The following is a 72,089-nucleotide window of genomic DNA, read 5'->3' on the forward strand; positions in this document are numbered from 1 at the left end:
ATAATGAGAATGCCAGAAATCATGTAAGAGCGTCTAGTAGCATCGTCTCATGATTCCCTAGGTATCACTGATATTGTCTTCAAGAACCAGTCGGTTATGATTAACATAAAGTGTGGACCCTTCATCTCATATATCACGATCGGATATGCAACCATTGGTTCATCGAGGGTTGCATAAGAATTCGATAACTATGTGACACATATTTGAGAATAAATAGTGGCATCACATGTACAATTGGAGAACTCCTTCTCTAATCGTATATATCATACTCTGGCAAGAGATTTCATGCACTATTATTTTCATCTGATCACACTATCTACACCCGTAGGTGAGCGGTGAATTCTCGACTACAATACACTGGCTCCTACATGCAACACAACTGTACTCAATCTCGTCACCTGATGACCCTCCTTTAGTCGGTAAACGAGTCAAAGCACAACTCTAGGATATAGAGCCTCAGTGTTGTCTCGGGTCGTAAGGACTAATGGTGTACAATCATAACCACAGACTTATCCTCTCGATGAATGATAACCACTTGGAAAGTTCTAGGGAGAGCAGTTCGGTATAATTAGCATATGACTACCCATCTGCATATTTGGACATCTCTATGCCCTTACCAAGAAACGCGGTACACAACATCACAGATGATAGTCTCGAGCTCAAGCGACCTTTATCCATGTTTTAGATGGATGAATCGACTAGGAACGAATTTAGATTATACAGTGTTTACAAATGAATTTCAACAACGAATTATGATTCATTGTATTAAAGTATAATCAAGGTCTTTATCTATGTTGATCACATTAGTAAACAGATAAAGAAATAACAAACCATTAAATAATGAATTATATTAAAATAAATAGTGTTTATTACAATTGAGTCAATAAGTTCCATAGCCAACAGTTGACTTACATGGCATCTATTCTAAAAATTTCCCACTTGCTCTAGAGCCAACTGCCCATAAACTTTAATCATATTGCTTCGTGATACTTCTTAAACAATGGTCTTGGCAAGGGATTCTTAACAACTAGTAGACCATGTGCACGTTCCACGTTTCCATTAAAGGGAGCCTGGGTCATCTTTTCCTTTTAGACAGCACTCACAAGCAGGTAGAGAATTTATGTCCGACAAATCAAACATGCCTTCTCCCACTAGTTTGTGCATCATTCTTTGGGAAATGTGACCTAGTTTAGCATGTCATGTAAAGGCCCGTATTTCATATTCATAATTTTGCGGAATTATTAAAATTTTTCTAAATAAATGAATATCTTGCCCAATTTATAAAATAAACATGTAAATAACATAACCTTAAAATAACAGCGGAAGTCAACATAGTATTTCAACAGTAATTTAAAAAAATATCCAACATGTTAAAATAAAGTTTGAAAGTTAAAAGGTGCATAAATTAAATCAGGAGGTCCTCGGGTTTACTACTGCTGTCCCAAGATCTCTCACTGGTCTCCGCCCGCGGTCTCGACCTCATCAATACCTACAATAATCAAGTCTAGTGAGTCTAAAGACTCAACATGTATATATCGTGAATAACAAGTAAATATATCATAAAATCGCATGCAATGTAAAAGTAAAGTATCGTAAAACGTACGGTAAAAATCGTATCATGAATAATTATAACTACGTTCATATATGAAAAACATACGTAAAGCTTTGCTCAATCGAGCTCTGTCATAACATATCATAATTTTCTGGTAGAGATAATGTTTCTAAGCAAGTGGCCCATAACATAACATAAGCTCCTGATCATATTAAATCACAGTATACTGGGCGGTAGAGATCAATCACAGCCCTTGGAATGGATGTCCGTATCCATACATAATCATAAACCGGTCGTAAGTCACCGGGCGGAGAGGTCCTCGGTTTTGCCTACCGACTTCCAAACCCATAAACGTATGGTGGCCACAAGACATATAACATATATCTCCAAAATAAACATTTTATATTTTTATGCACGTAATATAATTATAACCTTATTTTACGAGATGAGTTGAATCGTTCCCAGGCTTGCTGCGACTTACTACTAATATATGACACATGCAATAAATCTTACTTGACAAAATTTTAACAATAGAACAAAAAACGAGACGATTCGGACCAACAACTTGATTTTTAATCATGGCTTCGTACCAACCCGAACCAACATTTAACCGACGTTTAACCATGAACAAAAATACTCCAAACATACTGAAAAATATGCATAATGACTGTAAAACACGAAAATGGGTGAAAGGAATCCAAAAACATAAAACGCTCTTTCGAGAGTCATTTTGGCACCTTTCACCGTAAATTCTCGTACGACCTCTAAACTCGACCAAATCAAGAACGGCCAAAAACATGACTTTCCTAACTCAATAAGGTACTGTCCAGTCCAAGGCCATGGGCTAAAAGCCAACCAAGAACTCAAAAAAAGCACTAAAACCTAAAAGCAAGTTGCTGTCAAATTACAGCAGTAGCAACTTGTGTGTTTGTGAGGTGAACTCTGAAATTTAATGACCAATGGCTTGAACCACCGCCCAAGGAATTGTTACCAACATCCTGAGTATGTCTGGGACCATGGCTAAGGGCTAAAAGCCAACCACAACGCAAGAAAATACCTAAGACACCAAAACATACCAACCGAGAACTCAATCCTGTTCAATGAGATGTATCGAATTGTTCTATTGTATTGTGTCGTTCCAGTGACCATTTGATTGACCATGGCTCAATCTAGAAATAATAGTGTGTTGTATGAACCATGGCTATGGGCTAAAAGCCAACCACAGCCCATCCCAACACCTCAAAACCGAAGTTAATCACACAAACCAGAAAAAGAAATTTTCGAGTGATGTTTGTGTTGCTGTTTTAAAATCTGATGGAACTATGAACTAAGCTTTGAAAGGACACTTTGGTCACGTCCTAGACATGATAAGGAAGGGTTCTAACCATGGCTAGAGTCCGTAGGACAGCCATGATTCGAACTCCCTCCTTAACCAACCAAGAGAGAAAAACGTGATTCAATTCTGCACTTATGAAGAACTTGTTGTCATTTCTTTGTTCTTGAGTGTATGGACCGAAACAATTGAACCAAAAGCACTATAACACATTCTAAATTATGCCTAGAAGCAGCCTTGGGTGTCTGGAAACAAAACGACTCCTGAAACCAATAAAAATACAGCAATCGTGAAGCACAATCAAAGGTCAAGGTGTTGTACAGTTTTTTCGAGAGTTATTTTGCTGTCAAAATGCGTTTGTCACTCGATTTATGATCATATATTGATTTAATATAACTAATATAACTTGATTACAGAGCAAAGGAATGATATATACATGCCTGGAATTTGTTTTGACACAAAACAAATCAATACGCGAAGACGAGCGGCGGAATCGGAGATGGATTTCCTTTCTTGTTCTTGTGCTATTCTTACACGATTATGGCAACTGGTTTCTCTTGATATTTTCGACAATATCGGTGCAGGATATGTAGGTGATGAAGATGAATGTTATAAGTGGTGTTAAATGGGTCATAACATACATTAAAATGGGAGTTACAAGTGAAGGAGGTGAATGGTTTTCGAATGTCTTCTCATTCCTTGTTGCCTCGGTTTCTTGTTTCTTATTCCTACTGAATGTGCTCGATACTTTGTTTAGTAATGGTTTGAGGAAAATGATGTGGGTTCTAGTATTTAATTTACTACTATTTAGTGGATTATAAAAATGGGAAAATGAATACACCAAGAAGTGCAATTAGAGATGGTTTGACTTGAGAGTTACCAACCTTTGAAATATTTTAAATGTTGGACCCAAAATTATTATTACTAATTTGCATGGTATTTTATTGTTTAAATCTTGTATTCTAAATGCTTGAGGTTTAATACATCTATTATATAATTTAGTGGATTTACACCTTAATTTAAAATGAACTCTTGTATAGCATTGCATGGTTAACAATTTAAGTATTTAAATGTTATATTTAATTTCTTGAATATTTTATACCTAGATTAATTCACCCACATATGTTTACATATTTTAATTTAAGCTTTAATTAAATATTAACCTAAAGAACTTTATTTAATAACTTAGCTCTAATTAATTTAAATGAATCCTAAAATATTCTATTTCTTTAAATTAAATTATTCTTTGACTAAAATTAAATTTAGGAATATTTTCTTATTATTAATCTTATCTCTAATCTCCAAACTCCGGTCTGACCTCGTGTATTTATCTTAAAAAGATAAAACTAAACATCTACTTTTAAAATAATTAAAACACTTCATATTTATATAAAATATTCATTTTTAATTTAAATAGTAGCAATTATGCATGGCTTATACGTAATCTGATTTTCGGGTTCTACAACTCTACCCCCTTAAAAGAAATTTCGTCCCCGAAATTAAAACTTACCGAATAACTCGGGATAACAACTCTTCATCTCTTGCTCAGACTCCCACGTAGCTTCCTCCTCCGAATGATTGAGCCACTTGACTTTCACTAGCTTGACCATTTTGTTCCGAAGCTTTTTCTCATGTCTGTCTAAAATTTGCACTGGTCTTTCCTCATAAGACAAGTTCGGAGTAAGCTGCCACTGTTCAAAGTTCAAGACATGCGATGGATTCGCCATATACTTTTCAACATGTAGACGTGAAACACGTTGTGTACTCCGGCCAAATTCGGCGAAAGAGCAACACGATAAGCTAACGTCCCAACTCTGTCGAGGATCTTAAATGATCCAATGAATCTCGGACTGAGCTTTCCTTTCTTCCCGAACTGCATGACACCTTTCATCGGTGCAATCTTCACTAAAACATGGTCACCAACCGCAAACTCTAAATATCTCCTCCTCTGATCCGCATAACTCTTCTGTTTACTCTGAGCAGTCCTCATCCTATCACGGATCTTGACCACTACGTCAGCAGCCTGCTGCACAATCTCCGGACCCAATTCTGCTCTCTCCCCTACTTCATCCCAATGAATAGACGATCTACACTTACGAACGTACAGTGCTTCATATGGAGCCATACCTATAGACGACTGAAAACTGTTGTTATATGTAAACTCCACCAATGGTAGATTTGATTCCCAACTCCCGGAGAAATCAAGAACACATGCACAGAGAAGATCCTCCAAAATCTGGATAACTCTCTCGGAATGACCATCTGTCTGTGGGTGGACAACAACTTCGTACCCATAGCTGAATGAAGACTCTTCCAAAACGATGAAATAAAACTAGGATCTCGGTCAGACACTATAGAAACAGGAATACCATGAAACCTGACGATCTCTCGGATATATAACTCTGCATACTGGATCAAGGAGAAAGTCGTCTTAATAGGCAAGAAATGAGCTGTTTTCGTAAGACGATCACAATCACCCATATAGCATTCGACCCTCTGCATGACTTCGGCGGGCCGACAACTGTTGCGACTTTGATTGTTGCATTCCCAAGAGCAGGTTGTCCACAAGTAGTATAATTCGGTGAGTTCGAATATCGTATCCACGAGGAAGCTAAGGTAATTACAAGTCCACTACAATGTCTTTTTATTTTTACTTTTTTTAGTTGTTTGAATCTTTAATTGTAATTTTTAATTGTTCAAATTTTAATTAAGTAGTTGAAATTAAAGGATCCACTCTTGGTATTTTAATAAAGTTAACATTAACGAACATTATTTAAATCCACTTAATAAATAGTTCCAATATATTAAATAATCATATTTATATTATGTTATATATTATTATCTTATAAGTATATAATATATACCAAAACTTATAAATGTTGTCAAGTATTTATTGTGCTATATATATATTTGTAAACACTAAATAAAGGTTCCCACTTTAAATGGTTGGTAAAACCAAACAAACATTTAAATGGTTCCAAGAATTTAATATTATAATATATTCATATATAATAAATCAAGGTATCCACTTTAAATGGTTGGTAATACCAAACTAACATTTAAATGGTTCCAATAATTTAGTGTAACATATAGCAACAATAAATCAAAAATCCCACTTATAAGTAGGGTATAAAAATGCTTAAAGAAATAAATATAACATAAACAATAAATAATGATTAAATAATATAAAACATAGATTCTTACCTTTTAGTAACTTTATTATCATGCCAAGAGTTTCACCTTTTCATCTCAACTTTAGGAAGTTAGCTATTCATTATTCAAAGTGTAAAACTTTGAATATGAAATTAACATGCTAATTATATTTAAATGAAGAAATAAAGGAAAAATATAGAGAGAAATATTATGAACTCAAAGGTTTATTCATAGAATGAGGGATATCTCAATACATTACAATTGCACCCCTATTTATTATAGCCAAATTTGGGGAGACAACCACAAATAAAATATTATTTTTTTACACATAAGTCTTCATTGGTGTTCCAAGATATTATATTATATTACACATCACTTTTGTAAATCTTCTTCTCCGAATTTGCTTCTTCACATAAAAAGAAACATGTGGATAATTGAGTTGTCTAGTTTTAGTATTTTTTTAAAACCATTTGACCAAGTAATTTGAGAGATATGGTCAATATACTAGAGCATGGTAAAACTGCCACTCCTTTGGTAACTTTATTTGTTGCTTAATTTGATCCCAATTGTGAGAGGATTTTTATCCATGCTTGCCACCAATATTGTAGATATTAACATCAACTTTCTACAGGTCCAAGAATCATCTTAATCTCATTTGCAACGCCAAGTTTGTTCTTGTTTTATCGAACCTGTAAAAAATAGTAAAAACATATAATTACACAACAACTTATATTTTATATAATGTATTATAAAACATATAATATTTAAACATTTAATAAAACAAAAACTATATATTTATATTATAAAACATTTAATTAATGTACAATTTTTATGTTTATCACACCTCCCAACCAGCTTATTGCTAGTCCCTTGCAATTTAAGCATTAATAGGAATACAAAACATATTGATTAATTTAAATAGAAATGTAATCAGAACAATCTAAGTGTTTAAATTAAATTTGAAAACTGTCAAAGTTATATCAAGATCATCCTAATTATAATTTATGAAATAATTTGAGATGATCAATTTAAAGCTTATTTCAGGTAGTTAAATCTACACGGCCTTCAGAAATTCCTAATAAGAGTCTCAACTCCATATCCTCACATGTTAATAAATGTTGCAATTTATGGCAACGATTTCTCTCATGGAGTTGGAATACAGATAAATGCTCAGAGAAATGGTTTACAGAATGCAGACAGACAAACGAGCCAAACTAATCAAAAGATAGAAAATCCATTGATTCAAAATCTAGTTGTTCTTATTATATATTTTTTCCTGATATTTTTTTTTCATAACATCATGGAATCGGACTAAGTTTATGCTTCTTGACCACATATTTATTTAATTTGTACAACAAATTTCTCTCTTTCTTTTCTTTTTTTTTTTATGAGAGATATATGGGTCGTAGCATATAACTTAAAAATTACATAGATCTTCAATATCTTTATTTTTGTATTTTTCTATTTTTTTTTATTTTTTTCAGGAAATATCATTTTTTTTTTCAAAATAAGAACTCAAGATCTAAACAATAGATAGTCTCTCTCATGATCAATAAAGGCTCGAAAGCTGTTTTCTCAGTCCTCTCCACTCACTCACAAAATATGTGTGAGTTTAAAATTTTAGGCACTCTTATATGGTATATCTTGAGCCATATATTTTAATATCTGATTTTGTCACAATGGTTAATTACTCAAAAAGATTTCATAAATCATATTTTTATATTGATCAGAATATTAAAATTGACATTTTATTCAAATAAAAATTTAAACATTCTTAAATAGATTAATGCATGTTCTAATTTAAATATTTCAAAATGTAATGTATGACATTTTTGCAAAAATTACTAAGATACTAACAATAAACATGATTTTATTTTGAAATAATATATATATATTTTTTATTTTTATAAATTTTTGTATATAAGTTTGTTCTCTCCCCAATCAGAATATGATATTGTCCCTAATGTCAAAATAACTATTAATAAAGAGTACATAATGAAAGAGATATCACCTGGAATTTTATTGAAGATAACAAACTGAAACAAACGCAAACCAATCCACGACTTTTGAATCAATGATCCAACTTCTTTTTCTTACTGCTTGATTGCGACCAATTGATCTTTGTTATCATCGGATCAGGCTTATGAACACAAGCTTCCAAATCATCAATTAATTGGTCGACAGTCGAAGCACAGATGAGCATCCGTCGTGAATTTTCTGAAATGAAATTCTGTTCCACAGCTTTATCAAGAAATTTCAACAAACTGTCATAATAATTATTGATATTCAACAAGCCCACAGGTTTATTATGGATATTAAGTTGTGCCCAAGAAACAGTGTGAAAAATTTCTTCTAATGTACCAAAACCACCTGGTAGTGCGATAAAAGCATCAGAATTTTCAATCATTTGAGTGATTCTTTCATACATAGAAAAAAACTTTTAATTCCTCCCCAATCGTAACACCTGTAATATTTCCTTCAGCTAAAGTTGTAGGAATAATACCCAAAACCTGACTACCTCCAAGATGAGCAGATGTTGAAACATATCCCATTAACCCAATATTACCTCCCCATATACCAAGTGAATTTTTCTCTCAGTCAATATCTTTCCAAGATTATTCACTGCTTCTACAAACAATTCAATTTTTCTAGGACTCGACCCACAAAATAAACAAATATTTTTCAATGTTTGTGCAGAGGATCCAGCCATGTTTTTACTTTCTTTTTTTGTCTGCGAAAATTGAGAGAAAGATGAGAGATTTTATAGGGGTAATATGTTATCTTGACAAAACTATGGGTCACAGCTGTAAACAGAATAAATAGTAAAAACAATAATGACACACATGCAAATAAACAGTAGTGTGATTGTGGCTTACAATTTTCCTCTGGTTTTACGTCTAGAAACGGCTTCAACGCCTTCTATGAGTCGAGGATATGCTTCCCATCCAATTTTCTTATAAATTGGCAAACATGGTCATTTTTTAGTCGGATTCCTAAGACTATGACGCTCATCTTGGAATTGTTTCCATAAACGGAGAAGTTCAATATGCACATGTCCACTAGAATGTGTCTCAAGAGTCAATAAGATGCTATCTAAAGACTCCTTACTCAGCACATTCTTAATGCAACCAATTTTATCTTCTATGTTATTGGAAACACATCCCAAAGATCTGCATCGTTTGTCACAAGTCCATCTTGCACACTTATGACAAATCCCTAAACTTTTGGCTCTTCGTTTTTCGCATAAGTGCTTTTTCCTAATCCAGGCAAATACCGAATGAGCAATGATTGTGGAACTTCTCCTCCTAATCGGACCTTAGCTTCTATTACAAGAAGAATATCTTCTGGTTCCTTTTTGCATTAACAATCTCAATCTTTCACACCTACCTGCATAAATTTTTCTTAGAACATTTTCAGAAACAGAAGCAAAATATTTACAAAATTTTGAGAGATTTTCATCCATTTTGAAAAGAAATGAAATGATTTTTTTTTATTTTTGTATCAGCAATTGTGGGAAACTAATTTAACCGACTAAGAGAGTAACGGAGTACCGTTATCCGCCATTTAACCGGGAAAATAAAAAGATTAAGGAAACCTGAAATAAAAACAAAAAAAATTAAATGCAACATAAAAATTTAAGGATCAGAAAGGGAAATAAACTCTTCTTGAAAGATTTCTGTAGCGCTCTTATCCGAGCCACTACTAAACAGACTAATAAACATGCAACATTAAACTTAATACTAACAGTTAAACAGCGGAAATCAAATACTTAATCATCTTACAACCCAAATGAAAACAAAACAATAACGGCAGTTTTAAACATTAATACAACCATAACAAAAACAAAACATAACCCTGAACGAGAAAACGATAAACCACAGAAAACCTCCACTGGATCACCACCGAAAACCCAACTGCTCTAGCCACTGCCCTGGTCGTCCGAACCGTCCAACCTAAGACCTACCCCGTGGAATGGGGTGCCCAAGATGAAAACAAGGACGTGAGCGAAAATCGCCCAATACGAGAATGTACGAGTATATAAACTAATATGATGCATGCGAAATGCAATATGCTCGGATATCAAGGATCAAGTCAAGAATCTCATGCTCAGTCTAGAGGCGCCTGAGTGTGTAGTCTCTGATATGCCCTTGGCATGTTTTGGCTCCCACACTCATCATCAAGACGTGGACCTGCAATGTCCAGGTCATCAGAGCCCGCGGGTCCCGTCGGACATTGTAGCTCTCGATGCCCCATCATCCACAATACAGAATAGGGCTGAGCGGCCCCGACAAATGAGGTATATCTCAAAAGATATCAGGATCAACATGATATGTCATGCATAATATGCCAAAGCAGTAAAACATGTATCATGAAACAGATAAATATTCAGCATATAAATGTGTATACTACGCTTGGATATCTCAATCAGTACATCACATACCTCACTAAAACAATCTGACAGAAAGCTCTGAACCTAGACAATACCAACATAAAGAAATCACTAACAAACCAGATCAAACATGCTACAAAGATCTCCCTAATGATCCTTAAATCACTATCTAAGGATTTAGGATTATACTTGCGTCCGTCGTTAGCCCGCTGATGATGTCTCGATCTCAGTTCACCGACCCCTTCTCGAGACGATACTAGCTCCGAAACTTCCCGACAACAAAGTGACCTAGAAACTGGCTAGAAAATCTAAGGTACAACTAGAACTCTAGCTGAAGAATGCGGTGAAGAAAACAAAAGAATCGGCTTCCATTTATAGGCTGCATCCGCACTATTCCAGAAAATCCGAACCAATCTTATCTACCACGTGTCAGAATCTCATTGGTCTAGTTGGATTTCTCGAGATAATGTAATCCGAAGTAGGTCGGGTTATCCATTTAAAATTCGGTGGATACCAATAGCCTAATCCCGAATTATCAATTCCTTAATAATACTTAATTAACAACTCATTAATTATGTCTTAATTAATACTTCATTCAAAATAAGAATTCAGGTCATTACAATTTCATTTTCCAAAAATGGTTTAAGCCTTTGTCCATTCACTTTAAAAACATCACCATTTTAGGATTTTCAATATCCACAGCTCCATAAGGATACACATGCTTTACAACATATGGTCCTGTCCATCTTGATCGTAATTTTCCTAGGAATATGTGAAGTCGAGAATTATGAAGCAAAACTTTTTTACCAATCTCAAAAGATTTTCTAAGAATTGTTTTATCATGAAAGGATTTGATTTTTGCTTTATAAATCGTTGAATTCTCATACGCATCATTTCTGAGTTCATCAAGTTCATTAAGTTGCAATTTACGCAATTTGTTGGCATCATCCATGCTTGAATTTAAAGTTTTGATCGCCCAATAAGCTTTATGTTCCAATTCTACATGCAAATGACAATGTTTTCCATAAACCAACCTATAGGGAGACATATTCAATGATGTTTTAAAAGCTGTTCGATATGCCCAAAGTGCATCATTAAGTCGCAGAGACTAATATTTTCTATTTGAGTTAATATTTTTTTCCTAAATTTGCTTTATCTCCCTATTAGCTAATTCAACTTGTCCATTTGTTTGAGATGATAAGGAGTAGTTACTTTATGAGTAATACCATATTTTTTCATTAATGAAGCAAATGGTTTATTAACAAAGTGAGTTCCCCCATCACTTATCATGGCTCGAAGAATTCCAAATCTACTAAAAATATTTTCTTTTAAAAATTTGATAACGATTTTATGATCATTTGTTAGACATGGAATTGCCTCTATCCATTTGGAAACATAATCAACTGCAACTAAAATATATAAGTATCCAAACGACGGTGGAAAAGGTCCCATAAAATCAATTCCCCAACAGTCAAAGATTTCAATTTCAATGATAGGATTCAAAGGCATCATGTTTTTTTTTGAAATCGCACCCAATTTTTGACAATTTTCACAGATCTTGCGGTTGGGCCAATAAAATCCACACTGCAAGATTTTTTCAGCCGTTTTCTTTGAAGAAAAATGTCCTCCGCATGCTTCTGAATGACAAAATTTAATGACACTAATTACCTCATTGTCGGGTATGCAACGTCGAAAAATTTGATCTGGACAATACTTGAACAGATACGGATCATCCCAATAAAAGTTTTTTACCTCATTCAAAAATTTTCTTTTATCTTGGGAACTCCATTGCGGTGACATTTTTCCTGTCACAAGAAAATTTACTATGTTAGCAAACCAATGTGTAGTAGTAACTGAAAATAAATGTTCATCAGGAAAATTATCGTTAATTGGTGTCATTTCACAAGATGATCCTGTTACTAGTCTCGATAAATGATCGGCTACGACATTATCGGTTCTTTTTTTTTTTTTTTTTTATCTTTGATCACAATGTTAAATTGTTGGAGCAACAAAATCCATCGTATCAGTCGTGGCTTTGCATCCTGTTTGGTCAACAAATATCTAATAGCAGAATGATCAGTAAACACAATAGTCGTTGATCCAATCAAATAAGAACGAAATTTATCTAATGCAAATATTACAGCAAGTAGTTCTTTTCAGTTGTAGAGTAAATCATTTGAGCATTGTTTAAATTTCTACTTCCATAATATATCACATAAGGCTTACCGTTTCTTCTTTGACCCAGTACTGCACCGACTGCATAATCACTCGCATCGCACATGATTTCAAATGGTAAAGACCAATCAGGAGGTTGCATGATAGGAGCTGATGTAAAATGTCGAATGATTTTATCAAAAGCATTTTGACATTCTTGAGTCCACTCAAATGCAGTGTCTTTTGTTAAGAGGTTACAAATGGGTTTAGAGATTAAACTAAAGTCCTTTATAAACCTCCTATAAAATCCAGCATGTCCCAAAAATGAGCGAATTTCTTTAATGGTTTTTGGATGGGGTAAATTCGCAATGACATCAACTTTTGCTTTATCAACTTCAATTCCATGAGATGACACGACATGTTCCAAAACAATTCCAGAAGTAATCATGTAATGACATTTTCCAATTTAAAATAAGACATTTTTCCTCGCATCTTTTTAAAACTTTTTCCAATTTTTCAAGACAATTATCAAATGTATTCCCAAAGACAGTTAAATCATCCATGAAATTTCCAAACAATTTTCAACCATGTCGCAAAAAATGCTTAGCATACATCTTTGAAATATTGTTGGGGCATTGCATAATCCAAATGACATCCTTCTAAATGCAAATGATCCAAAAGGACACGTGAATGTAGTTTTATCTTGATCTTCGAGTGCATTGAGAATTTGATAATAACCTGAATATCAATCAAGAAAACAGTAGTATGGATGACCTGCTACTCTTTCTAAAATTTGATCCAAAAATGGTAATGGAAAATGATCTTTTCTAGTGGCGTCATTTAATTTTCTATAATCAATACACATCCGCCAACTAGATGGGACTCAAATTGTTAACAATTCACCTTTTTCATTTTTTATCACTGTGATGCCAGATTTTTTTGGACCTACTTGTGTTAGGCTTACCCACTTACTATCAGAAATAGGGTAGATAATCCCAACATCAAGTAGTTTGAGAACTTCAGTTTTCACAACATCTTTCATGTGTGGATTTAATCTCCTTTGTGGTTGTTGAGATGTTTTTGCATTTTCTTTTAAGTGAATTTTGTGAGTGCAAATTAGTGGATTAATTCCCTTGAGATCTTTTAGTGTCCAACCAATTGCATTTTTATGTCTTTTAAGCATATCAACTAATTTACCTTCTTGATCACTTTCTAGTTTGGAAGAAATTACCACCGGATATGTTTGATCTTCTCCAAGAAATGCATATTTCAATTCTTCTGGCAAGGGTTTTAACTCTAATATGGGTGGTTCGTCTTTGTTTTCATATTTTGCATCAAATTGTTTCTCTTATCCTGGTAACGAGTGATACCTGATAAAATCATCAAGATCAATTTCAAGATTTTCTTTAACAGTTTCAATTGAACAAATATCTAATTGATCACGAGTACTCCCTTCTTGAATGTTTTCTTCCACAAGAGTTTCAATAAGATTTTCATCTTCACTTTCATATCCTTTGTCATGTGGTTGCTTACAAATATTAAAAACATTGAGCTCCAAGGTCATGTTACCAAATGACAACTTCATTATTCCATTCATTGAATTTATAAGAGCATTAGAAGTTGCTAAAAATGGACGACCCAGAATTACAAGAATTGCATTACAAGCTTCGATAGGTTGTGTATCTAAAACTATGAAATCGACAGGATATACAAAGTTATCAACTTGGACCAATACGTCTTCTACCATACCTCTTGGCACCTTAACAGATCTATCGGCAAGTAAAAGTGTTACCGAAGTAGGTTTTAACTCGCCTAGATTGAGTTCTTGATAAACTGAATATGTAAGTAAATTCACACTAGCTCCAAGATCAAGCAAGGCTTTTTTAATCTTTCGTTCTCCAATAATACATGAAATAGTAGGACAACCAGTGTCTTTGTATTTCAAGGTATTATTATTTTGAATGATTGCACTTACTTGTTCGGCTAAAAATGCTTTCTTTTTCACATTCAATTTTCTTTTCACAGTGCACAAGTCTTTCAAAAATTTGGCATATGATGGTACCTGTTTTATTGCATCTAATAAAGGAATATTAACTTTAACTTGTTTAAAAATATCATATATATTAGAATTCAAATTTGATTTTTTCGTATTTTTCAATGCATGAGGGAATGGTGGTGACACTGTCTGTTGAACCTCCTCTTCGCAAGTTATGGGTTCCACTTCTTTACCCTTTGGACTTGATTTATCATAATCTTCACAAGGTTCAAGAATGGATTTTTCCACAACCTTACCACTTCGAAGGGTAATAACAGATTTTACCTGATCCATCGGTTGAGTTCCAGAAGTTCCAGTTTGTGAATGATGATCCTTGGGATTAGGCAGAGGTTGTAAAGGAAATTTACCTTTTTCATGAACATTAAGTGTAGATGCAAATTTAGCAAGAGTATCTTTCAAATCTGTCATGGTTTGAGCAGTTTGAGTATTGATAGACTCTTGCTTTGTAATGAAAGAATTCAATGTATCTTTCAAATTTCTTTTAGGTGGAGGAACATAAGTTGCATAATTTTGAAAATTTTGTGGATTTTGGAAATGTGGTTGTGAAAATTGTGCAGCATTATCATTCCTCCAACTAAAATTTGGATGATTTCTGATAAGTGCAAGATTTGCACTTAATTTACATTTAAATCCATTTTGAATTATGCTTGTTTCGAACAGAATTATGCGTTTTTTGGTTTGTTTATGTTGTCATTTCAGGAATGGAGAAAATAGCGAACACGAAGCCAAGTGGACCAAGAAGCGCACGACCACGAGCACATCACCCGACAGATGTGTGCGCGCGGCCGCGCCACTTCATGCGCTCCCGCGTGCACACCCATATTTGTGCAAGACCAGAGATGCGCGCGCCATCGCGCCAACTTCTGCGCAACCGCGCCCGCAATGACAGCCTTCCGAGCAGGACATTGCGCAACATCGCGCGACATCTCGCGCTAGCGCGCGCCAGCGCGAGACTATGCGCTGCCGCGCGCACACATGCACGGCCAAACACAGTAGATCGCACGCCACAGCGCGATATCACGCGCACCCGCGCGTACTGCTTTCCAGAATTCATTATATAATGCGCGCCGCTAGGTCAGATGGGAGGAGGCCGTTTTGGACGAAAAAATAGAGAGAAGACTCAGAGCGAAGGCGAGACGAAGGCAAGACACGCGAAGATCGATTACAAAGACGAAGAGCGACGAATCTGGGGACAGAGACGAAACTTCGGATTTGTTATCTGTCTTTTGCATTTCTATTTTCTCATATGTCAATGTCTAAAACTTTGAATATGCGTCGCTTTTATTTAGATTTCGTGATGAACTAAATTTCCATTCTAGAGAATGACGTAACTCTATTGATACGATGATTTGACACCGTTGTTTATTTGATTGAATTCCGCTTTTGTTTAATTGTGTTATCTGTGTTTACTGCACTGCAATTTACTGGCCATAAATTGTTTGTTGTTTGATTAATCTTATAACTCGGGAGAGGGACTAGGTTTATAGATCATTAGAGACTCATCGTTAAATGTTTATAGCGTTCGGAAGGCGTATAACTTTAGCGAGGCTTAGTGAGAACATTGTTTGAATTTATCTATGAAACTTAGATTCTAATTAGGAATAATTGAATCGAAGTTGATAGATACAGTTATTCGTCACTTGGGAAAGGGGGATTAAAATAATCTAAGTGTTCTTGGCCATTAAATGATTGGAATTCAGGAATATAAATTCAATTGTGAATAATTATCGTGAAAACTTTGTGAAATCACTTCTCTAGATATTTTCTCTCAGTATTATTTCTCAATTCGGTGATTTAATTAATTCATTGTTTTCAGTTAATTCGTTCAAGCAAACCAATCTTTTAATTGATTTTTCTAAATAAAGTCTTGGCTATTTTAATTACAAGAATTGATATACAATTTTACACACACTCCTCGTGGGATCGATATTTGTACTCTAATCAGTACTAAAACTTGACACCGTACACTTGCAGTAGGAAAACGTGCAACAAGTTTTTGGCGCCGTTGCTGGGGAGTGTCAAATTTGAATTTATATCAGTATTGTCACCAATTAGTCTAGATTTTAATTTAGAGCTTTTATTTTTATTTTATATTATATTGATTAAGCGTTTCATTTTTCTTCCTGTTTGACAGTGTATGCTAAGATCGCAAAACTCAGACTTGCTTATTTTTGATCCGGAGATCGAAAGAACTGCGAGAAGATTAAGAAAAGCAAGAAGAGAAGAGATCCAAGCAATGGCTGAGAACAGAGAAAATGACAGACGCGACCAACCAGAGGCGATTCCTATAAGAGATCACTTCCGACCAGTGATCAGCAATCATTACTCTGGGATTGCAAGAGGGACAATCAACGTCAATAATTTCGAATTGAAGCCCGCTCTAATCAATATGGTTCATCAAAACCAGTTTGCTGGAACAGCCACATCTTATCCTCATGTTCACCTGAGGACCTTTTTGGAGATCACGGATACGGTAAAGATTAATAATGTTCCTGATGATATTATTAGACTGCGTTTGTTTCCGTTTTCTCTTAGGGATCAAGCTCGAGGATGGCTTCAATCGCTTCCATTGGGAAGTATCACGACATGGCAAGAGCTGGCGACAAAATTTCTGGCAAAATACTTTCCCCCTGCAAAGTCTGCACAGTTGAAGATTGAGATTAGCACGTTCAGGCAGACTGATTTTGAACAACTGTATGAGGCCTGGGAAAGATACAAGGAGCTGTTGAGAAAGTGCCCAAATCATGGATTCGAAGACTGGGTGCAGATTGAGTTATTCTACAACGGTCTAAATGGGCAAACAATAGGAACAGTGGATGCTGCAGCTGGTGGCACGATCTTTTCCAAATCTCCTGAGCAAGCTTATGACTTGCTCGAACAGATGACGATAAATAGCTACCAGTGGCCGTCGGAAAGGGCAGGAGTAAAAAGGACAGCTGGAGTTTATGCGGTGGATCCTATTACGTCACTCACTGCGCAAGTATCTGCATTGACCTCTCAAATAGCAGCGATGAACAAAGTGAGCACATCAGAAACTGAGAGTCCATCAGCCGTTGCTGAAGAACAATCTATTCCTGAAGAAGCTCAGTACGTCAACAACATAAACTTTGGAGGATTTGGAGGATATCGAGGTAACCCTCCCCCTAACACTTATCATCCTAGATTAAGAAATCACGAAAACTTTTATGCAAACAATAAAAATGTGTTGAATCCTCCACCGGGGTTCAATACATAAAAGGGGGAGGGAAAGCCTTCATTTGAAGATTTGGTAGGTACATTCGTTGCTGAGTCTGGAAAAAGGATGGCGAGAACTGAATCTCGTCTTGACAATATGGAGACTCACATGGGAAACATGGGTGCCACAATGAAATCTTTGGAAACGCAAATCGGACAGTTGGCCAACGCTCTAAAAGATCAGAATAAGGGGCAATTTCCCAGTAACACAGAGGTGAACCCGAAAGAGCAGTGCAAGGCAGTCACTTTGAGGAGTGGGAAGGACTTAGAGGTACAGAGTCCCAAAGAGAGAGTGGACAGTGAGAAGACAGTTGAAGAAAGTGAAGTGGAGGGATCCACGGCTGAAATCAAAGTTGAACCACCTCCAGTGTATAAGCCGACTCTACCCTATCCTCAGAGATTCAAGAAGAAGAATTTAGATGATCAGTTTGCAAAGTTCTTGGAAATTTTCAAGAAGATACACATCAACATACCATTTGCTGACGCTTTGGAACAAATGCCGAATTATGCAAAGTTTATCAAGGATGTGATGTCTAAAAAGAGGAAGCTGCAAGAGTTTGAGACAGTGAAGCTTACTGAGGAGTGCAGTGCCATCCTACAAAAGAAATTACCACAAAAGTTGAAAGATCCAGGGAGTTTTACTATTCCTTTTTTTATTGGTGGTTCTCATTGTAGTAAAGCTTTATGTGATTTAGGAGCAAGTATTAATTTGATGCCATTTTCTATTTTCAGGAAATTGGAGCTTGGAGAAGTTAAACCAACTACTATCACCCTACAGCTTCAGACAGAAGTCTCACGTATCCGCGTGGGATCGTCGAGGATGTACTGGTAAAAGTGGATAAGTTTATTTTTCCTGCTGACTTTGTGATTTTAGATATGGAAGAAGATCATGATGCTCCATTGATCTTTGGGAGACCATTCTTGGCGACTGGAAGGGCATTGATTGATGTTCATAAGGGTGAACTCACCTTGAGAGTTGGTGGAGAAGAAGTTATTTTTAACATCTATCACGCCATGAAGGGATCGAATGAGGTAAGAACTTGTAAAAGCATTAATGTTATAGACTCATGTATGTCTCTTGATTGTGCAGGACTGAGGGATCCCTTGGAGAGCTGTCTGATAGGTGCGGCAGGAACTCTTGATGAAGATAATTGGTAAGTGAAAGTGCAATTGGTGGCTCTTGAAGCACTACAAAAAGAAAAGAGAAAAGATGCACCGCACGAGGAGTTGGATGTAAATGAGAAACTAGAGGTAATACCACCTTCCCCTGAGTTAAAAGAGTTGCCAAGCCACCTGTGTTATGCTTTTTTAGGTGAGAAGTCGACGTATCCGGTAATTATCTCTTCCTCCCTTTCGTGTGATGAAAAAGATAAATTATTGAGAGTGCTGAGAGAATACAAAACTGCTTTAGGATGGTCGATATCTGATATTAGGGGAATTAGCCCCACTATATTCATGCATAAAATTTTGATGGAGGAGTCGTATACTCCTTATGTGGATCACCAGAGGAGGTTGAACCCAGCAATGAAAGAGGTTGTGAAGAATGAGGTACTGAAATTATTAAATGCTGGTGTAATTTATGCTATTTCTGATAGTAGCTGGGTATCTCCTGTACAAGTAGTACCAAAAAAAGGTGGAATGACAGTGGTAAAAAATGAAAATGATGAATTAATATCTACTCTTACTGTAACTGGTTGGCGAGTATGTATTGATTATAGAAAGTTGAACAATGCCACACGAAAAGATCATTTTCCATTGCCTTTTATTGATCAGATGCTTGATAGACTTGCAGGTTATTGTCACTACTGTTTCTTAGATGGTTATTCAGGTTATAACCAAATTGCTATAGCTCCGGAAGATCAGGAGAAAACAACATTCACATGCCTATATGGCACGTTTGCCTTTAGGAGGATGCCTTTTGGGCTATGTAATGCACCTGTCACTTTTCAGAGGTGTATGATGCCCATATTTGCAGACATGGTGGAGGAGATAATGGAAGTCTTCATGGACGACTTCTCGGTATTTGGCTCGTCATTTGATCATTGTTTACATAACTTATCCCTTGTTTTGCAGAGATGCCAAGAAAAGAACTTAGTTCTTAACTGGGAGAAATGCCACTTTATGGTCCAAGAGGGCATAGTCCTTGGACATAAAGTGTCGTCTCGGGGATTAGAAGTGGACAGAGCCAAGGTGGTTGTCATTGAAAAACTTCCTCCACCAAAGAACATCAAGGGAATAAGGAGCTTCCTCGGACACGCGGGGTTTTATCGTAGATTCATTAAAGATTTTTCTAAGATCACTAAACCCTGTGCAATTTACTTGAAAAGGAGTCGACTTTTATATTTGATGATAATTGTTTGCAGGCATTCGAGAAGATAAAAATGGCATTGGTGACTGCACCAATTATGATAGTGTCGGACTGGGAGCAGCTCTTTGAGCTGATGTGCGATGCAAGTGACTATGCAGTAGGTGTAGTGTTGGGCCAGAGACGTGATAAATTCTTTAGATCAATCTACTACGCAAGTCGTACCATGGATGCGGCACAGCAAAACTACACAACTACCGAAAAGGAGATGCTTGCAGTAGTATTCGCCTTTGACAAGTTCAGACCCTACTTGGTAGGTACAAAGGTAATCGTTTTCACTGATCATGCAGCTATCCGATACTTATTTGCCAAGAAGGACGCAAAGCCACGCTTGATAAGGTGGATCTTGTTGCTCCAAGAGTTTGATTTTGAAGTAAAGGATAGAAAGGGATGCGAAAATCAAGTGGCTGACCACTTGTCAAGACTTGAGCTAGAAGAGAAGGAAGAAGAGGGAGCCATACAAGAGACATTTCCTGATGAGCAGCTTTTTGAGGTAAACTCTGTACATCCTTGGTTTGCTGATATTGCTAATTTTTTGTCTTGTGGAACCCTTCCCCCAGACATGAGCTACCATCAGAAGAAGAAATTCGTCCATGATATAAAGTTCTTCTATTGGGACGATCCGTTTGTGTATAAGAGGTGTGCTGACCAAGTGATTAGGAGGTGTGTGGAAGGTTTTGAAGCACAACAAATTTTGGAGAAGTGTCATTCTTCACCATATGGTGGACACTTTGGAGCGTCACGAACAACGGCTAAGGTATTGCAATCCGGTTTTTATTGGCCTAGTTTGTTTAAAGATAGCTATACCTTAGTAAAATCATGTGATAGATGCCAAAGGTTAGGAAACATCTCTAGGCGTCACGAATTACCACTGACAAATATTTTGGAAGTGGAACTTTTTGACGTTTGGGGCATAGATTTCATGGGACCTTTTCCCCCTTCCTCTGGTTATTCTTATATTCTTTTAGCTGTTGATTATGTGTCGAAATGGATGGAAGCAATCGCCATCAGTACTAATGACTCTCATGTTGTAGCGAAATTCGTACAGAAAAACATTTTCACCAGGTTTGGAACACCGAGAGCCATCATAAGTGACGAAGGTACGCATTTTTGCAATAGAATTTTCAACTCACTATTGGCCAAATATAATGTGAAGCACAAGGTGGCACTAGCATATCATCCGCAGTCGAATGGACAAGCTGAAGTATCCAACCGGGAAATTAAGCAGATACTGGAAAAGACTGTCAACACAAGTCGGAGGGATTGGGCTATGAAGTTGGATGATGCGCTATGGGCTTATCGGACTGCATTCAAGACGCCTATTGGGATGTCTCCCTATCGGCTGGTATTTGGAAAAGCATGCCATCTACCATTGGAGTTGGAGCATAGGGCATTTTGGGCTGTGAAGAAGTTGAACTTTGATTTGAAAGCGTCTGGCGAGGTTAGAAAACTACAATTGAGCGAGATGGACGAATTCCGAAATGACGCATATGAGAATGCCAAGATCTACAAAGAACAGACTAAGAAGTGGCTTGACAAAATCATAGTTCGAAGGGAGCTCAAACCGGGGCAACAAGTACTACTATTCAATTCTCGTCTGAAATTGTTTCCTGGTAAGCTGAAATCACGTTGGTCAGGGCCATACGTAGTAGAAACAGTTTATCCTCATGGGGCTATCGAGTTGAAGTGCAGTGATGGACGAACTTTCAAGGTCAATGGACAGAGGGTTAAAGCATACTATGGAACTGAAGTGAGGAATATTGACAATCTTAGTCTGGGTGAACCCAATTGAGCAGGACTGGTAGTCGGGCTGATGACGTTAAACCAAGCGCTGTGTGGGAGGCAACCCGCATTTATTTATTTTTGCATTCGCTCTGCTTCATTATGTCATTTCAATTTCATAGTTAATAGTTTTAATTTTCTATATTTAAGTATTAACTTGAATCGTTTTATTTTTGCAGGTTATAAAAAAAAAAAAAGAGGGGTAGAATACAGAGGCATGCGCGCCCCAGCGCCAACTCTCGCGCGACCGCGCGTATATCATTACCGAAGGAAACCAGTGGCGCGAGCGCGGCAGCGCCATATTACGCGCGATGGCGCGCACTCATATATTGGCAAAATACAGTGGCGCGCGCGCGGAAGCGCAACATCTCGCGCAGCAGCGCGCTCAGGAACAGTGGGCAGAACCCGAGAGCAACGCGCGACCGCGCAACATCTCGCGCTACAGCGCGCACCCCAACACTCGGAAGATAGAAGCCATCGCACGGCAGCGCCATAACCCGCGCCACAGCGCGCACTCAAGCATACGCGGAAGACAGAATCTTGCGCGCGGCAGCGCGACTTCTCGCGCGACCGCGCGCTGCGAACATGCCCAATTCTTTATAATCCTAACTCACGATTTTCAATCATAATTTTTCTTCTCTCCTTCAAGCCGCCGCCTCCCCATCATTTTCTTCTCCAAAACCCCTCTCCTCCATAAAATCCATCTCTCCACTAATCCATCCTCTTCCCCCTACACAAATCACACCAAATCTCACCTCAACACCACAATAATCCTCCCTCAACTCAACCAATATCTCCCACAACCAAGAGCAGCCGCCACCGCAGCCTCTCAGGCACACCGCCGCCGCCGCCGCCCTTCGCCGCCGGTTGTCTTCTCAAGTTATTGTCTTCAAGGGTACCTTTCTTTCACGTGTTATTTTTTGAGGATAATTTTCGGCTTTGTAGGTGGATTTTGTGTGTATATTGTTGATTATTGGTTTGACAAGAATTGGAAATTATGCCGCCGAGAAAAAGATCAAAAGATGGGGCTTCCTCTTCTCGTTCCTACGATGCTAACAAATTTTGGAACGAGGAAGACTTTCGGGTATATGAGAGCACCATGTCTCGATGTATCATTCCTGAAAGAGGGCTAGATATGACACATCTTGATTGTAATATAATTGAGGAAGTTGTGCGACGTGTATGGGTAGATATAGCACAATCTCCGCCAGACGCCGTTATACCCGTAGTCCGTGAACTTTATGCGAATTTGAGAATCAAACATGAGGAATACGGAGTCTTGGTGCGAGGGAAACTCGTCTATTTTGATTCGGCAACCATTAATGCAATCTACAATCTGCCGGAGTTTGATAATGACGGGTACACAGAGTTGATCACTGGGGATGTGGGGACCCGGGCTCTAACATATCATGATCAACTCTTAACATATATCAGATATTCATCAATCTCAACTCATAATCATCATCATAGCACATTCCAAGTTCTAAAATCTGAACATGCTCAATCAAAATATGCTGAAAATCATAACAATTGAGTTTGATATCAATTCTTCGTCCCGGTTTCAAATATACACTCATAATCATCTTAAAAACACATCTCGATGAGCGTATTAAAGTTTCTCCAACCCCTATATCTCAAATCATGCAGGAATTGAATGAAACATACATCATCGTGAAGCTAATGATGAGAGGAACTCAAGACCAAAATCGGATTTAAATTTGGATAAATAAATCTTACAAAATCATAACCTTAAAGCATGAGAAATGAAGCTTTTCTCCACTCTCTCCCTCGTCTTCAGCTGCTGGAAATGAAGAAAGAAGAGATCGACAACACCTCATATTGCATGGTTAAGGACAAGTGTCATTATTTTTCACATTACACGCAAGACCGCGGGTGCGGTGTCATTCTTAGCGCGGGTGCGCTCATGCTTCGGCACCATTTCATTTTTACAAATTCCACGACCGCGGGTGCGGTCCCTGCAAGACCGCGGGTGCGGTCTTCGCACCGCGGGTGCGGTCTTGCTGCACCGCGGGTGCGGTGATGCTACTAATAAAATTTGCCAACTTTCTGTCCATGCACCGCGGGTGCGGTGTCTCCTAGCACCGCGGGTGCGGTATGACTTCGGCAGCACATTCAAAATTCCATAATTTATGACCGCGGGTGCACTCTTGTTCTAAGCGCGGGTGCGGTCTCTCCCACATGAAATATTTTGTACTTTCATCTTATGACATGCATTCTCATATCCTCCGAGTCGTACGTCAATGAAAACTAATAATCTCGAGCCTTACAGGGGATGTGGACTACGATCGGATTATAAGGACCTTATGCATCGAGGGTGCAGAGTGGCGATTTAATCAGGCCTCCCCGATTACGCTGAAGAAATCTGATCTACGTCGTGACCCACGCCGCTGGGCATCTTTTATTCTCTCACGGATCATGCCCTCCTCCCATCAGACTGAAATTACAAAAGACAAAGTGGCGTTCATTTACGCCATCATGACTGGGCGAACCGTCGATCTTGGGAAGCTCATTTACAGCTATATCATGCGTGCTGGCACGGGACTCATGACCGTCAGCCTCCCTTGTGCACATACTATCACCGCCTTATGTCTTCATGCCGGTGTGCAATGGGGTGCCGATGAACAGGTCTTGAAAGCCAAGGGCCCAATCACAGTATTTGAGGTAGAGCGTTCGTGCTTTAGCGAAGAGATAGAACGACAAGAGGCCAGGGCAGCTTATAATAGGAGGGCCAGAGCACGCCAGCCACCACCACCACCTTCGATCCCTCGATCAAGTTTGGGAGATCGCATGTTCCGACTGGAACAGGATATGCGGGTCGAACGCCAAGAGCAAGCTGAACACCGACACACTACTAGTACCTTCATGTCTTTTATGATGGACTTCACATCAGTGCTCGCCCGGCGTTTCCCACCGACTGGACCCGACGATGTTCCTTATCCGCCACATCCAGTATGGCCACCACAGTACCCACCACCAGATATTTCACCACCGCAGCACATGGAAGAGGATGAAGATGCCGAGGATACTGGGAATGATGATTCGAGCCCCGAGTTCTGACACGTGGGAGTGAGGTATGTGTTGTCATGTTTTTCATTTCTATACATTGAGGACAATGCATACTTTAAGTTTGGGGGGGTGCAAGTGCTTTGTTAGTTAGTTTAATTGCTTTGCTAGTTAGTTTTTTTTTATTGCGTAGTATTAGTTAATTTGAATATATATATTTTTTTATTTATTGCATGCTAGAACTTGATAGGTAGCGTCATGGATAAGCAAAATGTGTGACCAATGATGAAAACTGAAGTGCGATCCTGAAATATATATGTGTTCATGATAACCTCGGAATCACAATTATTTTGCACGGTCGTGTTGTTGATACTGTCATTGCTCAGAGACAAGTTGCATGCCTATGATGCTAAATAGATGAGGGAGATCCGATTCTTGGTAAATCTTGCATGACATTGATTGACACTTTTGCAGACTTAGAAATGATCTAGGCAGTCTTTCACAACATCCTTGGGCCTGAGTTCTTTGTCTACTGCCAATTGTAGCCCTTTGAGCTTAAAAGTTAATTGAGATGCTTATTTTTTCTTCGTGCACGTAGTTCATATATCATTTTGATAAAAAATTGCATGTGACTGGTTTGTATGAGATGATTAATGGATTGACGGAAATCTAGAACTTGTTTGAGCACTTTTTGAGGCGAAATACAGATAATATGTGACATAGGAATGATTTAGGCGATCTTTGAAACCGTTGAGCCTTCGAGCCTACCAAATGAACATGAAATATCCCTAGTGTGGGGACCCGGATGCTAATCAAGTTCTTAATCATCATTGGAACTAATTAATCAATTATAAAACAGGGTCTAAAATTTTTTTTAAAATGCGGAACGTAATGAAATCAAACTAATATACATATCAGTATAAAATACAATACAAGTCCTGTACTGCATGCATCCAAAATAAACTAAGGTTCAACATCTAAATATCAAGTGTCAAAACCCTATATACATCCAAGTCCGGAGTCTCCACTCTATCACGATCTCTCCTCATCTCCTGGACCTGATCCTGTCCCACCTGTTGTCATGTATACATACAGACAAGACAACAGCCAGATAACTCCGGTGAGAATAAATCCCAGTATAAATCAACGAAACATGCCATCATATAAACACATATAAAGCATGTAATCAGGTAATAGATATATGTATCAAAATCTGAAACATAATCAATCATAAAAATATCAAACATATACGTGACTCCACCTCTCAGACTAGACTCAATCCTAGTCTAGGGATCCCGGTTTCCAAATGTGGTGTTCCTATATCGAATTCCGTAATAGAAGGAACTCTATTCCTATTACTCGATATAACCAAATATGGTGTTCCTATATCGAATTCCGTAATAGAAGAATTCCAATACTATTACTCGATATAACCAACATCCGGTGTCCTGACCTAACCGTCATGGACTGTAGCTCTATCGCTAATATCCCATCTTGAGACATCGTGCAATGTGCCCGTGGCGATTCCACCACTATCAGGCACTTCTGTCACAAGATTACTCGTCTAATACCTGCTATCTATATTCAAGAGAACAAGTACATCAGTCAAATCAAAGCAAATATCAATGCAATGAAGTAAAGTATGTGATTTAGGGAAACTCAAGTCTAATCCGACTCAAGTCGATCTCCCAATACCACATTGACTTATACCTTTCTTTCGTCGGTTCCTGGCTCAGTCGAAGTCTTGAATTCACAGTCTGTCTGGCAATGACAATATCAATAATCTCATGTCAATATACCTTTCAAATCAATAACAATCTGATCAATCTTGATTTAATTCAAAATCAACGGCATAACGGTACAATCTCAGTATCCCCGTCAACACCAAATCAACAGACATCAATTACAAATCATAACTCATATCCATTACAATCTGTAATCCAATCACAATTCAAATCTGTCTGGTATAACTTAATATACCCTAAAAATTCATATCAATTCCATAATCAGTCCGTTTTTCAATCTGACTTCGATTCTATGATGTCTAACATGTCAAGAACATCATATATGAATTCCATTCAATTCTGACAATATCATAATTTCAAAGCATGTCAAAACGTAGTAAAACATACGTCCAGTTGTAACCTGCGTTGATAGGATTACCGTATTGTAGTCAGATTCAAAATCAGACGGACGGATTCCTCGCGAATCTATTCTAAAATCAAAAAACCAAAAGGTTGGCTTCGGTTTCTTGTTTCTTTCTTCTTTTTCCGTTTCTGAAGCAATGATATACATATATATATATATATATATATATATACCTTGCATGCATTAAGCGACGTGGCCCTCTCCTTAGCGAAACACGTCTCGCGCTCGGGCGGACAAAAAGTTCCCCCCGGCGCGAAACTCTCGGTCCTGGCATTCTGTTCGCTCGCGCTCGGGCGGATATAATGTACCGCCCGGGCGCGAGGTGCTCGGGTTTCTTCCCTCACTCAATGGCGCTCGGGCTGTCAAAGACTTCCGCCCGGGCGCCAACCTTTCGGCCTAAAATTAAATTTTCCATGTATTTTGTCCAATTTGATCTCGTAATGGCCCGACTATAATCATATTAATTCATACTCAATAAATTCAGATTAACATGATATAAAATCTCGGGCATTACATTTCTCCCCCCCCTAAGATATGATTTCGTCCTCGAAATCACAGATAATCAACTCATATCATTAAGAGAGAATGTAATTCAAACTGAACAAGTATTTACATTACTGAAATAATGCTGGGAATTCTTGTCTCATATCTGATCCAGTCTCCCAAGTCGTTTCTTCCATGCCATGACGAGTCCATTGAACTTTCATCAACGGAATCATCTTCGTTCTGAGCTGTTTTTCTTTACGATCGATAATCCGGATCGGCTTCTCGACATAACTCAATGTCTCATCCAGCTCAGTCTCGTCTGGTTGAATCACGTGAGAGTCGTCAGGGAGATATTTCCGCAGCATAGATACATGAAAGACATCATGTATTCCTGATAATGAAGGCGGCAAGGCGAGTCAATAGGCACAATCTCCTATCTTTTCAAGAATCTCATATGGACCAACGTATCTTGGAGACAATTTCTCTTTCTTGCCAAATCTGACAACACCTCTGAAAAGAGAAATCTCCAGAAATACTCGGTCTCCAGTCTCAAATACCAACGGTCGTCGTCTGAGGTTGGCATATTTGGCTTGTCTGAGCTGCCTTCATTTTCTTCTGAATCAACTTTACTTTTTCAGTCATATCTCTGATCATATCAGGTCCAGTTTCAGGAATTTTAGAGATATCATCCCAGTAAAGAGGGGATCTGCATTTCCTTCCGTACAACGCTTCAAATGGGGCCATCTCAATACTCGTTTGATAGCTATTGTTGTACGAAAACTCTCAAAGTGGCAATGCATCTTGCCAATTTGTGCTAAAATCAAGCGCTACAGCTCTCAGCATATCTTCCAACGTCTGAATCGTCCGCTCTGACTGTCCGTCAGTATGTGGATGATATGCGGTACTCAGATGCAACTTCGTACCGAGAGCTTGCTGTAGCTCTGCCAGAAGTGTGAAGTAAACCGAGGATCTCGGTCTGAAACAATCGACTTCGGCACTCCATGCATTCTCACCACTTCCCGGACATAGATATCGGCCATATGATCATATCAGTAGGTCATTTTGTATGGAATAAAACATGCGGATTTGGTCAATCTGTCAATCACGACCCAAATCGCATCACAACCTCGGGAGGAACGTGGTAACTGTGTCACAAAATCCATGGAAATGTGATCCCATTTCCATTCAGGAATGGACAAACTCTGTAACAATCCTCCTGGCTTCTTTCTTTCAGCTTTCACCTGTTGGCAATTCAGGCACTTGGCTACAAATTCAGTCACATCAGATTTCATTTGTTTCCACCAATACTGTGCCTTTAAAGCATTGTACATTTTCCTGCCACCAGGATGAATGCTAAAACGACTGTTGCGCGCTTCTGACAGTATTCTCTGTCTCAAATCGGAAACATTGGGCACAACAGTACGATTATTCACATACAAAACATTATTCCGAACCTGATATTCCGATTGATGACCAGCTCTGACCATTGCAATTGAATTCTGTATGTTCTGATCAATCTTCTGTGCCTCTTTTATTTTCACTATCAATTCTTGTTCAGCTCGAATCGCACATAATCTCAGAGGCTGACAATCTGTTTCAAAAGCTAATCCAGACAAACAGCAGTCTTCTATTAAATTCGAAACACCTATCGTCGATAAGGATAGTGCACATACCTTTCGACTCAGCGCATCTGCTGCTGCATTGGACTTCCCCGGATAATATTTGATTTCACAATCAAAGTCTTTCAGTAAATCCAACCATCTCCGCTGTCTCATATTCAGCTCTGATTGTGAAAACAGATATTTCAAGCTTTTATGATCAGAATATATTTCAAATTTCTCGCCGTACAGATAATGCTGCCATATCTTCAATGCAAAGACTATGGCTGCCAATTCAAGATCATGAATTGGGTAACGAGTTTCATGGGGTTTCAGCTGTCTCGAGGCATAAGCAATCACATGCCCCCGCTGCATCAAAACACAACCCAATCCTCGGTGAGAGGCATCGCAATAAACGACAAAGTCACCAGTACTTGAAGGAATCGTCAACACAGGCGCACTGGTCAATCTCTTCTTCAATTCCAGAAAACTGGTTTCACAGTTTTCTGACCAAACAAACGGAGCATTTTTCTGAGTCAACTGCGTAATCGGTTTGTCAATACTCGAAAAATCTTTAATGAATTGATGATAATATCCTGCCAAACCCATAAAACTACGAATTTCCGGCACAGATGTAGGTCTCGGCCAAGAAATCACGGCTTCAACCTTACTGGGATCCACTGATATACCGTCTCCCGATATAATGTGACCCAAAAACACAACCTGTTTCAGCCAAAACTCGCATTTCGACAATTTAGCATATAATTTCTCCGCCCTCAAAATTCTTAACACAGTCCTCAGATGATTAGCATGCTCAATCATATTCTTTGAATAAATCAATATATCATCAATGAATATGATAACAAAATAATCCAAATATTTCTGAAAGACGCGGTTCATCAATCCCATAAATACCGCCGGTGCATTCGTCAAACCAAATGGCATGACAATAAATTCATAGTGTCCATACCTAGTTCTGAATGCTGTCTTAGAGATATCAGAGTCCCTGACTCTCAGTTGATGGTATCCAGATCTTAGATCGATCTTGGAATATACAGATGAACCCTGCAACTGATCAAACAAATCATCAATATGAGGCAAGGGATATTTATTCTTTACCGTTGCCTTGTTCAGTTGCTGGTAGTCGATACAAAGTCTCATCGACCCGTCTTTTTTCCTCACGAACAGTACTGGAGCACCCCAAGGAGATACACTTGGTCTGATATACCCCTTGGCCAGTAAATCCTCCAACTGTTCTTTCAGTTCTTTCAATTCGATCGGTGCCATCCTGTATGGAGCCCTAGAAATCGGAACTGTTCCTGGCATTAACTCAATGCTGAAGTCTATCTCTCGAATCGGAGGTAATCCAGGAATCTCACCCGGAAAGACATCAGCAAACTCACACACCACTGGCAAATCCGCGAATGATGGGCTCGATTTCAGTAAGTCAACTGAATATACCAGGAATCCATCCGTTCCCTTCTGCAATAATCGAGTCATATTCATTGCAGATATCAAAGGAATTCTGGCACGAGAACCCTTGCCATAAAATTTACACTCCTCAGCCATTTCAGGTCTGAATCGAACAATCTTGTGGAAGCAATCGACTGTAGCTCGGTACTTGGCCAACATATCGATACCGATAATGCAATCAAAATCAGATAAACCAAGCACAATACAGTCTAGCTCAATCGTATGTCCATCGTACTGCAGTATACAAGGTTTCACGGATTTCACTGATATCAAACCTGTTCCTAACGGGGAAGAAACAGACACTACCGCAGACAATGACTCAATTGGTAATGCACGACTCAATGCAAACCTCTCAGAAATAAAAGTATGCGATGCACCAGTATCAATCGATACATATGCAGGATAACCAGAAATAAAACAGTTACCTGTCACAACATCATCAGGTGCATCTTGTGCCTGCTCCTCAGTCAAAGCAAACAATCGGGCCTGCTGTCTAGGAGGCTGGCTCGCGGTCTGGCCCCCTCCTGGCCTCTGCTGTGACGGAGTAGACGGTGCTAGCTGAAAAGTATGCACGGCAGATGGTCGTCTACCTGCCTGAGCTACTGATCCCGATGACTCAACTGCCTGTGATCCCTGGGCACTCCTCTGGGGACACACTCGAGCAAAGTGTCCTTGCTGTCCACAAATACGACAGCTGCCAACCACTCCTTGGCACTGATCCGTGGAATGCCTCCCTCCACAAGTACCACAGTACGGTCCTGCATAACTCTGGCCCTGACTAATCTGTCTCGAGCCGCTTGAGCTGGACGAGCTAGTTTCTGATTTCTTGAATTGCTTCCCTCTAGCCCTCAAGAAATCCCTCTTCCTGCTACTGCTGCTGCCACCTTCAAATCGAGGAGGTGGTTGTTGCTGTCCCGATACTGGAAGCACAAACGAAGCCTCTCTCTGTCTCATCAGACCGGCTTCAGCTCCCTTGGCTCTATTCAAGGCATCGGTGAAATTGTTTGGCCTCCCGGTATTCACCAGGGTGAAGATTTCAGGATTTAGGCCATTTATGAACTGGTCCGCAATGGCCTCATCGTGTTCAGCTACGTGGGGAGCAAATCTCAACAGTGTAGAGAACTTAGCCACATAGTCCTCAATGTTTAACTGGCCCTGTCTCAAATTTGCGAACTCGGCTCCCTTGTCCTTCCTATAAGATACTGGAAAGAACCGTAGATAAAATACAGACTTAAACACACTCCAGGTAATGTCCGTACCTCGTTGTTCCAATGCCCGTTTCGTCGTAATCAACCAGTGTTTAGCAACGTCATGCAACTGGTGTCCGATCAGTTTTACCCTCTTTTCCTCAGTATATTCCAAAGATTCGAACATCGCTTCAATATCGTCCAACCAACTTTCACATTCCACGGAATTCTCCGTACCTTTCAAAGTCGGTGGATGAAAAGACTGAAATCTTTTCAACAGTTTCTCCATCGGTGTAGGAGTCACATCCATGGGAGGATTCGATGTACTCCCCTGTTCTGGTATTCATCTCGGAGGCATATCTGAAATCAAAAGGATTAGCAACCCCAACCCAAAGTTCTATCTCAGTCCTCCTCCGATCATCTTACTGCTGATCCAGAATCGGCTCTGATTCATTCTTACTAATACATGTTATCAAATCAAGTCAGATAAACAGATAAATATGCATTATAAAGCAGTAAATCATGCTAGCAATCAAAAGCAGGAAATAAAACACATTCTACCCCGCTCACTAGCTCCTATCTCAGTCTCAAGGATCTATGGCTCTGATACCACCTGTTGGCGGGACCCGGACGCTAATCAAGTTCTTAATCATCATTGGGACTAATTAATCAATTATAAAACAGGGTCTAAAATTTTTTTTAAAATGCGGAACGTAGTGAAATCAAACTAATATACATATCAGTATAAAATACAATACAAGTCCTGTACTGCATGCATCCAAAATAAACTAAGGTTCAACATCTAAATATCAAGTGTCAAAACCCTATATACATCCAAGTCCGGAGTCTCCACTCTATCACGATCTCTCCTCATCTCCTGGACCCTGATCCTGTCCCACCTGTTGTCATGTACACATACAGACAAGACAACAGCCGGATAACTCCGGTGAGAATAAATCCCAGTATAAATCAACGAAACATGCCATCATATAAACACATATAAAGCATGTAATCAGATAACAGATATATATATCAAAATCTGAAACATAATCAATCATAAAACTATCAAACATATACGTGACTCCACGTCTCAGACTAGACTCAATCCTAGTCTAGGGATCCCGGTTTCCAAATGTGGTGTTCCTATATCGAATTCCGTAATATAAGGAACTCTATTCCTATTACTCGATATAACCAAATATGGTGTTCCTATATCGAATTCCGTAATAGAATAATTCCAATCCTATTACTCGATATAACCAACATCCGGTGTCCTGACCTAACCGTCATGGACTGTAGCTCTATCGCTAATATCCCATCTTGAGACATCGTGCAATGTGCCCGTGGCGATTCCACCACTATCAGGCACTTCTGTCACAAGATTACTCGTCTAATACCTGCTATCTATATTCAAGAGAACAAGTACATCAGTCAAATCAAAGCAAATATCAATGCAATGAAGTAAAGTATGTGATTTAGGGAAACTCAAGTCTAATCCGACTCAAGTCGATCTCCCAATACCACATTGACTTATACCTTTCTTTCGTCGGTTCCTGGCTCAGTCGAAGTCTTGAATTCACAGTCTGTCTGGCAATGACAATATCAATAATCTCATGTCAATATACCTTTCAAATCAATAACAATCTGATCAATCTTGATTTAATTCAAAATCAACGGCATAACGGTACAATCTCAGTATCCCCGTCAACACCAAATCAACAGACATCAATTACAAATCATAACTCATATCCATTACAATCTGTAATCCAATCACAATTCAAATCTGTCTGGTATAACTTAATATACCCTAAAAATTCATATCAATTCCATAATCAGTCCGTTTTTCAATCTGACTTCGATTCTATGATGTCTAACATGTCAAGAACATCATATATGAATTCCATTCAATTCTGACAATATCATAATTTCAAAGCATGTCAAAACGTAGTAAAACATACGTCCAGTTGTAACCTGCGTTGATAGGATTACCGTATTGTAGTCAGATTCAAAATCAGACGGACGGATTCCTCGCGAATCTATTCTAAAATCAAAAAACCAAAAGGTTGGCTTCGGTTTCTTGTTTCTTTCTTCTTTTTCCGTTTCTGAAGCAATGATATACATATATATATATATATATATATATATACCTTGCATGCATTAAGCGACGTGGCCCTCTCCTTAGCGAAACACGTCTCGCGCTCGGGCGGACAAAAAGTTCCCCCTGGCGCGAAACTCTCGGCCCTGGCATTCTGTTCGCTCGCGCTCGGGCGGATATAATGTACCGCCCGGGCGCGAGGTGCTCGGGTTTCTTCCCTCACTCAATGGCGCTCGGGCTGTCAAAGACTTCCGCCCGGGCGCCAACCTTTCGGCCTAAAATTAAATTTTCCATGTATTTTGTCCAATTTGATCTCGTAATGGCCCGGCTATAATCATATTAATTCATACTCAATAAATTCAGATTAACATGATATAAAATCTCAGGCATTACACCTAGTGTCCCATTTTGAGCTTACTAAAAATCAAGTGATGTGTGTCAATGACATACAATTAGCCCCCACTTGTATCTATTTTACATCCCACAACACCTACCTAATGAAGCTTATACACTTATTTTCCTACCTGATTTTGAGAGAAATAAATTCATTGGTGTTGTAGTGATTCAAAAAGCTCCTTGAAAAGAAAAAGAAAAATTGAAGTGAGCGAAGAGGGAGTTGAAAATAGACAAAAAGAAAGAGAAAAAGTTCAATCAAATAAAATATATGGGAGATGAAGGATATGAATGAAAAGAAAACAATAAGTGGATGGTGAATAAAAAAAAAATGAAAATGAAAAAAGAGTGAAATTGATGAAGATTTGATTATTTCTCTCAAATTTTGAATTCCATACCATTTATTGTAGCCGTGAGCCGTAGCCTAACGTTACAAGCCTACAATACCTATTAACCTTGTCACATTTGTCCAATATACTAGTGGAGAAAAGTTGTTCAAGTCAATCCTATGGATACCTGAAAAACATTGTCATCGAGCATAGACTTTAATCACTTGCTTGCAAGCATCTCATTGTGTGATTTCATCTTTGGAAAACTTGTGTTGACCATCTTTCGAGCCAAATAATCACCGACAAAGTCCTATATGATCTGTGAATGCGAATTTATATTTTGATGAAGTGTGAGTTGAACTAATGCTGAGGATCTCTTGATTCTGTAAGGTGGATGGGCATTACAACTCTATTTGAGCATTCGATGGGGTATACGAACATTGGCATATCACACACACACACGTGACTCTTTGGAAATCATGAATTACATTAAATAGATAAAGTCTGAGGCCAATATCACTTCTTGCGAATCCATGACTGTTAAGAGTTTCATTATTTATTAATTGACTTCTTGTTTTTATTTTATTTTGCTCGGGACTAGCAAAAGTTCAAGTTTGGGGGGTTTGATAAGTGCAAGATTTGCACTTAATTTACATTTAAATCCATTTTGAATTATGCTTGTTTCGAACAGAATTATGCGTTTTTTGGTTTGTTTATGTTGTCATTTCAGGAATGGAGAAAATAGCGAACACGAAGCCAAGTGGACCAAGAAGCGCACGACCACGAGCACATCACCGGACAGATGTGTGTGCGCGGCCGCGCCACTTCACATGCTCCCGCGCGCACACCCATATTTGTGCAAGACCAGAGATGCGCGCGCCGTCGCGCCAACTTCCGCGCACCCGCGCGCACGGCTTTCCAGAATTCATTATATAATGCGCGCCGCTAGGTCAGATGGGAGGAGGCCGTTTTGGACGAAAAAATAGAGAGAAGACTCAGAGCGAAGGCGAGACGAAGGCGAGACACGCGAAGATCGATTACAAAGACGAAGAGCGACGAATCTGGGGACAGAGACGACACTTCAGATTTGTTATCTGTCTTTTGCATTTCTATTTTCTCATATGTCAATGTCTAAAACTTTGAATATGCGTCGCTTTTATTTAGATTTCGTGATGAACTAAATTTTCATTCTAGAGAATGACGTAACTCTGTTGATACGATGATTTGACACCGTTGTTTATTTGATTGAATTCCGCTTTTGTTTAATTGTGTTCTCTGTGTTTACTGCACTGCAATTTACTGGCCATAAATTGTTTGTTGTTTGATTAATCTTATAACTCGGGAGAGGGACTAGGATTATAGATCATTAGAGACTCATCGTTAAATGTTTATAGCGTTCGGAAGACGTATAACTTTAGCAAGGCTTAGTAAGAACATTGTTTGAATTTATCTATGAAACTTAGATTCTAATTAGGAATAATTGACTCGAATTTGATAGATACAGTTATTCGTCACTTGGGAAAGGGGGATTAATATAATCTAAGTGTTCTTGGCCATAATGATTAGAATTCAGGAATATAAATTCAATTGTGAATAATTATCGTGAAAACTTTGTGAAATCACTTCTCTAGATATTTTCTCTCAGTATTATTTCTCAATTCTGTGATATAATTAATTCATTGTTTTCAATTAATTCGTTCAAGCAAACCAATCTTTTAATTTATTTTTCTAAATAAAGTCTTGGCTATTTTAATTACAAGAATTGATATACAATTTTACACACACTCCTCGTGGGATCGATATCTGTACTCTAATCAGTACTAAAACTTGACACCGTACACTTGCGGTAGGAAAACGCGCAACAATTTCCGAACCTGGATTGTAATTTTAAGAAAATGGTTCAAAATTACGCCTTTTGAAATTGTTCAAAACATTGGCTTGTTCATGGAGACATTCTTTAAAAGAGGGCAAAGTAGGACAATCTTTTGTAAAATGATCACTTGTATCACAGATGTGACACGTAATTTCTTGAATAGATTTTAATTGACCATTCTTTTTCAATTCAAGTGCCTCAACTTATCTTGCCAAAGAGGTAAATCTAGCTTGAAGATCATGTTCATCTTTGAGAGTGTACATACCTCCACCAGATGTAGGAGATTGAATCTTGTTTGATGGTTCGATTGTACCTATAGTGTCCCAATTTTGAGCATTTTCAGCTAATGAATTGAGATATTCAATTGCCTCATTTGGATCTTTATCTTCAAATGTTCCATTACACATAAATTTAACCATTAGCCTATCTTTAGGTGTTAAGCCTTCATAAAATTGAGAAACCAAATTTCAAAACCATGATGTGGACAAAGATTAAGCAATTCTTTGTATCTATCTCAACACTGATAAAAAGTTTCTCCTTGTTTTTGAGTGAAAGTGATGATTTGCCTTTTTAAAGAGTTTGTTCTATGAGATGGAAAAAACTTTTTCAAAAATTGTTGTTGCAATTCATCCCAAGTTCGAATGGATCCCGATCTAAGATTTTGTAGCCAAGTTTTAGCTTTATCTTTTAAAGAAAAAGGAAAAAGCTTAAGTCGGATGGTGTTCATGCTACAATTTAGATCATTATATGTGTTGCACACTTCTTCAAACTCTCGTAAATGCATGTATGGATTTTCAGAATCTAAGCAATGAAAATAGGGTAAAAGTTGGATAATACCAGGCTTAAAATTGAAATGAGATGCATCAGGGGGAAAAACTAGACATGAAGGTGCACTAGTACGTGTAGGATTCATGTGATCTCTAAGTGTTCTTCGTCTATCATGATCATGTTGAGATTGAATTTCATCTTCATTTTCTTGGATGGGTTCTTCCGCCATGTTTTGTAAAAATAAAGGGTTATTTCGAATGAGTCGACCACTAAGTGTACGTGACCAAATACTTATGCAAATGCAAAAGAATAAAAACACACAAAAGCAATAAAAATTCAAATAAAGAAAAATAAACTATAAACAAAATTAAATAGACTTGAAATTAAAATATCCTTCCCCAGCAACGGCGCCAAAAACTTTTTGCAACTTTGATTGTTGCACTCCCAAGAGAAGGTTGTCGACAAGTAGTATAATTCGGTGAGTTCGAATATCGTATCAACGAGAAAGCTAAGGTAATTACAAGTCCACTACAATATCTTTTTATTTTTATTTTTTTTAGTTGTTTGAATATTTAATTGTTCAAATTGTAATTAAGTAGTTGAGATCAGTGTTTTTATAACCGGACCGTTAATCGAACCGGTCAAGCTTTAAAAAATGGTTCAACCAAACGGTCGAACCAGATCAATAAAATTAATATTTTATTTATTTTATATAATAACTAAAATAGTAAAATATTGATTATTTATGTTTTTATAGTTTTTACTTAATTTTTAAGATGAAAATTACAACAAATATCCAAATAAACACAACTTTTTCGGTTTTTCCGGGTTTTAACCGGTTTCCGGTTTTCCGGTTTTTTCCGGTTTAACCGGGTTTTAACCGGTTTTTCCTGTTAAACCGGTTTTCCGGTTTTTTCCTTATCTCCGAACCGGTCTGGAGGCCGGTTCGCGGTTGAACCGGTCCAACCGGCCGGTCTGGTCCGGTTTGGAAAACAGTGGTTGAGATTAAAGGATCCACTCTTGGTATTTTAATAAAGTTAACATTAACGAACATTATTGAAATTCACTTAATAAAATGGTTCCAATATATAAATAATCATATTTATATTATATTATATATTATTATCTTATAAGTATATAATATTTACCAAAACTTATAAATGTTGTCAAGTATTTATTGTGCTATATATATATATATATATTTGTAAACACAAAATCAAGGTTCCCACTTTAAATGGTTGGTAAAACCAAACAAACATTTAAATGGTTCCAAAAATTTAATATTATAATATATTCATATATAATAAATCAAGGTATCCACTTTAAATGTTTGGTAATACCAAACTAACATTTAAATGGTTCCAAGAATTTAGTGTAACATATAGCAACAATAAATCAAAAATCCCACTTATAAGTAGGGTATAAAAATGCTTAAAGAAATAAATATAACATAAACAATAAATAATGATTAAATAATATAAAACATAGATTCTTACCTTTTAGTAACTTTATTATCATGCCAAGAGTTTCACCTTTTCATCTCAACTTTAGGAAGTTAGCTATTTCATATTCAAAGTGTAAAACTTTGAATATGAAATTAACATGCTAATTATATTTAAATGAAGAAAAAGGAAAAATATAGAGAGAAATATTATGAACTCAAAGGTTTGTTCATAGAATGAGGGATATCTCAATACATTACAATTGCACCCCTATTTATTATAGCCAAATTTGGGGAGACAACCACAAATAAAATATTATTTTTTTACACATAAGTCTTCATTGGTGTTCCAAGATATTATATTATATTACACAACTCTTTTGAAAATCTTCTTCTCCGAATTTGCTTCTTCACATAAAACAAAACATGTGGATAATTGAGTTGTCTAGTTGTGGTATTTTTTTCAAACCATTTGACAAAGTAATTTGAGAGATATGGTCAAAATACTAGAGCATGGTAAAACTGCCACTCCTTTGGTAACTTTATTTGTTGCTTAATTTGATCCCAATTGTGAGAGGATTTTTATCTCATGCTTGCCACCAATATTGTAGATATTAACATCAACTTTCTACATGTCCAAGAATCATCTTAATCCAATTTGCAACGCCAAGTTTATTCTTGTTTTATCGAACTTGCAAAAAATAGTAAAAACATATAACTATACAACAACATATATTTTATACAATGTATTATAAAACATATAATATTTAAACATTTAATAAAACAAAAACTATATATTTATATTATAAAACATTTAATTAATGTAAATTTTTATGTTTATCAACAACAAATTCAATGGTGACATTCTCCCACTTCCACTCGGGAATAGGAAGAGGCTTGAGCATACCTGCTGGTCTCTGATGTTCCGCTTTCACTAGCTGGCACGTCCGACACTCGGATACAAATCGTCTGATATCTCTCTTCATCCTTGGCCACCAATATAATAACTGTAGGTCTTTGTACATCTTCGTACTACCAGAATGAATAGAGTACGACGACATATGGGCCTCAAATAGAATATCCTCTCGAATAGAATCGCTGCTCGGAACCCACATCCTGTCTCGATATCTGACAATACCGTCTCTGAATGTGTATAAGATACTGCCCTCGGCTTCATCTCTCTGCTTCCACTTAGCCAACTACTCGTCTGCCAACTGTCCACTGTGAATACGATCTAGAAGAGAAGACTGAATCGTCAAAGTAGATAGACGAGGAACTCTACCTCGAGGATATATATCTAGATCAAACCTCAGCATCTCAAATTGAAGAGGTCTCGAAACCACCAAATGAGCCAGCCCTGCGACTTTCCTGCTCAACGCGTCTGCAACTACATTAGCTTTGCCAGGATGATAGCTAATGTCACAGTCGTAGTCCTTCACTAGCTCCAACCAACGCCTCTGCCACATATTAAACTCTTTCTGTGTAAAGAAGTATTTGAGACTTTTGTGGTCGATAAAGATCTGGCACTTCTCTCCGTACAAATAATGCCTCCAAATTTTCAATACAAATACTACGGCCGGCAACTCTAGATCATGGGTAGGATAATTCTTCTCATGGATCTTCAACTGACGAGAAGCATATGCTATCACCTTCCCAGGCTTCATCAATACTGCGCCTAACCCGAGTTTCGAAGCATCGGTACACAGAACGAAATCTCCGGGTCCTGATGGCTTGGCCAACACTGGTGCTGAAATAAGAGCTTGCTTCAATGTATCGAAGCTCTTCTGACATTCCTCGCTCCACACATACTTAACATTCTTTTTCGTCAATGATGTGAGTGGAACTGCGATGGAGGAGAATCCCCGAATGAACTTCCTATAGTATCTTGCTAGCCCAAGGAAACTACGGATCTCTGATGCATTTTGCGGCACAACTCAATCTCTGACTGCGGCAACTTTCGCCGGGTCTACCTCCATACCACTGCTAGAAACGACGTGGCCTAAGAACGCCATTTTTTCTAACCAGAACTCGGATTTGCTGAACTTCGCGAATAGCTTATGCTTTTGCAAGGTCTGAAGTACTGTGGTTAGATGTCTACTGTGATCCTCTTGTTTCTTTGAGTAGATGAGAATATCATCTATGAATACTATCACGAACTGATCAAGATATGGCTGAAATACGCGATTCATGAGATCCATGAAAATCGCTGGCGCATTCGTCAAACCGAACGGCATCACAAGGAACTCGAAGTGGCCATAACGAGTCCTAAAAGCAGTCTTGAGAACATCGACGTCTTTCACTCTCAGCTGATGATAACCAGAACGCAGATCAATTTTGGAGAATACTGAAGCTCCCTGCAACTGGTCAAATAAATCTTCAATCCTCGGGAGTGGGTATTTGTTCTTCTTTGTAACTCTGTTCAACTCCTGGTAGTCAATGCAGAGCCTCATCAAACCATCCTTTTTCTTCACAAATAATACCGGTGCGCCCCATGGCGAAAAGCTCGGGCGGAAACTCCTTGTCAAGAAGTTCCTGAATCCGTTTCTTGAGTTTTGTCATCTCTGTCGGTGCTAATCGGTAAGGTGCTTTCGACATCGGTGTGGTACCTGGCATAAGCTCAATAGAAAATTCCACCTCTCGTACAGGTGGTAAACCAGAGACGTCATCAGGAAAAACGTCTAGAAAGTCCCTGACAATAGGAACATCGGATGCTGACTGGCTCGAATAAGAATTGTTCCATCCCAGGCGGTCGGACTAGAAAAGATCTCCGCGCTCAATATCATTCTGGTCCTGCTCTGCCGCTAGAGCTATGGAAACAACAACATCATAGGAAGTAGGGCCAGCCACCCTAACATCACGGCGTAAGATCGGCCGTAGACCATTCAGAAAATGCCTCAATTTGGCTCCAGCATCGTTAGCAATTAGGGGTACAAAATGACATCCCCTCTCGAACTTACGGATGAACTCCGTAACAGTCAAGTCTCCTTGCCTCAGGGTCATGAACTCCGTGGTCAACCTCGAACGCACCTCTTCAGTAAAATATTTAGAGTAGAATACCTCTGTGAAGCGCGCCCAGCTCAAAGTAGTCAAATCCAAAGCCACAGATGCTCCTTCCCACCATAGGCGAACGTCTCCTCCGAACAGCTAGGTCGCACATCGAACCCTATCTCCATCTTCAAGCCCCATAAACACAAAGATAACCTCGAGGGACTTAATCCAGCCCTTGGCAGCCATAGGATCGGACGTCCCTAAGAACTCCTTTGGTCGCATCTTCATGAACCGCTCATAGATAGCCTCTGGCCACGTCTGTCTGGCTCCACTTCATTGTTCCCCGCAAACTGTGCGAAAAACTTAGTCATCCCAGCTAGCATCTGGGCATTCATGTCTGGTGGAGGGGGTGGTGGTAAATCTCTCTCCTCGTTCTCCCCTTGTCTCTGATCCTCACCGTCCTCATGACGGCGCTCATCATCACCTCGGGCGTCCAACACGGCGTCTAGGAGGCATGCTGTTCCATAATTATAACCCATACGTAACCAACATGCATAATTCCACTATTTCTTTAAATTTAAATAAATAATTCATAATCGTAATCTTGACATAAAATCTTTCATGCAATCATGATGTAAAAATATTTCAAGCTTTAAAATAAATGAGTAATCGTAAAACTTACAGACCGAAGACGTGACTTCATGAGCTTCTCGAGAGCAGTAGTAGCAGAACCCTTTACAAGATCATAGGCTCTGATACCAACTGTAAAGGTCCGTATTTCGTATTCATAATTTTTCGGAATTATTAAAATTTTTCTAAATAAATGAATATCTTGCCCAATTTAAAAAATAAACATGTAAATAACATAACCTTAAAATAACAGCGGAAGTCAACATGGTATTTCAACAGTAATTTAAAAAAATATCCAATATGTTAAAATAAATTTTGAATGTTAAAAGGTGCATAAATTAAATCAGGAGGTCCTCGGGTTTACTACTGCTGTCCCAAGATCGCTCACTGGTCTCCGCCCGCGGCTCGACCTCATCAATACCTACAACAATCAAGTCTAGTGAGTCTAAAGACTCAACATGTATATATCGTGAATAACAAGTAAATATATCATAAAATCGCATGCAACGTAAAAGTAAAGTATCATAAAGCGTACGGTGAAAATCGTATCATGAATAATTATAACTACGTGCATATCTGAAAAACATACGTAAAAGCTTTGCTCAATCGAGCTCTGTCATAACATATCATAATTTTCTGGTAGAGATAATGTTTCTAAGCAAGTGGCCCATAACATAACGTAAGCGTCTGATCAGAGTAAACCACAGTATACTGGGCGGTAGAGATCAATCACAGCCCTTGGACTGGATGTCCGTACCCATACATAATCATAAACCGGTCGTATGTCACCGGGCGGAGAGGTCCTCGGTTGTGCCTACCGACTTCCAAACCCATAAATTTATGGTGGCCACAAGACATATAGCATATATCTAAAAAATAAACATTTCAAATTTTTATGCACGTAATATAATTATAACCTTATTTTATCGGATGAGTTGAGTCGTTCCCAGACTTGCTGCGACTTACTACTAATATATGACACATGCAATAAATCTTACTTGACAAAACTTTAACAATAGAACCAAAAACGAGACGATTCAGACCAACAACTTGATTTTTAATCATGGCTTCGTACCAACTCGAACCAAAATTTAACCGACGTTTAACCATGATTAAAAATACCCCAAACATACTGAAAAATATGCATAATGACTGTATAACACGAAAATGGGTGAATGGAATCCAAAAACATAAAACACTCTTTCGAGAGTCATTTTGGCACATTTCACCGTAAATTCTCGTACGACCTCTAAACTCGACCAAATCACAAAAAGCCTAAAACATGACTTTATTAACTCATTGAGGTACTGTCCAGTCCAAGTCCATGGGCTAAAAGCCAACCAAGAACTCAAACAAGCACTAAAACCAAACAGCAAGTTGCTGTCAAATTACAGCAGTAGCAACTTGTGTGTTTGTGAGGTGAACTCTGAAATTTAATGACCAATGGCTTGAACCACCGCCCAAGGACTGTTACCAAAATCCTAAGGTATGGTCTGGACCATGGCTAAGGGCTAAAAGCCAAACACAACCCAAGAAAATACCTAAGACACCGAAACATACCAACCGAGAACTCAATCCTGTGCAATGAGATGTATAGAATTGTTCTATTGTCTTGTGTCGTTCCAGTGGCCATTTGATTCACCATGGCTCGATCTAGACATAATGGAGTGTTGTATGAACCATGGCTATGGGCTAAAAGCCAACCACAGCCCATCCCAACACCTCAAAACCAAAGTTAATCACACAAACCAGAAACATAAAGTTTCGAGTGATGTTTGTATTGCTGTTTTAAAATCTGATGGAACCATGAACTATGCTTTGAAAGGATACTTTGGTCACGTCCTAGATAAGATAAGGAAGGGTTCTAACCATGGATAGAGTTCCTAGGACAGCCATGATTCGAACTCCCTCCTTAACCAACCAAGAGAGAAAGACGTGATTCAATTCTGCACTTATGAAGAACTTGCTGTCATTTCTTTTTTCTTGAGTGTATGGTCCAAAACAATTGAACCAAAAGCACTATAACACATTCTAAAATATGCCTAGAAGCAGCCTTGGGTGTCTGGAAACGAAACGACTCCTGAAACCAATAAAAATACAGCAACCATGAAGCACAATCAAAGGCTCAAGGTGTTGTACAAATTTTTCGAGAGTTATTTTGCTGTCAAAATGCGTTTGTCACTCGATTTATGATCATATAATGATTTAAAATAGCTAATATAACTTGATTGCAGAGCAAAGGAATGATATATACATGCCTGGAATTTGTTTTGACACAAAACAAATCAATACGACGAAGACGAGCGGTGGAATCGGAGTTGGATTTCCTTTCTTGTTCTTGTGCTATTCTTACACGATTATGGCAGCTGGTTTCTCTTGATATTTTCGAGAATATCGGTGCAGGATATGTAGGTGATGAAGATGAATGTTATAAGTGGTGTTAAATGGGTCATAACATACATTAAAATGGGAGTTACAAGTGAAGGAGGTGAATGGTTTTTGAATGTCTTCTCATTCCTTGTTGCCTTGGTTTCTTGTTTCTTATTCCTACTGAATGTGCTCGATACTTTTTTTAGATAATGGTTTGAGGAAAATGATGTGGGTTCTAGTAGTTAATTTACTACTATTTAGTTATGAAAATGGGAATGAATACACCATGAAGTGCAATTAGAGATAGTTTTACTTGAGAGTTACCAACCTTTAAAATATTTTAAATCTTGGAACCAAAATTATTATTACTAATTTGCATGGTATTTTATTGTTTAAATCTTGTATTCTAAATGCTTGAGGTTTAATACCTCTATTATATAATTTAGTGGATTCACACCTTAATTTAAAATGAACTCTTGTATGGCATTGCATGGTTAACAATTTAAGTATTTAAATGTTATATTTAATTTCTTGAAAATTTTATACCTAGATTAATTCACCCACATATGTTTACATATTTTAATTTAAGCTTTAATTAAATATTAACCTAAAGAATTTTATTTAATAACTTAGCTCTAATTAATTTAAATGAATCCTAAAACATTCTATTTCTATAAATTAAATTATTCTTTGACTAAAATTAAATTTAGGAATATTTTCTTATTATTAATCTTATCTCTAATCTTCAAACTCTGGTCCAACCTCGCGTATTTATCTTAAAAAAATAAAACTAAACATCTACTTTTAAAATAATTAAAACACTTCATATTTATATAAAATATTTATTTTTAATTTAAATAGTAGCAATTATGCATGGCTTATACGTAATCTGATTTTCGGGTTCTACATGCCATATTTGTGCGGGATTTGAATTATCTAACTTTCTTTTCTTTGTTGTTGAAATCTTGTTTACTGGGACATTTACTCATTATTTCCAGAACATTTCTGACGCATATAATTTCTTATGTCCGAACTTCTTGCAGTGAAATAAATATGTTCTGACTTATCGGGCTTTTTAGGCCCTTTACGTGTCTTTCAGAGTTTGCCTTTTATTGGGTTTTATTTTTATTTTGAGAGACAGAACATTTCTTTCCCTTACCTTGTGGGCCATTTTTTGTCCTGACGAGAGGCCATTAAAAAAACACCATTTTCCTGTTTTATGGTGAACTCATAAGTCATAAGCATATTGAATAGCTCTTCAAAGCTATCATCTATCTTATTCAAATTGAATTTCACCATAACTCCGTCAAACGAGGAAGTGAAAGATAACAAATTGATGTCATCAAGTAACTCGTTAGGAATCGCATATTCCAAGCCCACCACATTCTCAATAAGCCCAGTCATATGTAAACCATGCTCATGGGCCAGATCTCCATCTTGCATAAATGTAGTCATGAGCTCCTTGAAAGTGGTGTGAATCATTGTATGAGTTTAATGTACCATGCAACTCTTGCACGTGCATTCGAATGTCAGCAGCATTCAACATTTCCTCAATTTGTCCCTACAGTTTATTTGACATAGAAGCGAGCATGTTTTGTCAGTTCAGCAGGTCCGACATTAGTGTGTATGTCATTTTCTCCGAATTCAGAACAATTTTTCCAACCAGTATTGAAAATTAGGTTTGGTTAATTTGTTAATAACATAAATGGATTACGTGACGAAATCGAAAATACACTGATGTGGAAACAAAATAATGGTTACTGATTATTTTAAAATAATTTTAAGATATAAAATATGGATTTTTATTTTATAAATTTCCCTCCCACTATTTTGACATTTCCACCACCCTCTGATGGAAATGGGAAATCGTATTTTCTTAGTGGACACGTAGAGTCCAATTAAACAATTATAATCCCAAATAATATTAGCCAATTATAATTTTTAAAAGGTAGACTCCAATTGCATCCCTATGCAACCTCTCCGTGTTTCGCCTCACGTTTAATAGGACGCTGTTTATTTTCACGTGTCAAACCGACCTATCAATATTGAATTTTATTTGACGGTCGCCATGAGTTCTCTCAATAATATGAGCCGAAGTCATGAGACTTCCAATCAAATCACATCATATGTCTGGTGGAAGTCACAGCTTTCCAGCGTACAGGCCTCCCTAATAATGTGAGCCAGACACTGTCCGCGGGTAGCATTCAATATACAACCACGGTTGATGGAAGGCAAGAATAAATTAAAATATTTTATTTTTTTACTTTTGTGGTCTGATATAAATTTTGAATCTTATTCAAAATGAGAGATTTTAATTTTAAAATCATCTCATCATTTTAATTTAAAATCGCGTGCCACGAGTTTATATGTTTGCCGGATTCATGCAACTATATTATCTAATAATATACATACATGAATACTACTATATATATATATATAACATAATATGACATTCAACAATAAATAAGGATGATCGATCACCAACACTATTAGATCCATGTGAGCCAGACATGGACCTAAGCCCAAAACCTAGGTGAATGCAGGGATGCAAATGCAACTTATTACAAGAGCTTCAAATATTTACATGTCTTCATCTTGTGCATCGGGCCCACCATCTTCCGGGATAAATATCATGGGGTGCGAACGAGCCATAAATCAGGATCACTTTAATAATATCAAATATTAACAAAATGAATAACAGTAAAATATACTAAAATACACCTGACACATTGGTCAAGGCTTTCGATCATCCTTCATGCATTTAAGGGGCTGTAGCAGATGCAACAGATGGGGAGTGTATGCCTTGGTCCGGGCTTTGGCTGAGAGGGGAGGCTACGTGGGGAATGTCCAGGCATGGGGCTGGGCTTTGGGAGGCCTGAGTCGTAAGCCATGGTGGTCTACTCGCGGTCTGGTTGAGTGCAGGAGGTTATGCGCATGGCTATAGCTCGATCTAGCCATGCTACGCTCATGTTGGGTGTTTCTGTGGATACCCTAGTGTATGGCTCGATGGGTTGGTCCATGGGGAGTCCTAAGGGTTCGGTCATGGTCCTAGAGTAACTGGTTAGAGTATGGTCTTGATGGCATGGGGCTAGGGCCGAGGGTTAGCGCTTAAGTGTCAAGTAGGGTTCGAGTTCTTTCGTGCAGAAAATTCTAGCGGCTCGCAAGGTGTTTTCGAAGGCCTTGTATTGTTTGGAATTGGTTGTTCGAGGCTTAGTTAGACTTTATTAAGTCATGGTTTAGGTTCGGGAAAATTTGGTTGAGCTTCGTGTTAGAACCGGAACTCCCGTCCAAGTTTTAAAAAGAATTATAGAATTTAATGCGTGGGCTCGAATTGACGTCTAAGAAATGATTAAAAGTATGTTTTAAGGTGTTTTGAAAAGTTTGGATGGATTTGGGTCGAAAATTTGAGGTCCAGGGGTAAAATGGTCAAAATTAGGGTTCTCAGGCAAAATGGTCATTTTGCACCTGAGTTATGTTAGTAGTCCTGGCAGTACCCAGATAACTGAAAGGAATATTTAAAATGTAAATGTTAATTATGAATATGAATTTTTATGAAAATACTAGAAAATATTTTGCATGCTTGGTTTTAAGAAAATGTATGTATATGCATGATTTTTACAAGTAATGAATACGATGATATGCTTTTGATGAGGTGAGTTGGTTGTGACTAAAATGAACATGAACATAGAAGGCCAAGGCTCAGTGGATGGGTAAAATTGTCACTGATGTTCCTCGCGTCGGGTACCGGGTTATACTTAGATGGATCCCTCGACCTAGAGCTAATACGAAAGTCACAACTAATGATATGAATTCAATAAAGAAAATGAACACATATATTTTGTTATGTTATGACATGATTTGATATGACTTAATATGGTTATGCTAATGCTTACGTTTTTAAGGATCATGAAACTTATTTTATTTACAGTACTTTTCACTGTTGCATGATATGTATATGTACATGTTATTACGGTTCATATGTGTTGAGTCTTTAGACTCAATATGTGTGATTTATACAGGTGAGCAGTTTGAGGTTGAGGAGACTGGAGGCACTAAAAATTGAGTAGGCGGAGTTGGTGATGCACTTATTAACCCGAGGACCTTGCATTCTTCCGCACAATTTGATCTACGAGTCATGGGTTGAAACAGTTTCATTTAAAATTTTTATGAATTTTAATGCGTTGTTGATTCGTCAGATTGTTGGTATCATGTAGGAGTTCTCTTTAAAAACTGTAGACTAGGGATTGATTACATTTTTAAGTTTTGATCATATGCAGTTATTTTTACTCAGTAGTTGGATGACTATATACAATGCATGGTTTGACGTATATGTATGTGAATTTTCGGCCTTTTAAAAAAAATTTAGTAGTATTTCGGTAGTAGACGTCTCAGTAGGTATCAGAGCAAGAGTTCTTGTAGAGGGTTGTGCTACCGCCATCTTCAGAAGCTCAGTTGTCAAGCCTCAAGTCTGTAAGTTTACATGTTTTGAATGTTTTAATACTATCACCTGCACGTTTACACACTACAACAAAATATGCATTCAACCACACTCAAAAGACAACGGTTTTTTTAAAAAACCGTTGTCTTTTGCTTTTTAACAACGATTTTAGTGAAAACAGTTGTTAAAAAGCAGCAAACGACAACGGTTTTGTAAAACCGTTGTCGTTGACCCTCAAAAACGCTAAAAGACAACGGTTTTTTAAAAACCGCTGTCTTTTAGCGTGTTTTTGGGGTCAAAGACAACGGTTTATAAAACTGTTGTCTATAAGCGTGTTTTTGAGGACAAAAGACAACGGTTTTCCTGAACTGTTGTGGATTAGCGTGTTTTTTCGGAGAAACGACAACGGTTTTCGTGAACCGTTGTGGATTAGCGTTTTTTTTTTGGGAAACGACAACGGTTTTCGTGAACCGTTGTGGATTAGCGTTTTTTTTGGAAACGACCACGGTTTTCCTGAACCGTTTTGGATTAGCGTTTTTTTTTGGGAAACGATAACGGTTTTCGTGAAACGTTGTCTATTAGCGTGTTTTTTTGGAGAAACGACAACGGTTTTCGTGATAGGTTGTGGATTAGCGTTTTTTTTAGGGAAAAGAAAATGGTTTTCGTGAATTGTTGTGGATTAGCGTTTTTTTCCGGAGAAATTACAACGGTTTTAGAGAGCCGTTGTTAAAAATAGCGACAGTTTAAACAAAAAACCATCGCTATTAGCGACGGGTTTACCAAAACCGTCACAAAGTTTAATGTAGCGACGAATTATAAACCGTCACTAAGTTTAAATCGGCGACGGTTTTAGAAAATCCGTCGCCGATTTAAAATAGCGACAGCTTTTTGAAAACCGTCGCCGACGGTTTAAACATAGCGACGGTTTTATAATTCGTCGCTAAATTAAAATTTGGTCATTGTTCTACGACAACGGATTTTATCAGTTGTCGTTTAGCATCTTTGTTGTAGTGGTTTTTCATAAAACCAATGAATACTTGGTTAAAAATTTTCTCAAGTATTAAAAAATCATTTTCAGAACATTGAATCGATGGTAAGATTTTATGTCTGTTCTTTATGGAATTCGGAATTCCATGGATATGGAGGTTACAACCAAAATTTACTTGCTTATGGAGGGTTAGTTCACAAAATTTTGGGACAAATTATTTAGAGAAGACCCTGATACAGGAAAGTTCTATGGCTCCGAAATTCTTCAACATATGGAAGAAAAAAAATTTTTATATCAGAAATATTTTAATAAACAACAAGAAAAGGAGCAGGATTCGATGAGTCCTTTCAAGCTTCTTACTCCGAAATATTCTGATATTTATTCTAAAGAAAAGATGATTGAAGTCTACATTGAAAAACTGAAGAAAGATCTTTATAAGAACATTGCATGTTCTGACTCCAAATTAGATAAATCTATGGATCCGAATCAAGTGAAAACCAATTTATCCATCTAATGCAGATGCAAAATGCTCAAGACCCAAAGGAAGATATTCCTTCCCATATTAGTGATATTTTTGAAAATTATATAAATTCATTAAAAGAAAATATTAAAGATGATTAGGATATTTATCTTTAATAAAGTTGGTGGAATATCACTATAGACTTTTTGACTTTTGTAATCATGTTACTATTTTCTTTTAAATCATTGTATTGTTTATATTTTTAGTTGGAATCCTGGGTTTGATGTCCGGCTCTTCCATCTATTTATAGGCTGTATTGTGTTTTTAGAAGAATACGGTCAAGTTTGCTCCCCTTTATTTCCTCTCTGTAAACAACCCTTCTTACGAATTAAATAAAAGCTTCAAGTTTTGAATACAACTTTGTAAGTTTTTTTTTTTATTTTGTTTTTATTTATTGTTTTATTTTTATATTTCAAGAGAATAGCCTGAATGACGGGCTAAACTACTCGTGTTAAATCATAACCTTACTATGACATGATCTATATTTATTTGTAGCTTGGAGAACAATTGAGATTATAATAAATTTATTTGAATTTGGGAATTTAATGTAATATAAGGGTTCTTGGTTAAAACATAAGGTAAAAAGATGAAACGGAAAATAGTAAACACAAGGTACGAGTAACCATGAATGTTGCTGGATAAGGAATCGTCATTTTGGAATCCAACTCTGTAAGTACGAAAATCGGTTTTTAATGGGCTTTTTATGTGTGGATTATATGCCAGGGATGAAATGGCAGGGGAAGGTTTTGATGCCTAAATGTTGATGAGTTTGAGGAGATCGAGGCCGATGATGACAAAAGATTGCAGTATATACGTATTTTTTGTTTGGAAAATGTTGATATTGTGGGACTCTACTGCCACATTGCCACGTTGACGACGAACATGTATCAAGGTCAATTGCAATACTAAATTCAAATTTGTAAAATTTTTGTTTATCGTTGATATATTTTGGAAGATGGATTTTGAACATAACATAGTCACGGATTAACGTGGTAAATATTTTGTTTTCGATTGTTATTTTTGGTTTAATTATTTTTATATATATTATAAATTAAAAGAAATTTAATACAAAAATTTTACCTAATGAAAAAAATTATTAAAGACAACAGTTTTGGATTCTCACTACAAGAAAAATGGTAAACGACATTTGTATAAGCGTGTTGTTAGACATTCGACAACTATTTAGCGACAATTTTTTCTTTAACCGTCGCTAAATGTAGCGACTGTTTTACTTAAACCGTCGCGGATTTACAATTTGTCGACGATTTAGTCTACACCGTCGCTAAATTTAGCGACAGTTAAAAAAATGTGTCGCATGTTTAAAAATAGCGACGGATTTGCCAAACCCGTTGCTAAAGTTGGCGACCGTTAAATAAAAACCGTCGCAAATTTTAGCGACCGTTTAGATTTAACTGTCGCCGATTTATAATTTCACGATGGTTTAACTAAAACCGTTGCCATTTTCAAAAAAAATTCCTTCCCCCCTAAACTTCCGCCCATTTCCTTTCACCACTCTCTATAAATACATGCAAATTTGCTTCAATTTCTTCCACTTCACTTCACAACAATTAAAATTTTTCTCACTTACACGATTTTACAACTTCACAACACTTAAATTTTTGTCTCTTCACGATTTACAACTTCACAACACTTAAAATTTTTATCTCTTACACGATTTTTTTACCAATTCAAAACGATTAAATTTTTTATCTCTTACACGATTTTATGACTTCACGACTTTTAAATTTGTTATCTCTTACACGATTGTATCAATTGAAAACACAGATTTATTAAATTCTTAATTTTTTTTTATTTTACCTAAAATATTAGCGACAGAATATATAAACTGTCGCTAGATAGAGACGGTTTTGCACATGAATACCGTCGCTAAATGTAGCGACGGTAAAAAGTAAACCGTTGCTAAATTTAGCGACGGGATTTTGAACCGTCGCTAATCAGCGACGGTTATTATATACAGACCGTCGCAAATATCTTTTGCGACCGTTGTCAAAACCGTCGCAAATTGTAGTTTCGACGGCACTTTTTATTTTGCGACGATTTTAAAAACCGTCGCAAATTGTAACTACGACAACAGTCAAAAACCGTTGTCTTTGAGCGGACCATTTAACAACACTGACTTTAACAACAGTTTTAAAATAGCTACGAAAACGGTTAAAAACAACGGTTTAAAACCTTTGCAAAACCGTTGTCGTTGCTAGAAATTACAACGGTTTAACACTGTTGCTACATTTAGATATGCCTTCCAGACGAGCTCCTAGCACAGACAGACATGATGATAATCTTGGAGGTGACATAGGCTTTCCACCACCACCGCCATAAGATCCCGCTACCCGAGTTCTGGAGGGTATTGCACGATTTATGGAGCAGGCTCAAAAGGCTCCTAGACCTCAGGTGGATATATATTAGCAGTTCACGAGGCTTAACCCAAAGGAGTTTAGTGGCACCACTGACCCATTTGTGGCTGAGGGGTGGATCCGTTTGCTCGAGTTGCATTTCCCGTACTTGGACATGAGAGATGTGGACTGAGTCAGATGTGCCACATATATACTAAGGGATGACACATCTTCATGGTGAGAGGGAGCAGCTCATGGGGTGAATTTGGCTACTCTCACTTGGAACCACTCAAGGATATTTTGTATTTTCCTGCAGACGTCAGAGGGTGCCTGACCAAATAGTTCATTAGTCTCTGACAGGGGGACTTGACTATTGCGGAGTTTATCAGAAGAGTTGACCGGGGCAATCACTTTGTGCCCCTTATTGCGAGGGACGCGACAGAGAAGCTGAGGCACTTCATAGATGGCCTCAGACCTACCATTTGCCGGGATGTCATGCTGATGAGGTCGGCTACTTATGATGTTGCCACTACTTCTTCTTTTCAGGCAGAGCAGGATTTGGGGGATATCGATGTGGAGATGCAGAGGAAGAGCCACCAATCCCAGCAGAGTTCACAGTTCCAAAAGAAGGAGTTCACAGGGCCTTCCAAGAATCAGGGGCAGTACAATCCCTAAGGACAGTTCAAGAAGCCGAGGCAGCAGAAACCATCGCAGGCTCCAGGTGCTACCAAGCCGGAAGAGAGGTAGCCCTGCAAGGAATGCAACTGGTTCCATTAAAGTAGAGCATGTGGGGGACATTTTAAATGTTTTATTTGCAAGGAAGGGGGCTACAAACCTGCAGACTGCCCAAGGAACAAGGGCCCTACTTGAAACATCTACTACTTAAAAAACTTCTTAAAAGTTCAATTTCGAAATTCTTAAAATTATGCATGCATACAACATTGCTGAAAAATTCACCTTTTAAAAATGATCGAATTTAAATAACAAATGAAATACTACAGTTTAAAACTATCCAACTCGGCCATAAAAAATGTACGTAAAAATAAACATGTAAACACCCTGGTAATCATCAACGTGTCAAAACAAGCATATAAAAATATTCATGTCCACTCTAAACTCTTAAAAACGTGATGTGCAGAAAATATGGTCCTCAAGTCATGTGCACACATCCAGCCCCGCCTACTCAGAATTCAGCACCTCCAAGCTCCTTGTCAACAGGCTCACCTGCATCATATAAATCTAGTGAGTCTAAAAACTTAACAAATCTGTACCGATAATAGAAAATACATATACATAACAAGCAACAGTGAAAAGTGATGTAATAACGTACGTTTCATGATCTAAAAAGCTTAAACGTAAACATATCTGAAAACCATAACGTGTCAAAACATCTCATCATATCATCATATGCTTATACATTTACTTTAATTGAATTTATTTCATTATTTGTGACTTTCGTATCTGTAGTAATTGTATTAGCTCTATCATATCAGCTCTATTCGATGGATCTATCTACAAATAACTGTGGTACTGGCGGCTGTCGGACATCAGCGATAGTATTACCCATCCACTGAGTCTAGGCCTCATCATCATCGTTTACATATATCGTCAGTCACAACCAATTCTCATCCTTCAAAAACATCATCATTTTCATCACTTAATAAAATCATGCATATACGTAATTTTTCCTTAAAATTAAGCATGCAACACCTTTTTCATAATTCATAAAAATCATGTTTGATACAAAAACATTTAAATAAAACATGCCAAAATGTGCTCAAGGAGCTGCCAGGACTAAAATCTCGACTCAGGTGCAAAATGACCATTTTGCCCCTTGAAACCCAAAATGACCATTTTACCCCTGGACCTCTAAATTTCGACCCGAAGCTTATCAAACTCCTCAAAACATCCTAAAACATATTAATAAGTGTTTCTTAGACGTAAAATTGAGCCAGTTCAAAACTTACGCGATTAGTTTTAAAACTTGGACCGGGGTCCCGATTTTAACCCGAATCGATTCGAAACTTAACCAAATTTTTCTCAACTTGAAGCATGAGTTAAATATACATGGCCAGCCCCTAATCTACTCGTTCCAAACCACCTATGACCCACAAAAACAAGGCCAAAGGCTGCTGAAATTTTTCTGCTCAATTTAGTCATACCCTAGCCGCAACCGTAGACCCAAACCATCGACTCTACACCTAACCAGTTAGGACCAGCCACAGACCAACCCATCCTTGACCACCCTAAGACCCTCCTGGACCAAACCACCTCAAGGACTCAGCCCCATGCACATCACAACACATGCACACTCGAGATGCCACCAAACTTGAACAAAATCCTTCGCACTTGCTCGATCGGATTCATGGTCACGTCCAGCTGTGTCCTAGCCATCTCAGACCATGACTCAGCCCCACCAGAGTCTGGTCCAAGGCTAGTAATGACACTTGCATCGCCGGCTCTCTCGAATCCCCCGATATAGCCAACAACAACCCACAAGACCAATTGAAACCCCTCGACTTAAGCTGTCACTCGAGCCCCACTCGAATCCAGCCCTTAGATAGCATAAACCTCGACGTTAACAGATCCTCAAAAACCCCCCTCGGCAGTCCCCGTGCGCGTAGATCACAACATACGTGAGTTATAAACATTTGAATGCATTATTTTGATGTAAAACTTGCAAAAATGAAGATACTAGATAAACCAATGTTTTCATCATGCAATAACATATATAACAACATACTATGGGCGGTAATGAAGAGGAAAATTAGATACATGCATGCCTTAGCGTTTAAAAAATCAAAAGCTTGAAGATACCCGTTGGGGATGTGAAATGAAGAGGCGAGGGAGAAGCTTTTCTTGAACAGGATCTATGGCCGAGGCTTTGCTGCAGAAAACTGAGAGGAAGCTGCTGAATTGAGGGGAGGGGCGGCTGCTATCTGTTAAGTAGGTTTAGGGTTTGTTTAAGTGTAGCTTAGGTTCATTAAAATGTGCATTAATGGGCCTCAATTAAAAATAAAAAGAGTTTTGAGCCCACTATGCAATAAAACAAACCCAACAAGTTCAATACATTCTCGAAAAATATTTCATTTTGAAACGTTTTAGAAAATATTGCCCAAACCCTCAAAAAGTCCCTCGAATCGTTAAAATTTACGTACCGGTAAAAATATAACTCGATGAGTAAAAATACCCAACCAAGGCCCATTTTCAAAAATCACCCTTAAAATACTTCAAATTAATTTTATTAAAACTAATAATTCAACGAAAAATATTTTTCCTGATTATCCCCGGTCTCCGTTCCTCGTTTGAGCGCGAAATGCAACTTAAAATTTAATGCATGAAACTTTAAAATAATCATGAAATGAACTCTAACCATGCAATAATCATGCATTAAATGCATAAAAAATATTTAAACGCATCTTTAAATAAAACTTTAGATTGCATGCATTCAGGTTACGTAGATCGAATTTCTTAGAACTTACACTACTACTAGCAGAGCCTAAGTCATGCATGCAGAGGACGCAAAGGCAGAGGCGGAGCCAGACTCGACATTTATCACTGGTAACTTAATTGCTTAATATTTTTCTATTATTGTTATTTACCTCGATTGCATGAAATGATAAGTTGGTTAATGGAATTATGTTGGAATCAAGAACTTTGAACAAAATAGGTAGCATGTTCTAATCAGATGAATTAATGTTTTAATCGACTTAATTTAACAATTTTGAGTGATTACTTTGTAATAACCGAAAAATTTAAGGACTTAAAATGCAAGTAGCCGAAAGTTCAGGGCCAAAAACCAAGATTTTTCAAAAATTTTAGGACCTCGATTGCAAAAATTCGAGAATTTCAAGGTGTAGCAATGATTATTTAGGGAATCATGAGGACTGAATTGCTATTTTTGAAATTTTATTGGGTAAAATGTGTAAATTCGATAAAACTCTAGGGATCTAATCGGAGAATTTTCGATAATTATGGGTTTTATTGCTGTAATTCCTTGAAGTTATTATTAGGCTTGAATGGTTTTGATGGTATATTTTGTCGCATGAATGATATTTATTTCAGGTGTAGCCACTTATGCACTGCTAGATTCAGGAGCTACACATTCATTTATATCCGAGATTTTTTTCAAGCGACTGAGAATTGTACCAGAAGCCATGGATTTGGGTTTTAGAGTTTCGATTCCTCCCGGTGATCAAATGTTTACTTCAAGGATAGTAAAGAGATTGGAGCTTAGATTGAAGAAGAATGTTGTTCTGTCAGATCTGATCATGCCATTGATGCCTAAGTTTGACATCATTTTGGGCATGGAGTGGCTTTCGACGAAAGGAGCTTCGATAGATTTCCAGCAGAGGTCAGTTTCTGTGCGACCACCCAGCGGGAAGTCCTTTGTTTTTTAGGCGGCATGGAACCACAAGATGCCGCACATCAAATCTTGCATCTGCGTGACAAAACTTATTAAGAGAGGCTGTCAAGAATTTCTGGCGAGTATTGTGTCAGTATCTGAGTCAGTCAGTCAGAGACTAGAGGATGTCGAGGTGGTCAGTGATTTTCCTAGTGTCTTTCCGGAGGATGTTTCAGGCATTCCACCAGACCGACACGGTGCCGATTTCTAAGACACCCTATCGTCTAGCACCTGCAGAAATGAAAGAGTTGAATTATCAGATTCAGGATTTGATGGACAATGGTTTTATTTTCTCGAGTTTTTCTCCATGGGGCGCGCTGATACTGTTTGTGAAGAAGAAAAACAGCAGCATGAACTCTATATTGATTATAGAGAGCTGAACAGGTTAAGTAAAAAAAAAAGTATCCTTTGTCCAGGATCGAGGGCTTATTTGATCAACTTTAGGAAGCATCAGTGTTTTCGAAGATATATCTTCGATCAGGGTACAACCAGCTGAAGGTGAGAGAGTCTGATGTGCACAAGAAGGCTTACAGGACACATTTTGGGAACTATTAGTTTATGGTAAAGCCATTCGGAATGACTAACGCGCCAGCGATCTTCATGGATCTCATGAATCACGTATTTCATCCATATTTGGATCATTTCGTCATAGTCTTCATATATGACATTTTGATCTATTCGAAGAGCAGAGAGGAGCACCTTCAGCACTTGAGGACCGCGCTACAGACTTTGAAGGACATACAGTTGTATCCCAAGTTCAGCAAGTGTGATTTCTGGCTAGACAGAGTGTGATTCTTGGGCCACATAATTTCTCGAGATGGAGTCGAGGTTGATCCTAGCAAAAATGAGGCAGTCAGAGATTGGCCAGTGCCTAAGAGTGTGACAGAGATCCGCAGTTTCTTGGGATTAGCTGGGTACTACAGGAAGTTTATTCAGGGCTTTTCTTCTATTGTGGTACCCATGATCAGTTTGACGAAGAAGAATGCCAAATTCATTTGGGGATCAGCGTGCCAAGAAAGTTTTGAAAAGCTGAAGCAAGCATTGACTTCAGCGCCGGTTCTAGCAATGCCATCAGGGCAGGGAGAGTTTTTTCTATATACATATGCTTCGAAGCTCGGTTTGGGCGCAATACTGATGTAGCATGATAGAGTGGTAGCCAATGCATCCAGACAGCTGAAGGCTCATAAGAAGAATAATCCGACTCATGACCTCGAGCTAGCAGCAGTAGTATTCGACCTAAAGATTTGAAGACACTAACTGTATGGGGAGAAGTGCAAGATTTTAACATATCACAAGAGTTTGAAGTACTTTTTCACCCAGAAAGAGCTCAATATGAGATAACGAAGTTGGTTAGAGCTAGTGAAGGACTGACTGCGACATTAGATACCATCCGAGTAAGGCTAATGTGGTAGCTGACGCACTAAATAGAAAGACTGCATCGATTGCATAGTTTTCTATACAGAGACCACTGCAGGAAGAGATTCAAAGATTTGAGCTTGCAGTTTATGCTAGGGGCGATGCTCCTAATCTATTTACCATGACATCGCAGTTGACGCTGAGAGAAAGGATTAGAGCAGGTCAGACTTCTGATGAGCGGTTACAGAGATGGAGACAGAGGGATGAATCTAAGGGTCTGAGATTGCATTCTATTGAGGATTGCATAGTCCGATATCGTGACCGACTGTGGGTTCCTAGTTGCGATTAACTGAGGGTAGACATTATAAAGGAAGCCGACAATACCCCGTAATCCATTCACCCAGGGAGTAAGAAGATATATAAGGATCTACAGTGTAAGGTCTAGAAAATTCAAACTGCGTAACCCGACTGCATGCAATCTAGGGTTTTCTAAAATATGTGTTTAATTATTTTTAATGTATTAAATACATGATCATGACATGAATAGGTGTTTTATTTCATGGTTCGTTAGATTTCATGTTATAGGAATTTTAGCAGTATTGCAAGTTCGAACGAGGAACAGAGACTGGGGACAGTTAAAAAAAATATTTTTATTAAATAATTATTTTAATTATTTAGTAAATGCTGAATATATGTGAGATTTTCAAAAATAGGCCTTCGTAAGGTATTTTTACTCATTTTTTAACCCGTATGCAAATTTTAGCAAGTTGGAGGACTTTTTGAGGGTTCGAGCAATATTTTCAAAATCGTAACTAAACGAAATATTTTACGGAAGTATTTTTGGGCTTAATGGGACAATTTTAATACATAATGGGCCTAAAATCCTACTTAACCTCATTATTTTTAATTAAGGGCTCATTATACTAATTAATATAATTAACCCTACTCTCCCAAACCCTAATTACAATTCGGCCGCCCCTCCTCTCCATTTCTAGCACCATTTTCAAAATTGCAGCAGCCACTCTCCTTGGTTTTTCTCAAGATTTTTAAAAGAAGCTCTTCCCTGTCCCTCCGGTGCCCATTCTACACGAGTATATCAAAGTTTTCGAGTGTAAATACGCAAAGGCACACCCTATACCTCGTTTTTCTCATCATTAACACCAATATATGTCAATTTGTATGTTTTTGCATGAGAAATCTTAGACCTATCGTGTCGCATTGGATTTACACGATTTTGACACGAAAATTAGCAGTCTTGGCAGCACCCTGATCACAAAAATTTTCATGTTTAAAATGTATATGTTTATTATGAACATGAATTTTATGAAAACACGGAAAATACATTGCATGCTTGATTTTAAGAATATATACGTATATGCATGAATTTTATAAGTGAAGAATACGATGATATGTTTGAAGGAAGTGAGTTGGTCATAACTAATACAGACACGAAAACGAACACGAACATGTAAGGCCAAGGCTTACTGGAAGGGTAAAACTGTCGTTGATGTCCTCGCCGTCATGTACCGCAGTTACACGTAGATGGATCCATCGACTAGAGCTGATACGAAAATCACAACTAATGATCTGAATTCAATAAAAGAAAATGAACACATATACGATTACATTATAAAATATGTTTTTAATATGTTTACGTCATGATATGTTTGCGTTCATGCTTTTAAGATAATGAAGTTTATTTTAATTACAGTTTTTTTCAGTATAGCATGTTATGTATATGTATATGTTATAACGGTTCAGGTGTGTTGAGTCTTTAGACTCCCTAGTTGTGATTGATGCTGGTGAGCATGATGAGGTAGACACTGTAGGCGCGGAAGAGTGAGTAGAAAGAGCTGGGTGTGCACACGATAACCCAAGGACTTTACGTTTCTCCGTACTTCATGTATTTGAGTCAGGAGCGATACATTATGTTCTTTTCACGTTTTGCATCTTCTCACATGTTAATAATTTTGCAGGATTTTGAATGATACATTCAAGCTCTTTTAAAACAGTAGTCTATTCAAATCAAAGCAATTGGATGTCCAACTCGGGCCTAGGAATTTGAGGATGTTTTAGATTCATTTAAAATGCAAGATCGACAACTTTTATTGCATGCATGTGTCTGTATATAATTCGAAAATAGTTTACAAAAAAGAATGTAGTAGTTTTTTTAGTAGTAGACGTCACATACAGTCTTTGTGTTGGTGGCCAGGCATAAAGTGAGATATCTTGTGATTTTTGTCGAAGTGTTTGACGTGCCAGCATGTTAAGGCGGAACGGAGACTGAGGACAGTTGAGGAAAAATATTTTTATTAAATTATTATTTTTAATTATTTAATATAGGATATAATTGATTTGAAAATTTCAAAAATGGGCCTTTGCAGTATTCTTTCACGCCGATCCATATTTTAAACCGGTAGCCAAATTTTAGCAAGTCAAAGACTTTCTGAGGGTTCAGGCAATATTACTGAAAACATACCAAAATGAAATATTTTACAGGCGTGGTAGTGGGCCCAATGGGCTTGTGCTAATAGATTTTTGGGCCAAGTCCATTTCACTCCACTATTTTAAAGACATAGGCCCAAATCTACACTAGTTTTATTCTTTTAAAACCCTAATCCTCACCTCATTATTTCCGGCGCACCAGCTCCATGTCCAACAACACCTTTTTTGTTTGGTTTTGTGAGAAAAACGCAGCCAAGCTCCTCCCCGTCCCTCCGGTATTCGTTCTACGCTTTGTTGTCGAGATTTTTGAGCGTATATACGCAAAGACACGTCCTATACTATCTTTTTATCATCTTTCGCACCATACTATGCACTTTCAAATTATTTTGCATGACAATGGCTAGATCGAAAGGTTTGAATCGGTTTTGGTGTGGTTTATGCATGAAACTTTGGAATTACTTGCATGTTTCTCACATTTTGATAATGTGTGGTAAGGGGATACCTGGATCGAGTTGTAGGGGACTCAAACACATCTGAATGGTTGTGTCTAGATGTTGACATTGGATCTAGAAAAGGGTTGGTGAGGGACCAGCCGCGATCTGTTGTGGGTTGGGGAGTGTATGCCTCGGTCGGGCATTGGATGAGAGGAGAGGATACGTGGGGACTGCGCAGACAACGGGCTAGGCTTTGGGAGGCCTGAGTCATGAACCATGTTGGTCTACTCACGGTCTGGTCGAGTGCAGGAGGTTATCCGCATGGCTAGATCTCGATCTAGCCATTCCACGCTAGTGTTGGGTGTTTCCATGGATACCCGAGTGTATGTGAAATGTCTTGCTCATTTTAAAATTCTATTGAACATTTTTTTAAAAAAAATGAAATGGCTGAAACCATGCCTATGTAAATCTATAATATTTGAAACATGCATTTTGTAAAATCATCCATTGCTGAATACAATAACTACAGTTAAAATTATGAAAAGATCAACCAACCTAAACCATTACTGTTTTAAAAATATAAAACGTCCAGCATGTGAAAAATCTGTCAAACCCTCAAGAAAATAAAATCATCAACCATTTTAAAAAACCGTTCATATGTGTTCCCATAAAATCATATTCTTGCGGAAGAATACAAGATCACCGGGTTAATGTGCGCCACCAGCTCCGCCCGTTCAGTCATCATCATCTCCAGTCTCCTGATCAAAATGCTCACCTGCATCATTCACACCAAGCGAGTCTAAAGACTCAACACAACTGTGACGTTAATAGAAATACATATATATAACATGCAACAGTGAAAAATATTGTAATCAATATACATTTCATGATTTTAAAAAACATAAACGTAAACATGTCATATAATAGCATAACCTGTCAAAACATGTCTCATAATATCATGATTTACGTATACATTTTCTTTAATTGAATTCAGTTCATTATTTGTGACTTTTGTATCAGCTCTATCGTATCAGCTCTATTCGATGGATCCATCTACGTATAACCACTGTACCGAGAGGCGGGGACATCAGCGACACTCTTACCCGTCAATTGAGCCTTGGCCTATCATATCTTCATATCATGTCAATGGAAATATGATCGTCGGGCTCCCTCTGGGGGCCTTCTCTCGTAAACAGGTTCCCTATGGGGCCTTTTCCCTCACGATATCTCTAATCATATCATCGTATACATATATCGTCGGTCACAACCAACTCTCAACCTTCAAAAATATCATCATTTTCATCACTTAACAAAATCACGCATGTACGTAAATTTTCCATAAAATCAAGTATGCAACATACATTCCAAATTTCATAAAAATCATACAAGTGAGACATAACATTTGAAAACATGATAAATTTGTGCTCAAGGCACTACAAGGACTAAAATCTCACCACGGGTGCAAAATGACCATTTTGCCCCTTGAAAGCCAAATTGACCATTTTACCACTGAACCTCTAAATTTTGACCGAGCTTACCAAACTCCTTAAAACATCCGAAAACATATTTAAAAATTTTTTATAGACGTAAACTTGAGCCCGTTTAAAAACATAAATGATTCGTTTTAGAACTTGGACCGGAGTCCCGGTTTTAGCCCGAATAAACCCAAAACTTAACCAAATCGCCCCCAACTTAAACCGTGACGTAAACCTACATGACCAGCCTCTAAAACACCCGTTACAGACCACTTATGACCCACAAAACAAGCCCAAAGGTTGCTGAAAATCTCCAGCATATGCACACAAATTTCATCGCTTGAGCGATTTTACGAAACAAATCATATCTCCCTCGTTTCTTATCAGAAAATTACGAATTTGCTATCGAATATAATATAACACAGAGTGTAAAAAATCATATTTTGAACACATTTCCAGAAAACCAACCTATAGGTCGCAAAATTTGAAATAACAGAAGGTGACGGGTTTTGTGACACAGAATTTCCACAGCTTGTGCGGTTCACGATAAAAATCATATCGCCCTCATTACATATTATAAAATTTTGAATTTGCTATCGAATCAAAGATAACACAAAGGGCTACAAATCATATGTTGAACACATTTCCAGAAAACCAACCTATAAGTCGAAGAATTTGAAACAACATAGGGTGACGGGTTTTGTGACACAAAAATTTCACCCGAAGACTCAAGATATCGATCGGTCCTCTCCTAAAACCCACAAAAATTCAAATCCAGCCTTATGTCCCCCTCTTACTCGACGTGTACAACCCTTAGCAACATAAAATTGGCAGCCCTTCGCACCAAAGCAAGAAACTGTGAGTTGTGTGCAAGTTATACGCATATACATGTCAAAAATCTTTACAAAAGTGATGCTATAAGAGAGACCAACGAATTATCATGAAAATATATATAATCATGCAAAAACATGGTGTAAATGATGAGAAAGGAGATACATAGCGCGCCTTTACGTTTATCCGCTCGAAAACTTGAAGACCTTGTGTAAGGGTCCGTGCCTCAGAAGCTGAAGGAAGACATTGACAGAGCCTACACGGACCCCCTGACGGACCTCTACACGGGGCCCGTGTCAATTACCATCCGAGAATGAGATTTACAGTGGCTACACGGACCTCTATGCGGACCCTGTGTCCAGTATTTCAGGGAAATAATTTTGCACAGAATGTACACGGACCCTTACTGTAGAGGCCCGAAATTCGTATTTGAAAATTTGCGGAATTATTTAAAAAATTTCTTGAAAAATCAATAACTTACCTCATTCATAAAATAAAAACAAATAAAAAGTTTAAATGTTCAAAGTAGCAGTGGAAATAAAATGTATTCAAAACAACTTAAAATAATTCAACAAAATAAAAACTGAGTCTGGAATAAAAATAATAAGTACTGAAAATGAGGTCCTCGGGTTCCTACTACTGCCGACCCAAGATGGCTCACTGGTCCCCGCCCTCGGTCCCGACCTCATCAGTACCTACAACAATCAAGTCTAGTGAGTTTAAAGACTCAGCATGCATATATCGTGAATAACAAGTAAAATATATCATAAAGTTTCATGCCATGTAAAGATATCATATCGTGAAGTGTAATGTGAAAATCGTGTCATGATTAATTATAAATACGCGCATAACTGAAAATCGTACGTAAAATGTTTGCTCGATAGAGCCCTGTCGTAAAATAACACTTCATAATTTTCTGTTGAGATTATGTTCTACGCAAGTGGCCCATAACATAACATGAATCGTCCGATCAGACTAAACCACAGTATACTGGGCGGTAGAGATAATCAAAGCCCTTGGACTGGATATCCGTACCCATACATGAACATGAACCGGACATTAGCCACCGGATGAAGTAATAATCCCATAAGCTGCAATCCCATGAGTGTGAAGTGGCCACAAGATATATCGCATAAATCTCAAAAATAAAATTTTATAATTTATGCACGTACTATAATTATTATCTTGTTTTATTTTACAAATTGAGTTGGATCGTTCCCAGGCTCGCTGCGACCTAATTCTAACGTGAGGAATATGAAAATAAACTCAACTTGACCAACATATCATAACCGAACCAAAAATGAGACAATTACGCCCAACAAACTTAGTATTTAACCATGACTCCGTACGAACCCAAATACACATCAAACCATCATTTAGTCATGATTAAAATATGCCTAAAATACTGGAAAATAAATATCATGGGCTGCAATACACGAAAATTGTGCACGAGGCTATTGGCCATTGGGGCTGGAACCACAGACCAGAGCCTCTTAACAACATCATAAAGTATGGTTTGAACCATGGATAAGGGCCCTAGGCCAACCACAAACCAATCCAACACCTACGACGATTCCAAGCTTCACCCGAGAACACACATGGCACTTGTGGGGATATTGCTTGTTTTTGCTGTAATGGATCATTCTAGTGGCCATGTGATTGACCATGGCATGATCTAGACATCATGAGGCATTGTGTGAACTATGGCTAAGGGCTAAAAATCCAACCAAGATCCACACCAACCTCAAAGAATTGAACCAACTCACACGAAAGGAAATAGAAGCCAAAGGGGCTGCTTATCTTGTTTTTGTCTGAACGAATTGGGACATGGCTCAAGCCACTTAGGGCCGACTTGACCATGTCCTATGCTTGCTAGGGGAGGGTCATAGCCATGGCTACTGGCCCTAGGCCAGACATGGCTTGAACACCATCCTACGCAAGTCAGTGACAGCAAATGACACACGAATATGACACTTGTTTCTTGCTTACCGAGTTGGGCACCTAACTTACGGTTTTGTGGCTTGAACCCTTGATTAAACTTGACCCTAAAACACCCTAGGACATGACCATAAGCAGCCTTGGGAGCCTAGGAATCGATCCGACCTGTAAATCATCAAAAAGAACCAAACTGTGAAGGCATAGGGGAAACCGAGAAATTCTGCACCATATTTTCGAAAATTGCTTGACATGATTTCAGTTTTGCTTCAAAATTTAAGAACAAATATGGTTTAAAAATATGTATATGACTTGATTGAAGAGAAAGGAATAACATATACAAGCCTTGGATTTGTTTGAAATGAAAACAAATTGATTACGGCGACACGGTGCGGAGGAGACGGAGTTGCTTTACTTTCTTGTTTTTCTCTTAAATTTTCTTTAGTGCTTCTCACGATTTTTCTCTCAAGTTTACTCTGAAATTTTCGAGAATTATGGGGAGGGAAATTGCTAGGGAATGAAGGGAAGTTTACTAAATAAAAAGGGAGATTTGAGAGGAAAGGTGCATCTTGCTATCCTAGTGGTTTGTTAGATAGAAAAAGATATAATATATTATGGGATTTGATGGAGTGATGGCCAAAATTATCAACTCAAATAAGGTAGAAAAATTACTTAATTAATAATTATTGAAGATTAAATGTGATGAAATTATTTCCCAAGAAAAGAAAAAGGAATTCAATTAAAGATGGAGAGTTGTCAAATATTTTAAATCTATTAAGGAGGTGGCCGATTTTCTAAGATAATGGAGGAGAGAATATTGCTCATTAAATAATTTTTTTGGTGATTAAAAGAAGGGATTAATCATACCAAGAAAGGATTAAGGAATGATATCCAAAAATGATGAGTTGACAAATAAAATTAAATCTTCTAATGTAGTGGCCGAAAATTAGCAAGGTAAACGAGGGAAAATAATGCTTAAATATTGTATTTTAAATCTTTAAAGTTTTATCTACCCATTAAGTATTTTAGTGAATTAATAAATTAATTATTGATCCTAAAAGAGCTTATTTACTACTTATTTCAATTTACTTAAATAAATCCTTTAAACATTCTTTTACATTAAAATAACTTATTATTTATTTTAAATAAATTCTAGGAATGTTTTCTTAATATTAAATTTTATCTTCATACTCCAACTCCAGTCCGGTCTCGTTTATGTAACTGAAAAGATACAACTATACTCATGTGATTTAAAATAAATAATCAAGACTAAATAACTTTAAAATGCCCAAAACAATAAAGAAATCATTTTAAATTTAAATACTATAAATCATGCATGGCTTATACGTAGTCTGGTTTAACGGGTTCTACAACTCTCCCCCCTTAAAATAAATTTCGTCCTCGAAATTAAAACTTACCGAATAACTCGGGATACCGACTCCTCATCTCTGGCTCAGACTCCCACGTAGCTTCCTCCTCTGAATGATTAAGCCATTTGACTTTCACTCGCTTAACTAGCTTGTTCCGAAGCTTCTTCTCCTGTCTGTCTAAGATTTGCACTGGTCTCTCTTCATAAGACAGGTTCGGAGTGAGCTGCAACGGCTCAAAGTTCAAGACATGCGAAGGATTTTCCATATACTTTCTCAGCATGGAGACGTGAAACACATTTTGTACTCCGGCCAGATTCGGCGGAAGAGAAACACGATAAGCTAGCGTCCCAACTCTGTCGAGGATCTCAAATGGTCCGATGAATCTCGGACTGAGCTTTTCTTTCTTCCCGAACCGCATGACACCTTTCATAGGTGCTACCTTCACAAAAACATGGTCGCCAACGGCAAACTCTAGATCTCTCCTCCTATGATCTGCATAGCTCTTCTGTCGACTCTGAGCAGTCCTCATCCTATCACGGATCTTGAATACTACATTGGCAGCCTGCTGAATGATCTCCGGACCCAATCTTGATCTTTCCCCTACTTCGTCCCAAGTGAACAGGCGATCTGCACTTACGACCATACCGTGCTTCATACGGGGCCATACCTATAGACGACTGAAAGCTGTTGTTATAGGTGAACTCTACCAATGACAAATTCGACTCCCAACTCCCTGAGAAATCGATGACACAAGCACGGAGAAGATCCTCCAAAATCTGGATAACTCTATCTGACTGCCCATCTGTCTGCGGAGGAAAGCTGTGCTAAACAATAACTTCGTACCCACTGTTGAATGCAGACTCTTCCAAAATGCGGAAGTGAATCTAGGATCTCTGTCAGACACTATAGAAACGGGAATACCATGAAGTCTGACTATCTCTCGGATATAAAACTCTGCATACTAAATCATGGTGAGAGTCGTCTTGATAGGCAAGAAGTGCGCTGATTTGGTAAGACAATCAACAATCACCCAAATAGCATTTGATCCTCTAGCTGACTTCGGAGAACCGACCACAAAGTCCATGGTAATATTCTCCCACTTCCACTTGGGAATAAGAAGAGGCTTGAGCAAGCCTGATGGTCTCTGATGCTCTGCTTTCACTAGCTGTCATGTCAGACACTCGGATACAAAACGTCTGATATCCTTCTTCATTCCTGGCCACCAATACAATAACTGCATATCTTTGTACATCTTCGTACTCCCAGGGTGAATAGAGTACGACGACATGTGGGCTTCGGATAAAATATCTGCTCGAATAGAATCATTGCTAGGAACCCACATTCTGTCATGATACCTCACAATACCGTCGCTAACTGTATACAAGATACTGCCCTTGGTCTCATCTCTCTGCTTCCACTTTGCCAACTGCTCATCTGCTGACTGACCACTGCGAATACGGTCTAGAAGGGAAGGCTGAATCGTCAAAGTAGATAGACGGGGAACTCTACCTCGAAGATAAGTTTCTAGATCAAACCTCTGCATCTCAGACTGAAGAGGCTTCGAAATCTCTAGATGAGCCATCACTGCGACTTTCCTGCTCAACGCATCCGCAACTACATTAGCTTTGCCAGGGTGGTAGCTAATGTCATAGTCGTAGTCCTTCACTAGCTCCAACCAACGCCTCTGCCGCATATTCAACTCTTTCTGTGTAAAGAAGTATTTGAGACTTTTGTGGTCGATAAAGATCTGGCACTTCTCTCCGTACAAATAATGCCTCCAAATTTTCAATGCAAATACTACGGCCGCCAACTCTAGATCGTGGGTATGGTAGTTCTTCTCGTGGATTTTCAACTGGCAAGAAGCATACGCTCACCTTCCCATGCTGCATCAACACTGCGCCTAAACCGAACTTCGAAGCATAGGTATACAAAACAAAATCTCCGGGCCCTGACGGCATGGCCAAAACTGGTGCTGAGATAAGAGCTTGCTTCAAAGTATCGAAGCTCTTCTGACACTCATCGCTCCACACATACTTAACATTCTTCTTCGTCAATGATGTGAGTGGAACTGCGATGGAGGAGAATCGCCGAATAAACTTCCGATAGTATCCTGCTAGCCCAAGGAAACTACGGATCTCTGATGCATTTTGCGGCACAACCCAATCTCTGACTGCTGCAACTTTCGCCGGGTCTACCTCGATACCACTACTAGAAACGACGTGGCCTAAGAACGCCACTTTCTCTAACCAGAACTCGCATTTGCTGAAAACTTCGCGAATAACTTATGCTTTTGCAAGGTCTGCAGTACTGTGGTTAGATGTCTGCTGTGATCCTCTTGATTCTTTGAGTAGATGAGAATATCATCTATGAATACTATCACGAACTGATCAAGATAGGGCTGAAATACGCGATTCATGAGATCTATGAAAATCGCTGGCGCATTCGTCAAACCGAACGGCATCACAAGGAACTCGAAGTGGCCATAACGAGTCCTAAAAGCAGTCTTGAGAAGATCGGCGTCTTTCACCCTCAACTGGTGATAACCAGAACGCAGATCAATCTTCGAAAATACTGAAGCTCCCTACAACTGGTCAAATAGATCTTCAATTCTCAGAAATGGGTGTTTTTTCTTCACTGTAACCCTGTTCAATTCCTGGTAATAAATGCAGAGCCTAATCGTACCATCCTTATTCTTCACAAACAAGACAGGCGCGCCCCATGGTGAAAAACTCGGGCGAATGAACTCCTTGTCAAGAAGTTCCTGAATCTGCTTCTTAAGTTCTGCCATCTCTGTCTGTGCTAATCGGTACGATGCTTTTGAGATCGGAGCTGTACCTGGCATAAGCACAATAGAAAACTCCACCTCTCGCTCTGGTGGCATACTAGAGACGTCCTCAGAAAAACGTCTAGAAAATCCCTAACAATTGGGACATCAGAGGGCGACTGACTGGGTACGTCGGGTACGGATACAAAAGTCGCTAAGAACGCTCTAAACCCCCTATGCATGAGCTTCCTAGCCTGGACACAAAATATCAAACGCAGTAAATGAAAGTACCTGTCTGGTTCGAATAAGAACTGCTCCATCCCAGGCGGTTGGACTAGAACAGATCTCCTTTGGAATTTGATCAAAACTCTGTTCCTTAATAGCCAGTCCATACCCAGAATGATATCAAACTTTGGCATCGGCAAAGCGATAAGATTCACATAAACAAGATTTCCATGAAGCTCGAGGTCTATGTCTCGGATCATATTAGCAGCTGTCAGCTCCTCTCCAGAAGGCAGTACTACTGAATAGGCTATATCTAGCCCAATGGTCTTGACCTTGAGAAAATTAGCAAAGGTCTCCAAAATGAACGAATGAGTAGCTCCTGAATCTATCAAGGCTTTCGTAGGTGTACCAGCTATAAAAATTCTTCCTGAAAGATTGGAACGCTAAGCTGAACCCAATATTTACAAGAACTAAACTTATAGACATGCGGAGATTAAGGTTCTTCTAACCTAATTCCCGAAAGTAACACTGATTAGAGCATGCAATCCTATCACAATTCTAAGTTCAAAATCTTAACCCAAAACATAAATTCCCAAATACAAACTTAAATCTTAAAGGTACCTGTCATGAGCATCGTCTCTGGGTTTGTCTCCGCTTCATGGAGAGCAAAGACTCTGTCTTGGGTAGGCAGACTCCCCTGTGGGCACTGCTTCAGCAAGTGGTCTTGACTACCACATTTGTAACACTTCCCCGAGCCATACATACACGCTCCAGCATAGCGGCGTGTGCACCTAGGACAGACTGGATGCTCTAACGTCCTCGGGACTGCACGTTCCTGTTGTTGCTGTCCTTTGTTTCTGGGTGGGCCGTGGAAAGGCCTCTTAGTCTGATGCTGCTGTTGAGGAGGGCAGTGCAGCAATTGGACTGGTCGCTTGCCCTGGCGGTCTCTCTCTATATCATTCTGGTCCTGCTCTGCAGTTAGAGCTCTGGAGACAGCGACGTCATAAGTAGTAGGGCCAGCCACCCTAACATCACAGCGCAAGATCGGCCGCAGACCATCTAGAAAATGCCTCAGTTTGGCTTCAGCATCATTCGCAATCAGGGATACGAAATGGAAACCCCTCTACTTACGGATGAACTCCGTAACAGTCATATCTCCCTGCCTCAGGGTCATGAACTCCTTGGTCAACCTGGCACGCACCTCGTCAGTAAAATATTTAGAGTAAAATACCTCTGTGAAGCGCATCCAGCATAGAGTAGCCACATTCAAGGCTACGAATGCTCCTTCCCACCATCTCCTCTCAACAGATAGGTCGCACAACGAACTCGGTCCTCATCTCCAAGCCCCATGAACTCAAAGATAACCTCGAGGGACTTAATCCAGCCCTCGGCAATCATAGGATCTGTTGTCCCTGAGAACTCCTTCGGTCTCATCTTCATGAACCGCTCATAGGTAGCCTCAGGCCCCGTCGGCCTGGCTACCCCAGCATTGTTCCCTTCAAACTGTGCGAAGAACTACGTCATACCGGCTAGCATCTGGGTGTTCATGTCCGGTGGAGGTTAAGGTAATAAATCTCTCTCCTGCCTTTGATTATCATCGTCCTCCTGGCGAGGCTCATCATCTCTCGTGCGCTTAAGAATGCGTCTAAGAGTCATAATGTTCCATACATAACCCATACGTAACCAACATGCATAATTTCTATTATTTCTTTAAATTTAAATAAATA

General features: G+C 38.2%; 3 protein-coding genes across 3 annotated transcripts; 2 read left to right on the forward strand and 1 right to left on the reverse strand.

Annotated features, from left to right (window-relative positions):
* Positions 1–17,990: 17,990 nt before the first annotated feature.
* Positions 17,991–21,271, forward strand: LOC140815530 (uncharacterized). Its single transcript, XM_073174614.1, has 8 exons — positions 17,991–18,507; positions 18,605–18,700; positions 18,747–18,830; positions 18,963–19,026; positions 19,471–19,573; positions 19,946–20,062; positions 20,236–20,994; positions 21,206–21,271. Exons 1-8 carry the CDS (start codon positions 17,991–17,993, stop codon positions 21,269–21,271), a joined length of 1,806 nt encoding a protein of 601 aa, XP_073030715.1.
* A 293-nt stretch (positions 21,272–21,564) lies between these two features.
* On the forward strand, positions 21,565–22,029 carry LOC140815531 (uncharacterized). Its single transcript, XM_073174615.1, has one exon. The coding sequence runs from the start codon at positions 21,565–21,567 to the stop codon at positions 22,027–22,029; it is 465 nt and encodes a 154-aa protein (XP_073030716.1).
* A 23,948-nt stretch (positions 22,030–45,977) lies between these two features.
* Positions 45,978–46,304, reverse strand: LOC140815532 (uncharacterized). The gene has a single exon (XM_073174616.1). It carries the CDS (start codon positions 46,302–46,304, stop codon positions 45,978–45,980), a length of 327 nt encoding a protein of 108 aa, XP_073030717.1.
* Positions 46,305–72,089: the final 25,785 nt, after the last annotated feature.

This window comes from Primulina eburnea, chromosome 15 (genome assembly GCF_022965805.1).
Source record: "Primulina eburnea isolate SZY01 chromosome 15, ASM2296580v1, whole genome shotgun sequence".
NCBI lineage: Eukaryota > Viridiplantae > Streptophyta > Magnoliopsida > Lamiales > Gesneriaceae > Primulina > Primulina eburnea.

Excerpts from the sequence above, each read along its gene's own strand:
- LOC140815530 (XM_073174614.1), top strand. The coding sequence starts at position 17,991 with ATGGGTGCCACAATGAAATCTTTGGAAACGCAAATCGGACAGTTGGCC. Across the intron at positions 18,508-18,604 it reads AAAGTTGAAAGATCCAGGGA|GAAATTGGAGCTTGGAGAAG; the intron begins GTTTTACTATTC and ends TTCTATTTTCAG. Across the intron at positions 19,027-19,470 it reads ACTCTTGATGAAGATAATTG|CTGGGTATCTCCTGTACAAG; the intron begins GTAAGTGAAAGT and ends TTCTGATAGTAG.
- LOC140815531 (XM_073174615.1), top strand. The coding sequence starts at position 21,565 with ATGTCTCCCTATCGGCTGGTATTTGGAAAAGCATGCCATCTACCATTG.
- LOC140815532 (XM_073174616.1), bottom strand. The coding sequence starts at position 46,304 with ATGATTCACACCACTTTCAAGGAGCTCATGACTACATTTATGCAAGAT.